The following is a 71,237-nucleotide window of genomic DNA, read 5'->3' as shown; positions in this document are numbered from 1 at the left end:
GGACTTCATAAAGGAGAATGTTAGTTTAAAATCTCAATTTCATCAGAAACGTATTTTCAGTATATTCCATTACCTGCAACAACCCCAAGAACCAAGTCTTTTCCAGTGGTTGAATGCTGACCTTTGACCCAGAGAGTTTTAAGACTATTAAACGTATAGAAATAAACAAAATTGGAGCAGCACAGGCTGGAGATAACAGGGAACCATCCTCGATATGGTGCCAGCCTGATGGAAAGAAAAAAGTCAATGTAAGGAAGAAGTCATGGTAAGGAACAGCAAAGCATTTGTGTGATCACATAGATTTTACACGCTGAAGGTCCCAGAGACGCAACACTGTATATAAAACATACAATACTAACGAGGTACATCTTTACCATTAATAGTCACAAACGATACTAAAATCCTGATTATACCATAAGAATTAAGCCATTAAGCACTTATAAAATCAAGACCAGTTCTATTGAAAAGGAGCTGTAAAGGTAGAATACATTTACAGTGATAAGCTTGGTGCCCACTCACGCCAGAAGTGAGTATTACCACCGTATTTGTTCTCTATCAACATCCAGCAATGAACTACAAACATTTAGGGCACAAATATGCTTGAAGTGTATACATTAACATAAAAACTGACACAGCCACTTCAAGTTGCATATTGAAACATGCACACTTAAGACACCAAGAAGTAACTCTTATCCTTGCTGAGAATAAGAGATGTCAGTCCAATAGAAAAGATAACAACCTAGTAAGGAGATGCTCACTTCTCCAAGGACAGAAAATAACATAGCTGGGGAAGTGGGGAGAGGGGGCAAAAAAAAGAAATAAAAAATAATAAAAAAAATCAAGAACACTATGCCTTCAATATAAAAAAAATAACAAAAAACTAGAGCAAGGAAGAAAAAATGTGTCTGGGTTCCTACATTAAATGTAAAGATGGAAGATTAATTACTGAAATGAATATATTCCGCCAAGGAGATTTTTCCTAAGGATTAAACCTGGGGCATGAGGTATGCAGGTGGGAGGAATTTCTAATAAGTGCCTCGCAGTAAAGTCTAGAGCAAATCAGTCAGGTAAGTGAGGAAAAAAAACATTACTTAAATTTAACTAAATTAATCACAGACGAAAAAGTGAATAGGCAAGCCTACCCTTACAACTCAGAGTTATTTTTCAGGTGCTGTCAATAGCTGTCACTGTTTGTGTATCTTGATTTAAGAACGATCTCCTAACAGCCGATTAGCAAAGCTCCCTTCTCTGACAGGCCTGATGAGCCTGTAAAAACAGGGACACCTCAGCAACTGACCTACATCCCCAGCACGTCCTACAATACACCCCAAAAGGATAGCAATATGCATCGTTACTGAAGCTGCACAGGCTAGGTAGAGAAGAGCAGAAGAAATCTGCTCAAAGAAGAGCCGCCAGGATTACTGCACGTTAGTGTTCATGAAAATACTATGAAAATACTGGGAATACACACACACCAAAAAAAAAAAAGGATCCCCAAGACAGAGACCACAAACGATGCAAGGCTGGTAAATGCAGCATCTGACTGTTCTTGTGATGCAAACATCAGGTTTTCATCCTTAGATGCTTCAAGTGCTTCTCCCTCAAATGTAGCTGGGGATATACCACATCATTGGGACTGCTTCTGAAGTTACAGGCGTCACTGATTATACAGCTACAGTTAAAAACTAACTGTGCGTACTGTTAGTCATCAGTAGAGCAGTTTTTGCATCACCTATTTCTTCTGTGCTGGAAAAGACAGGGAGAAACACCCTCTGCGACCATGTCTTTTAAATGCGAGTGTTAGTTTGGTTTTGCTTGGTTTATTAAGAGCTATTTTTGATGATTTTCAAACAAAATATCTTGCAGTACAAAACTGAAACAAAAAGCATGATTTTGCTGACTCAAGTTGTCAGCGTTAGTATCGGTCATACACGAACAAGTATTTCTGAACACAAAAGCTAATTTTGTGTTCCAAAGTGCAACCTTGAGATGAACTCAATGGACACCAGCGAACACCCTTCATATCACTCAGAAAAGAATGAAAGCGCAGGGAAGAAAGCAAAGCTGCTTGATAAACTTCTGCAGAAGACGAAGTCCATTAGCTAAACCTATTTGCTTTACATCACATCTAGATGAGAAAAGCACTCTCAGAAAAGCGTACTATGACATGACTCCACAAACTAATGCCAACAACAACGTGTTGATCTCACCTTGCACTGCTTTGTTTGTTTTGTTGTTGTTGTTTGTTTTTGCTGGTTGGTTTCAGGTTGGTGTGTGTGTTACTTCAGGCATCTCTAAAACTAGTTTAGTTCATTCATTGCTTATCCACGTCTTCCAAGAATCTTTGGAGAAAACAACGTTCCCTTCTTGCCAGAATTACTGACTTTTGTTTCACAGGAAAAGGAAGATGCCTGCTTTTGCAGTCTCTCCAATTCCCAATCTCTTAATTGAAGTTTACTTGCCATCCTCATGTGACAAACACAACGTAGAAATGTGAACAGGAGAGCACTGACCGACTGAGATGTTCTTGTGCATACAACTGCCAATTGCTCCAGTTCACAGGTGTCAAAAAATTATTGGCCAAGCTAAACTTTTGTCAGCTTTAAAAGTCCTGGAAGCTCTAGTGCACTTATGTGAATCCCTAGAACTCTTAAGAAAATATTTGTAATGAGGACACACGTACAACTATTTTTCAACTCAGTACAGACGGTGAGCAAATACTACAACACAACATTGCTGAAAGTTAAATACTTTTCCATAGACCTTGAATGTCATTAGCGCAAAGAATCCCTTGTTTCTTTCCACGTGCTTAGGAGAAGAAACTTCCAACTGGGAAATGTGTCCCAATTCTCCCGTTCAAAGTGGCTCAGCTGCCCGAGAGTTTCATCTTGGTTATGAGAAATGGACACACCCAAGAATTAGGACAGACAAAGCTGGTTTATCAGGTACACAAAGGTACATTTGTGTACAAGACTGCATTTCTGAAGAGACACAGCCACCTCGCTAATGGAGGCACAGTTACATTGCTAAACAGCTTGATTGCATAATGTACTCAAGAAAGTTAATCCAAATTAACTGAAGATGAACACATCGGATTACGCAAGTCATAGCACTTATATGGGGACACTTTGAATTAAAGTAAAAATCTGTCCACACAGATACAGGCTAACTATTCCACTTTAAAAAGAAAATACAAATTAGTTCCAGAGCTCTCCTACATTAATACTAGAGGAAAATTAATATCTACTCACAAGCCTTCTTCTTTGATTATTTCCAGTAGGACTGCTGGTGTTGTCTTTGACTTCCTTTTCTCATCAACTGGAAAACAGAAGAATTGAATTTTTAGATTATTCTGATTTCTGGTACTTATTTTCAATTCCTTACCCTTCCTACTCTGAACATACCCCAGAACAGCATATTTCTTCTTCCTTGTAAGGGACAGACATTCTCTGTTTCTGCAGAAATTCCTAAAAGCATATCCCTATTTTCATTGCTAGGTAAGGCTACTTGTCACTGGTACTCTTCCCCAGACTAGCAGGTTCTTTTGGGCACCAAAGTATCTACCAATTCCTAACCTTAGAGCTGTGACAGGAACCGAAGGTAGGCAAGAGACTAGGACTGGGCTGCCTATCTGCTCTCACAATCATTCCTTGCGCTCCAGAGCAGCTCTACAAGCAGAGCCATCTCTTGCAGTTAATCTGCAAATAGCTAAGCCTTAGCAAAACACTGTCTTTCCCTGTGCTGAAAGCTGTTGAAGAGCCGTACAGCACCAACTTCTCAACCACTTATTTCTGACCACCTGGCTGATGATCTCCCTCTAGTTCTTAATAACACTTTAATTGCAGTCCTAAAGTGTTTGGTGATTCTGTGACTTTTGATTAGGAGATAGAGCATTAGAACAAAGTCTATACTCTTTTTTGTAACATTTTTGTAAATTTTTGTAAAATCAGTCAGATGATTCTGCTTCAAGTTCTGTCCCTGCATTATCCCTTTAATCCATTCTCAGGAGTAATTCTGGACTAGGTTTTTGTGATACTGCCCCTGCGGTGTGAAGTGCTCTCAGCAGCCAAGCACACCACCACCACCCCACGAATATAATACTGTGTAATCTCACATCTTTCTTTTCTCAGTGTAAGACAACCATTTAGAAACCAAAGCTGGCCACAGATCACAGGGGCTTTCCAGCTAATTAAAAGGTTGCCCAATACTTTCAAAAGGGAGAATTACCTTCGGCTGGAAAAATGGTGTTAGTGATTAAAAGGTGTTGCACAAGTCAGATTCTTGGTCATGCAAGATAGGTCCCCCTGCAACCACCCTTACAAATGCCCAAAAGAAGAAAAGTGAAATGCCACAGTACAACGAAATTCGAGTTTTGACTCTTACCCTGAAGTCTAAGCCTAGCTGTGTCCAAAGGAAAAAATACCGTCATTGCCGTCACACTGCCCTGAAAAACAAAATAAACTGGCTAAATAGTGCATCAGCTGTTTATTCAGATGCCTGACAAACTCTCTCTGCTGAGAAGCAGCCCTCTGCTTCTCACCCAAAAACTTGTGTACTAAGTTTAAAAAGGGGATAAACTCCATGTGTAAGGACATTAAATTGAAGTGCTTTTTGGTCCCAGGCTTGCAAACAAGTTTTTTTCACTTGCAAATTATTAGATCAAGCTAAAACTAAAACCATTAGAAGCTTTTTGTTCAAAGAGAAAGTTTTTGAAGTCTGTGAGCAGATAAAGTGAGCATCGGAAGACAAACATCACACTTTCTCTAACTCTCATAGCCTCTGTGCTCTGTTTCTGATAAAGGGGAAAGAATGACACAAGCAATGCTGTCTTACAGTAACATTGCTTTGACTTAAGAGAAAAAATAAAACAAAACAACACTTGCTCATTAAAAAGAAAGAGACAGTATAATTATTTCAGGACCTAATCTAGCATTGTACTAAGTTTAAGTTTAGGCAGTTAAGACCCACCTACCAAGTACGTCTGCATTAATATTGCACAGCTTTTGGAAAAGATATCCAACTCTAAAAGAACCTGGCTTGGTGCAAACTTGTTAACACCCTCCAGTAATACTAAATGCATTAAGCGGCTGCTAAAGCCATGGGACTCTTTCATTAGTAGCCATACCGGATTAAATGGTGGGAAGGTCCCACTACACAGCATGTAAGAGTTCCAGCCTTCCCCTGCTCTGACCTTCATTTCCAGTACCCTGCTGCTCCAGCATAACTCGGTGCAATTTATCCTGCTTCCATCTTCTCAAAGTGAGATTCGGCCCGAATCCTGCTCTCAGGACAACTCACCACACAGCAACATAAACACGTGCTCAAATCAGAAAGCAGAAATGGGGAAGATGGGGTAGAGGCAGACAGGACAAATGGTAGGCACGAGGTATAGGCTTCTTAAAACTGACTTAAAATGTACGTGAAGCTACAGCTCAACAGAATGTCATGAGGTAACTCGGCTGATTAACAGATCGTGGCCAACAAAAGATAATTTGTACCCTCCCCCCCTCCTTTAGCTAAATTGAAGAAAATAAACTGAGAGAAGCAGAGTTATTTCCCTCCTGGGTTTGTAAACAGAGCTCAGCTGTGTGGTCCGAAGGATGCCAGAAGCATCACATGGAGGGGACAGGATCTCACGGCCAGGAGTCAGAGAAGGGCAGAAATGAGCAGGACCAGCCCTTTTCCCAGCAGCTGATCCTCTCGAGATGGGGTCAGGTACCTTACTGAATCACACCTGAGACCGACAGGGAAAGTAACTGTCATTGCTGCTTGTGGGTACGTGCAATAAAGCGTACAACCTTGGGCTGCTGAACGGGGGAGGCTTCACGTCTGCCTTCCCACCACTCTCCTGATGGTGCCGAAGCTAGGTCGGTTGCCAACTCAAGTCACATTATCACTGAATAATCTCCAGGACAGGTACAAACTGGCTGAAGCAATCCCAGCTCTTGGTAAACCGTACTTGCATCCCTGCCGCCTCCATTCCGGTGGCATAACTATTTGGGCAGCTACGCGATGATGCGGCCAAGGAAGCTAATCTGGCCAAAGAAGCACTTTCTCACCAGGCTACTTTTTCAGTCGGATCAGTTCCCTGATCAGCATCACCGCAGCACCACGCAAACAACTGGCAGTGACCAAGAGGTGGCAGTGAGTGGCCAGAACAAGCCACCTGAGGTGACTTTGCTGCCATGAAGGTCTGCCTGAGCACAGCCAAAAGTTTGCTGGTTTAAAAAAAACACAAGCAAAATGTTGTCAGCCAACACTCAGAGCTGCTTTATTACTGCCATAATACTTCTATAAAATTGCCATTCCCACAGCTTTTGAAACATGAAGGTTGCTTTACAACTACATGCAGAGACAAAGAATACTTATATAATCAAAGTCAACATGAAATCAAGCTTTTTTTTTTTTCTGCTCACAATACTAATTTGATTAGTCTCAGACTTGACTAGGTAGCCTAGCAGATATATGAACTTTCACCGAATTAGAAGAGAAACAAAAGTGATGGTGTTGTGATCTGACATGTTCTTCTGATTCATTACTTCAGCACAGCTCATAGGTTCTTTTTTTTTTAATTCTTGCATCACATCTCCATTCCACCCCTCACCAGCGTGCCTTATACTAGTTTAAGCAGAAGGTGAGACAACATCAGAACAGTTAGTTACTGTGTCAAAGATCTTGACAAAATTCACATATTAATGCAGTAAACAGAAGCCTTGAGGTGGATGAATACATCTGTATTTTAACAAAATAAAAAGCAAGGTATCCAGCATAAGATGGTTAAAAAAGAAAAAGAAAAAAGAAGCTGCCCTGATTTAGGAAAAAGGTCTTGCCCTGGAGCTCTAACACGCATGTGAATATCAGTAACAGTAGGTGGAAGCTACAAGGGAACAGAAGCCCAAGAGGTCCAAAAAGTTCCATCTTCCTTCACAGCCAAATCACTGCAGCTCAGGTATAAGCATCTCCAAATACAACAGGGAAACCTCATTAACTTACCATCATCAAGGGAGCTGAGGTACCATTTTATCCTGCTTTAAGTTTACGGCTAGGTTTATGAATTCGGCTCGTATCACAGGCTTCAGTGAGGAGCACAGCCTGATGACAGGGGTCTGTACACAAGAGTGAGATGCTAACTGCGCGGGCTAGGAAGCAATACCACCTTCTGTGCAAGCCAGCAAAAGGAGAGCACGTAGCGTTTCTGTAAGGAGCTCGTTTGAGAGTTCCCGTTCTCAAAACTGGAAGCAAAATCCCCATTACCTCAGCTGCTTGAATAAGCAGACCTAAAACACCTGCAAGAGCAGACAACAATCCCGTATTTATTTACGATAAAGACAAAACGACCTGAAGCGTCTTCTTTTGCTTTCCCCGGCAGGCCAGTTTGTGAGCAGCTTCTATTGTTCAGTCACATTTAGTGACCTTCATCCGACACAAGCGCTGCAAGCCCTCAGGACTCAGATTAGAACAAGAGCTTTTGCCCTGCGCGCTGGATCAGCAGCAACCCCGCCGACAGGCGTCCTCGCCAGCCCGGGACAACCCAAAGCTTGCTTGAAACCCATCCGTACGTCTCCTCCGAGCGCCACACAGCACAAAACGGCCGGTCTGTTGGAAGGAGGGGCTGGCGGGCAGGCGTTCGTTCACGGGCAGGGCACGGAGTCTACCAACTAAACGCTGCTCCTTCATTTACAGGCGTCAATTGCGTACTTCTCCCACCGCTGAGTGCCCCCCCACACACACACACACACCCCCAGCCCCAGCCCCACCCGCCCCCCGCTCACCACGGCCCCGGACACGGCATGGACCAGGCTCTCGTAGGAGGCGACGGAGGACATGGCCGCGGCTGCGGCGGGCTCCCGCTGCGAGGCGGCGCCGGCGGGGATCGCAGCGGTACCCACGGCCGCCCCCGGCCCCGCCATGGCGCCCGCCCCCCCCCCGCTCCCCGCCGCCGGGCAGGGCCCGTCCCTCCGGCCGTCTCCGCGCATGCGCCGCGCCTCAGCCGCCGGGCGGGAGCCGGGCGCTGAGGGGGTTTTCGGGATTTTTTTAATTATTATTATTATTTTTTTTTCTCGGTGCCTCACGGAGGCTGTCAGAAAGAGAATATACCCAGTCACCGCCCTGCTTCTCCTGCCTCCGGGTCCGCTTCTGCCGAGCCCGCCGCAGCGCTGCATTGCGTTCAGTTCACGCCCGGCTGTGGGGCCGGGGAGGGAAGGAGGAGAGTGGCGAACAGGGGCTAGACCGTGGTGGCTGGCTCCGAGCCCCCTCTTAACCTGTTATTTGGAGGAAATAAGGGCATGCCACGCTTTGTACAGCACTGTTTATGTCTCTCCCCCGTCCCTCTCCTCACACAGCCTATGCTGTTTTTTTTTTTTTTGGTGCACTTCCCCAGAGTTTCACTACCACCCAGTTGAATATGCCACTTCCTTCGAGGAAGACATTCCTTTATAAGATCGTCCATTGGTCTTTATTTATACACCATTGGTCCTTATTTATCCATCTGGGAGGAAAATGCCACCATCTTCTGGGAGGGAGGGGAGGCTACGGCAAGCAAGCTGGTCTGCTTGAGGCAAGCATCATTCTTCCAGCAGTAACCTCTCTGTGCTCAGGAGGTAGATGCTGACACCAGCAACTGAACAGGCCACGGCTGCTGATTCATTTATCAAATGTTAACAACATAGTACAATGATTTATTATTATTATTTTTTTAAATAAGACCCCTCACATATACAAAAGATTCAGACTTTAATTTAGATTTAAGTTGTACACATTTCACCAGCCATCTCCTGTCACGAAAGCACCAGGGAGTTCTACAAAAACAGGGAGCATTTATGCAGTCACTTTGCACTATAAAGGTACACATTTCTGGAATAAACTCCTCCAGTAGGACAAATTCACTTCCATGACTTCTGTTCTTTGCAATTGTGTCCCTAGCTGTGCAGAGGGAAGCTTTCAGTAAGAGGCAGCTTATACTACAGACTGAATTTCCATTAAAATGATATGGGCAAACATTTACATACTATTATTATGCTGTAGTGGGTTTACGTGGCAAGGTTTTGGTAGCAGGGGGCCATAGGGGTGGCTTCTGTGAGATGTACAAGAAAGCAATGTTGTTCTGGGAGCTTGTGGCAACTGTAGTCTGAACAGAATCCTTCACCCAAAGGGACAGGAGGTAAGGGACTTTGCCAGGACGAGCTGGAGCCAGGTCAGCTTTGGCACGTACCTTCCTGTGGGTTGTGGCGTGCTCCTGACTGGAAGCGTTTGGATCCCCTTGGAAAACCCACAGGGCATCTAGGCTGGGGGTCCTGCAGTGCTTTCATGATTGTAGGGCAAGTGGGTTGGCTGCAGTAGTGGTAGAAGGCCAGAGGGTTGTTTGCGTTCGTCAGCTGCAGCGTGGTCTGAAAGTGGCTGGGGCCAGGGCAGAAATGGATTGGAGTGCTCAGGCAAGAGGGTGATTCGCTAGGAAAATGGAAGTGCTTTCTTCTGGTGTCTAGAGAAAGGTGTCTCATGAAACTTCCAGCGCTTTGCAGAGGTGAGCTTCAACCTTACTTTATGTGTCGTGGAGTGAGGGTAGCGCTGTAGAAAAGTGATTCTGGGATCCCAAAGAGCTGAAGTAGGAGGAGAACGCAGCTTCCGCTTGAATGCAGAAACAACCGTGTTGAGCACTACAGGACAAGTCATAGGAGTGCAGTAGTGTGATACAAGCAAATGCAAATACAGGGGAGGTGAGAACATTTAAAAGGTAATGACAAAAAAAAAAAGATCAGGTGGTGGCTGGCTGATCTGTGCTATGGAGCAACAAAAAGTTTCAGGTGACTTTGGTGTGCAAATAGTTGATCACCCTGTGAATCAGGCTTAGGTAAGTTGCAGTCTTCTGGTGTGGTCCTCACAAACAGGAACTTAGTGAAGGAAGCTTTGTCTCACGGCCACCACTGGCTGGAGGATCCATTGAATGTAAATACTGAGGACTGTCCTGTAAGTCTGAGTCTTCATAACTAACCAAGTCAAGATGTTAACTTACAGTCTTGCTAATGAAGTGTTATTACTGTACCTGTCTTTGATGTACAAATATGCTTCTGAGATGTATATTCTAGATGGATGGTCTCAGACAAGCTTGAGATCTGCTTGTCAATAAATAAATGTATTTGCAGAATGTGTTGTGACTCTTTTTGTTAAGCGGGTGACAAAGTCGTGCACCTTTTCTGGTTGCACATATTTAAGTACATTTACTTACTAAAAATAAAACAGGATTTTTTTTTATATACACAAACATTTCAGTGGCTACAAGGAATGCAAGTTTCTACTCACTGTAAAAAAAAAAAAAAAATTAAACCTGGAGGATTACAGGATTAGGGGTAGCAGTTTACCTTGGAATTTCTTCCAGAAGGACAGCAATAGAAGCAGTCAGATGGTAAGTGTAATTCGTACAGAACAAAGGTATTCAGAAAGACAAGGTACTGTTTGTGAGCTGTAAAATAACAAGGAGGTGAGAAATAAACCAGTTTGTAGTAAAAGGAAATCTGTTATTAAAATCTTTAGTTTCCTAAAGCTAATGTTCATACTTTGAAGGATAGGAGTTTCTAGAAAGTCATTTGTATTTTGTAGTCACAAAGAAAAGAGTAATAGCAGAAGATTGGATCAGTCCCCTTAAAACCAGAGCGGTGTTTAAAGTAGGAAAATTACTTTTTTAAATTGGCCAAAGGAACAAGTTACTAGCAAGCTACCAGAATTGGATGTGAAAATATCAAGGTATTACATTGAGAATGAAGTGGCTGCGACTAACCGCACTGCCTCGTATTAGAGAAAACTTGTGCTGAAGGTCAGCCATTGATATCTATCAGCTGAAAAGAAAAGCACCAAGTGCCATCTGTGCTTTCTCATTTCAGGTAAAAAAAAAAAATAATAAAGCCTGTTGCTAATAGTTTATAAGGAATAATGAGCACAACTGCTCTTAAAAAAAAAATAATAAAGATTTGCTTTTTGTTGTTGTTATACCAAAATAAAAGTGCTTGAGCAAAATTAGATTTTCAAAGCCATTTTGTAATGCATGATATTTTTTCCTTTAGTCTCTTAGGTGAAAAATTCTCAGACTAGAAGAAATTAAAAATCAAAACGGAGATGAATTCTGAGCCTCTTTGGGGGGGGGGGAACAGAAGACAACAAAAATGTGCGTTGGAACAGATGCTAGGCATTTATCAAGTGCCTGGGAAAGAAAACAAACAGCAAGGCACCAAAACTTGGGTTTGATAATTTATTAGTCTATGGAAAACTAAAAGTGGCTGGGGGAATGTTTGGTCAACTAGTAAGGCTGCTGAAGTAGCATGAGAGGAGATTAATAATGGCAAATGCAAGTAATTTAAACTGAACACCATTTCAGCCTCTCTTGCTGTCCCTGGGCCTAGATGAAACATGTAGGGAAAACTCTGTGCTATCCAGAGGCTCGACCAAAATATCTTTGATTGCTTAATAGGAAAAAACGCATGCATACGTGTACTTAAGAAATAGGCTTTTAATGTGTTTATAATTGCAATACTTCCTTCTGTAATAGGCTGGTTTTCCCATGGTCTTATACTTAAACCTGATCTTGCTAAGTTCGTACGATCATTGCGCCATTTATTGAGTTCAAACTGTTCACGTTCAATCTGTAGTTGCTTTAATCCATGATGTATGGCAGTATGATCCAGTTTATCATAGGTTTTGCAACAGATTCAAAAAGTACTTTTGAAAGTAATAATTAAATTCTTCACATTTCCATTCTCTAATGAAGCATATCTCTGAGGAAAAAAAAAAGTACATTTCTGATTTTTTTTTTCTGTAAATTATTTTAGTGTTAGGAGAGTAGTAGCAAGGTAAAATTGGTTTAAGTTCAGAATTTGTCCTTTATTTGCTAAGGTAAGACAGCAGAGAGACAGTGAATTTGTCCCTCTGGAGTCATTAGCAGCATCCTCATGCCTTGTCCTGAGGTGTGGGCAGGCCAAAGAAATCTGTTAAGATTTGTCAACTTCCTAAAGATCTGCTACCTCCTTGTAAAACCACCTACAAAACTAAAATTCTCCGAATGAGAAATTGCAAAGATTTAGTTCACGTATGGAGAATGTGTTTGTAGTTGCTTCACTTGGTGCTTTCTTCTAGGCTCTCTGGTAGAAATGAGGACTTCGAGGAAAAGGAGGCCTTGGGCCTTCTGTCCTTCAGTAAGCTCCACTTGCATGTATTATGGCCCAGTTTGCAGTTTCTGAGAAGACCTAAGGCCACATCTTCATTAAGCTTTTTATAGGTGGGTTCCGGGTTTTCTTCCTTCTCTTACAGAACACTCAGATGTGTTTAGTTCAAACATTTGTAGCATTTCCACTGTTTTTCTTGGACAGCTTCACTAGCTCTGTATGTTCCAATAAATTCAGTTGATTTTTGGAATACTGAAATTGTTGGGTTACCTGCTGCTGGTCTGTTTTACATATATACAAAGCACAGATTTATGTTAAAACACGTTGCTTAGTAGCAACATTCTTCTAGACTCTTCTATGAGAAGAATCTAGAAGCTGCCCCATGTTAGGTAAGGGCCCCGCTGCTGACCAGAGCCGAGCCAATAAGGTATGTTGTTTGCACCTCTGTGAGAGCGGATTTAAGACGGGAAAAAAAACACTGCGCCACACAGCAGCTGGGAGAGTGAGAGGAGTGAGGAACAGCCTTGCAGGTGCCAAGGTCAGTGAAGAAGTAGGGGGAGAGGTGCTCCAGGTGCCGGAGCAGCAGTTCCCCTGCGGCCTGTGCAGAAGCCCCTGGTGGAGCAGGCTGTCCCCCTGCAGCCCATGGGTCCCACATGGAGCAGATCTCCACGCTGCAGCCCGTGGAGGAGCCCCCGGTGGAGCAGGTGGATGTAGCCTGGAGGAGGCTGCGGCCCATGGAGAGCCCCCGCAGGAGCAGGCCCCGGGCCGGAGCTGCAGCCCGTGGAGAGGAGCCCACGCAGGAGCAGGGGGTCGGGGGGAGCTGCCGCCCGTGGGGGACCCAGGTTGGAGCAGTTTGCTCCTGGGGGATGGACCCTGTGGTATGGAGCCGTGTGGGAGCAGTTCTTGAAGAGCTGCTGCCTGTGGGCAGCCCCAGCAGGCTCAGTTCGGGAAGGACGGCATCCCATGAGAGGGACCCCACAGCACAAGGGACTAGAGTGATCAAGAAGGAGCAGTGGAGACGAAGTGCCATAGACTGACCGCAGTTCCCATTCCCCTCTTCCCCTGCACTGCATGGGGGGAGGAGTTGGAAGAGGGCAGATGGGGGGGAAGCACCTCTCCCCCTACTTCTTCACTGAATCTAGAAGATTGAATCTAGAAGATCTTCAAGAATCTAGAAGAATGTTGCTACTAAGCAACGTGTTTTAACATAAATCTGTGCTTTGTATATATGTAAAACAGACCAGCAGCAGGTAACCCAACAATTTCAGTATTCCAAAAATCAACTGAATTTATTGGAACATACAGAGCTAGTGAAGCTGTCCAAGAAAAACAGTGGAAATGCTACAAATGTTTGAACTAAACACATCTGAGTGTTCTGTAAGAGAAGGAAGAAAACCCGGAACCCACCTATAAAAAGCTTAATGAAGATGTGGCCTTAGGTCTTCTCAGAAACTGCAAACTGGGCCATAATACATGCAAGTGGAGCTTACTGAAGGACAGAAGGCCCAAGGCCTCCTTTTCCTCGAAGTCCTCATTTCTACCAGAGAGCCTAGAAGAAAGCACCAAGTGAAGCAACTACAAACACATTCTCCATACGTGAACTAAATCTTTGCAATTTCTCATTCGGAGAATTTTAGTTTTGTAGGTGGTTTTACAAGGAGGTAGCAGATCTTTAGGAAGTTGACAAATCTTAACAGATTTCTTTGGCCTGCCCACACCTCAGGACAAGGCATGAGGATGCTGCTAATGACTCCAGAGGGACAAATTCACTGTCTCTCTGCTGTCTTACCTTAGCAAATAAAGGACAAATTCTGAACTTAAACCAATTTTACCTTGCTACTACTCTCCTAACACTAAAATAATTTACAGAAAAAAAAAATCAGAAATGTACTTTTTTTTTCCTCAGAGATATGCTTCATTAGAGAATGGAAATGTGAAGAATTTAATTATTACTTTCAAAAGTACTTTTTGAATCTGTTGCAAAACCTATGATAAACTGGATCATACTGCCATACATCATGGATTAAAGCAACTACAGATTGAACGTGAACAGTTTGAACTCAATAAATGGCGCAATGATCGTACGAACTTAGCAAGATCAGGTTTAAGTATAAGACCATGGGAAAACCAGCCTATTACAGAAGGAAGTATTGCAATTATAAACACATTAAAAGCCTATTTCTTAAGTACACGTATGCATGCGTTTTTTCCTATTAAGCAATCAAAGATATTTTGGTCGAGCCTCTGGATAGCACAGAGTTTTCCCTACATGTTTCATCTAGGCCCAGGGACAGCAAGAGAGGCTGAAATGGTGTTCAGTTTAAATTACTTGCATTTGCCATTATTAATCTCCTCTCATGCTACTTCAGCAGCCTTACTAGTTGACCAAACATTCCCCCAGCCACTTTTAGTTTTCCATAGACTAATAAATTATCAAACCCAAGTTTTGGTGCCTTGCTGTTTGTTTTCTTTCCCAGGCACTTGATAAATGCCTAGCATCTGTTCCAACGCACATTTTTGTTGTCTTCTGTTCCCCCCCCCCCAAAGAGGCTCAGAATTCATCTCCGTTTTGATTTTTAATTTCTTCTAGTCTGAGAATTTTTCACCTAAGAGACTAAAGGAAAAAATATCATGCATTACAAAATGGCTTTGAAAATCTAATTTTGCTCAAGCACTTTTATTTTGGTATAACAACAACAAAAAGCAAATCTTTATTATTTTTTTTTTAAGAGCAGTTGTGCTCATTATTCCTTATAAACTATTAGCAACAGGCTTTATTATTTTTTTTTTTTTACCTGAAATGAGAAAGCACAGATGGCACTTGGTGCTTTTCTTTTCAGCTGATAGATATCAATGGCTGACCTTCAGCACAAGTTTTCTCTAATACGAGGCAGTGCGGTTAGTCGCAGCCACTTCATTCTCAATGTAATACCTTGATATTTTCACATCCAATTCTGGTAGCTTGCTAGTAACTTGTTCCTTTGGCCAATTTAAAAAAGTAATTTTCCTACTTTAAACACCGCTCTGGTTTTAAGGGGACTGATCCAATCTTCTGCTATTACTCTTTTCTTTGTGACTACAAAATACAAATGACTTTCTAGAAACTCCTATCCTTCAAAGTATGAACATTAGCTTTAGGAAACTAAAGATTTTAATAACAGATTTCCTTTTACTACAAACTGGTTTATTTCTCACCTCCTTGTTATTTTACAGCTCACAAACAGTACCTTGTCTTTCTGAATACCTTTGTTCTGTACGAATTACACTTACCATCTGACTGCTTCTATTGCTGTCCTTCTGGAAGAAATTCCAAGGTAAACTGCTACCCCTAATCCTGTAATCCTCCAGGTTTAATTTTTTTTTTTTTTTTACAGTGAGTAGAAACTTGCATTCCTTGTAGCCACTGAAATGTTTGTGTATATAAAAAAAAATCCTGTTTTATTTTTAGTAAGTAAATGTACTTAAATATGTGCAACCAGAAAAGGTGCACGACTTTGTCACCCGCTTAACAAAAAGAGTCACAACACATTCTGCAAATACATTTATTTATTGACAAGCAGATCTCAAGCTTGTCTGAGACCATCCATCTAGAATATACATCTCAGAAGCATATTTGTACATCAAAGACAGGTACAGTAATAACACTTCATTAGCAAGACTGTAAGTTAACATCTTGACTTGGTTAGTTATGAAGACTCAGACTTACAGGACAGTCCTCAGTATTTACATTCAATGGATCCTCCAGCCAGTGGTGGCCGTGAGACAAAGCTTCCTTCACTAAGTTCCTGTTTGTGAGGACCACACCAGAAGACTGCAACTTACCTAAGCCTGATTCACAGGGTGATCAACTATTTGCACACCAAAGTCACCTGAAACTTTTTGTTGCTCCATAGCACAGATCAGCCAGCCACCACCTGATCTTTTTTTTTTTTTGTCATTACCTTTTAAATGTTCTCACCTCCCCTGTATTTGCATTTGCTTGTATCACACTACTGCACTCCTATGACTTGTCCTGTAGTGCTCAACACGGTTGTTTCTGCATTCAAGCGGAAGCTGCGTTCTCCTTCTACTTCAGCTCTTTGGGATCCCAGAATCACTTTTCTACAGCGCTACCCTCACTCCACGACACATAAAGTAAGGTTGAAGCTCACCTCTGCAAAGCGCTGGAAGTTTCATGAGACACCTTTCTCTAGACACCAGAAGAAAGCACTTCCATTTTCCTAGCGAATCACCCTCTTGCCTGAGCACTCCAATCCATTTCTGCCCTGGCCCCAGCCACTTTCAGACCACGCTGCAGCTGACGAACGCAAACAACCCTCTGGCCTTCTACCACTACTGCAGCCAACCCACTTGCCCTACAATCATGAAAGCACTGCAGGACCCCCAGCCTAGATGCCCTGTGGGTTTTCCAAGGGGATCCAAACGCTTCCAGTCAGGAGCACGCCACAACCCACAGGAAGGTACGTGCCAAAGCTGACCTGGCTCCAGCTCGTCCTGGCAAAGTCCCTTACCTCCTGTCCCTTTGGGTGAAGGATTCTGTTCAGACTGCAATTGCTACAAGCTCCCAGAACAACATTGCTTGCTTGTACATCTCACAGAAGGACATACGCATGAGTTTGGCTTGCACAGGCTTTATGCAGAGGCCCGGAATATAACAAGAAAACATGGTGTTAAAAGACAGCTTTTTTGGAACTACAACTTGTTTCAAATGGCCAGCAGATATATCTGTTTCTACCACATGGTTTTACCTTTACATGGCTTTTTAATAGTCATTTACTGACCCATTCTGCCTCTGGCCTATCGTTGCTCCGCCCAGTCTTGCCCACCTTTGAGACAATCTGGCTCCTGCCCATCTGATAGAAGGAAAAAGAAGTCACTTTGGCAAGCGCCTTTTATTCACAGTCCAACAGTGAAGTGAGAGCATTTTTCCAAAAAATTCCGGCAAATTATAAGACAGGCACTAAGCCTTGCATTCTCCACATTACTACAAAATAGCACTTACTTAAGTAGTACAATTAAAAAGCAGCATCTGTCCCGACATTTCCTGTTTTCCCTTGGAGCAGGGCTTGAAACAGAGAGAGACAAGTTGCTCAAACACACACACTATGCAACAGGGCTCTGACCCTTTACTGCAGATGTGTAACCACATTCTCTGGCAGACCAGGTCATCTAACCTGTGGCACTTGAGAACCCAAACAGCGCAGCACATGGCTTGCTTCCAATGACAAAAACGCATGCCTGAACATGAGTCGGCACCTCAGACACCAGGCTGTGCTGGCTGAACCGTTCACTCTTGCAGCTCAACTGTTTTCAGAGTCAAGTCATGAGCTAAGCTGATTACTGCCACTGTATTTACAAGCCCAATCCCTACCCCGTGCTGCAATGGAAGCAATTAACCTGAAGGAGCTGCCCTTAAGTCCTGGAGCAAGCACCGAACACAACAGTTACACAACAGTCATTCAGCTACTCGTATCCCAAAATAGGAGCTATTATTTTTGCTCTTCTCCGGTGCAGTTAACTTTCTACACTCATACTTCTGTTCAAACCAGTTTAGCTGCTTAGACGTTAATTGAGCAACTTGGGGAACTGAAGTAAGTCCAAAGATCTCTCCAGTTAGCTTACCAGATAGCATTAAAAGCAAAACTAAACAAAACCCACACATGAGAAGTCATGGGACGTGCATTCCCAGAGACACAAGAATTCAGCTAGCTTGCTAAAGCTAACACTAAGAAATAAGGAGAACATTTTGCTAGAGTCGGTCAGCTCTGAATAAGGATAACTGATGTGTAAGCAAGCAGGCAGGACACAGAACAATTTCTACTAGCTGGGGTAGCTTCCAACTTTTGACTAGTCATTGGTAGACAGACACAAGCAGCTAAGAGGGAGTAAGAGGAAACTGTTGGGAATGAACCTTTAAGACTAATTCATGCACAGCACATATGCACCAGCCAGAATGAACCAGAAGCTGGGTTTCAGCCTATACTGAGGGGTGACCTACTTCAGGTGTCTCCCCTTGGGAAGAGAAGATCAGAATATGACCAACAGCCAGGCACAAAGTAACACTCAATCATAGCTTGAGTTCACTTGCTCATGAAGACAAGCCTTTAAGCACTTAGTTCTGATTTAAATCACAAGTTATATATACAGTTTAATTGAAGCATTCCCACATTTAACTTCAGCAAAATAAGTTCATCAGAAAGTTACACAAACCCAAAAAGCTTTATTTTTCAAAACCATACTTTATTTTTGAAGGCTACTAGAAGTATTCAGAACTATATTTCTTAAGCAAAAAGATTCACATTTCATTCTGCAGGGTCGTTAGTATGAGAAAAAGCATTTGGGGGTTTATTTTTTGCAATTGTTTTTGAGTTCCTACACCAATCCACATTTGAGTTAGAAGTGGTAACAACAGTTATGGCTTTAGATACAGAATTACAAAAGATAACACATGAAGGTTGCAACTCAAGTCGGGAACAGACAATTATGATCATTTTTACACAGAAAGGTAACACTTTAGCTAAGACAGAGGCAACAACGGTCTTTATGGTAGACAAATCCACTGAACATCAGCAGCACAGAAACTGCTTCAAGGATACCCATGCTGTTAATTCACAAGTGTTAGAAGAACATTCTGTCTGCTTCAATTACCTCACCTTTTCCTCTGTATTCAAAGCCTCAGAAACACAGAAGTACGAGACCACAACAGTCCCCCCCCCCCTTTTTTTTTTTTAAAAGAAAGGGATACAACAAAAGATGGAAGACTACAGTATGTGGTGGAGGAAGAGTCATCATCTCTAAACAGACAGCAGGACTTTGGCCAATAAATTTTATCTGTAAGCGTGTAAGGACTCAAACTGATTCAGAACCCAGAGCTGCAATTTTGTTGGGCATTCTCCCCATCACTGATTTTTAACTCTGTGTTTACTTGTTCTGGATGGCTTGCATTCAGTGAGACAGAGGTAGTGATGGGAACAAGATTCCTTCCCTTAAGTTTCCAAATAAATGAAACCTGGTAAGCATGCCCCAAGGAAGGGCAAGTGCAACCAGAGAGGACCTGCCAACTGGGAAAGGACAAGAGCACGAGTACAGACATTAAGCTGCTCTCCCATACCCAGGACTGATTAAAAAAGAGTTACATGAAGGTGCTGGACAAGAATTGAGCAAGTAACAAAACCTCCGTGACCTCCACAATACGTACTTCATGCCAGGTTGTGCAAAGGATAGGACAGAACCTTTGCTGCACAGTTGTGGTGATCAAAATATGACATTATTTGCAGTACTGCCAGAAGTTCCAGTGTGTAACTAGCTAGCATGATTACACTGATAATTTTAATAGTTATATAGAGTCAGTCACTCATTTAAAAAAAATAAAGACATGTATTTTCAGACAATTCCTTTATCCAGTTAATTCTTCAGACTTGTCCCACCTTTGCTACTTGTGACTAGGCCAACATTTCTGTCCTAACTGGATTAAGACAGACTTCATCTATTAAACTTCCTTCCTTTTGGTTCACTGAGGAAAAATATCTAAAACAAACAAACAAAAAAACCCACCACCACCACCACCCCAAAAAAGAGAGGTTTTTATTTTATGCTCCTGGAATACTACGATTTCTCACAGGAGCGTTCATTCAAAGCAAACTGTCTTTAATACTTACAATAAAAGGTTGCAACTCTTGGACAAGGTGGCATGGTTGAAACTAGGTCACCTGAATATAATTTGAGTGCTATAAACCAATCAGTGAATAAAGTCAACACTTGGGGCTAGAGAGCAGTTCTCCTTAAAACACCCCATTTTTCTTCTTGAGAAGATCAGAGGTACAATGGTTTGTTTTATTGCAACACTGGTTAGCCAAATCAATCCTTCCCATCCAGATATGATTTTTATGAACCAGGGATTTTATGGTTTACTGCCAAATTTGGCAGACAATTTACTGATGAGATTCATGACCTTGGGATTGTTCTGGTACTTGGACATATTTGCTGGATTCTGGGCAACATCTTGGAATGCAACCATAACTTCTGGATCCTGCAGAACAACAACAACAAAGCAAAAAATTAGGGCATTTAAACAAGAAGTCTACAAAAATTAGTGGTTCTGTAGTTCCAACGCACTTGTCTTGCTTTGCTTTTAACATGGCAAGTCTAAACTAGAGTTAATAAAGGTCTCTAAAGAAAACTCAAGGAAGCAGTGTATGCTGGTAATGCTGTATCAGTAAACAGCAGAGCCATTACTGGATCTGTTACAGTGAAAGTATGATGTGTGAGAAAAGGGATGAGAGGGTTTTTTTTGCTCAGAACAGAAGCTATCAAACGTAGCCATGACTATTATTTCTGTTCAAGTATCTTCAAATGCATCTTGAAGGAGGAAGCAGGAGCTCTATGTGTATCAAGCATGGCAGTATAACTATCTCCCCATGCAATAGCTGTTACTCATCCCTTTCACCCCTTTTCCTTCTAGCAGCAGAAACTTTAACCTGCTGGACTGTGAGCAGATGATGTGACAATATTTGGCTTTTTAAAATGCATCCGATTCTCAGACAGTCATTCTCCACCTCCTCTGGGAAGTCACAACTGGAAGAAAATCTTCTGTCTCTCATCACACTGCTGTGTTGCACTTAATAAACACATTCACATATATATTAAAGAAGTTTGGTGTTCTTTTGACCAGTGTCATCTTCCCCACCTAGTATGAGAAGCGCTAATACTTTTTTTCTGTATTTCTAGTACACCTTTAGCCTCTATTGAATTAGAATTGTTTTTGCTCATTTCACATGAGCATGTTCTGAACAACGTCCTTTAATAAATCCACACAGGCTGATTTTACATCTCAGCCCGGGAAAACATTTCCATGATAGCAACTTCTGCATGAAAGACTCAATTTCAAGTTTTCTTTAGTCCAGCAAAAATACAAGCAGCTTATTATGTCCAGTATAAAACTGTAATTTCATCTGTTGTTCTTTCTTGCACATTTAAGTAGTTTCACTGAAGGACACAACCTTCCCTATACTTCTATTCCATTGCTATCACAAAATTATTACTTGGAAACCATCAAAAACCAACTGGTGTCCACAGAGCTGTCTGCTACAATAACACCACCATATATCTGTTGTAGCATCAGACACAGACTAAAGCCGCTTAACAAGTCTGATCCAAGAGTTGCATTTAGTAGGTGTGTACTCCAATGAAATCACCCACATGGTACAGTCATGTTTTTATACATGTTGGGAACTGAAAGAGTCAAGACTTATCTTTTGTGAGAAGGAATTACAACTGTGTTATCTCCCCTTTGAAAAGGGATCTGCAAAGTCTATGAAAACTAGGATGGTGAAGTTCAGAAAACGGGCACTGGATGTATTTCCTCCACTTTACAGGATTCCTATGAAAACAGATGACTTTCACAAACCCAAGCTTCCCAAATTTCTGAATTCAAAATAGGCTAGAAGACTATAAAGACCATGCTATATTGTTAAATCTCTGTTACCACCTGTATATGAATAAACAGTAACTTATGTAAATATATCCATAAGCAGCCATAACTAATTCTTTGGTTGCTCCTACAGAAGGTAAGCTCAGTTTGAGAGCATAACCACTTAACTTGGGCATACTTCAATGTAAGCTCAAGGTGAGCAGTCTCAAAGATGAGGAGATAATAGTCACTAACTCCAAAGAGATCGGGAAGGTCTTTAACCTCAATACTACAGTTTCAGCAGTAACTCACCATGAAAAGCCTCTACACATGGTCAGCTAAAATAACACCTTAAGATTAATGATGGGACAGACTTGGGTGAATCTGTATCTTTTTTTTTTTTTTTTCAAAAACCTCATAAACAACCTCAGTAACAGCTGTCAGCTACCATCATCCTTAAACACAATCCATAGTTGCACTGAGCAGAAGCAAGTCAAGCAGTAAAAACTACCGGCTTTTAAGACTCTATCCTGCACTGCTGATACAGGGAGGCTAAGAATGTAGTCAGACACTTCAGGAAAAGAAGGCAGTGCAGACACATAGGTCAAGTGTTAAATAAATCACAGCTAGATTTAAAGTTTGTACAAAAGTCGATGAGACACTCAAGGCTTAGCTAACAGGTTCTGCAGAAAACACTGTCAACACATGTTCTTACAACAGAGTAGTACAGCATTTCAGGGTATACATAATCGGCACGCAACAGAGCCTTTTTAAAGGCATGTGGCAAGCACTTAATGTTTAATTGCACTTCAAAGCTGTTTTCAGCAACTCCAATTTCAAAGGCCTGTACTACAGCATAAATGAGCCAGGTAATGAATGCAACTGCATTTTTCTGTTTGTTTGTTTTTTTGTTTTGGATGGTTTGGATCCAAGACAACATTGCTGCCAAAGCAGCTCAGGTAAAAGGCGCATTTCCAAACACCAGCAACCACTAAACTAGGGTAACCCATAAACTTTTGCATAGAAAGTGATGCCTTTTTAATGATTTCAGGGCATACCAAATAACAGTCCCTCGTGATGCTTTTATTAAATGGCTATCATAGCTGCTCAATGACCTGAGAACATCACGTAACTCTAGTTTAACCAGAGCAATCCAGAAAAACATAGCAACTGGCTTTTATATGGGACCACATTAGCATGCAAATACAACTACACAGCTCACTTTTTGCCTAGCCAACCTAATGTTGTCAGATACGTTCTATTTAATCTGCTGGAATATTTTTCTTGTGTAAAACTAGTCATGACACTGAGCAATTAAATAATTGAGCTACTAATCAAGCCCACTGGGGAAGTAGGCTTTCTGAGCACGAATTCAGAAAGTGCCGGATGTAGAACTATTCTGATACTATTTTGCCTCTGGCAAAAAACACTTAGGCAATTCTCCTCTCAACATTACTGCAATATATTGCATTGCAACAATATTAACAGTAATTTGTCATTTGTGCATAATTATCTCACCATAACGCGTACGCATTGAAAAAAGAGCGAGTGAAGTATACTGTGTAGAGAAATAACCCTTCAAGAGACTCAAAAAAGATAAACTCCTCACAGCATATAGTTTTGTCTATTGTATGCAAGTACAGGGTGGAGGAAGGAGGGGGACACAACATGACACCTTTAATTAAGTTCCTGTCAATCTGAAAAATAGCTAACAGATTCCAGACAGTCTGGTGCCACACATGCACAGAAAGAAAATTTCACAACACAAATAAGCAAGCACCCCCCACCGCTCTCCAGAAGGTCACATCTTCCCTCAGCTCACAGGAGCTGCTCCTCCCTCATTCAGAGCATTTAGCTTTGATTTTAATCAAATACTCACCTGCATGGCCGCCAGGACTTCTGGATCACTGAGAATCTCATTGAGACCTGGCATACCTGCCATTCCTGGCATACCTCCAGGCATAGCCCCAGGAAATCCACCTGCAAACCCAAGACACAAGAATGCATGAAGAAAAACATTTAATTCAGCTATACAGGAGCTCACTGACAGAGACCGAAACGTACTTGTTTCGCCACACCTCCAACACCATGTCTTCCACAAAGCTACAGCTGCTCCACTGAATGCAAAGCAGAGGCATCGGTTTTCTGTCTGTGAGGACCTGCATCTTATTTCATATGTATTTTTAACCCAATGAAATAGGAGGCTTGTAATTAGCATGAGGGCCTAGCACCTTGTACACAAATGCAGTGATTTTCTAATTAACTTAAATCAGGTACATCTCAAGCCTAAGAAACTGATTTTTGAGTGCCTGGTGTGAACAACTCAGGACTTACTACTACTGATTTGCTTTTGCCCTAGGCTCATTCCAAGTTCAGCTGGAACTTTAGGTTTGGGGGTGAGGTGGGGTGGGGAATCCCTGAAACAGATACAGTCTCTATTTGTTTCCTCTAACAAGCTGATATGGCTGGAGCATGCACTCAGCCCACCTCAACTACAACTCAATCTTCAACTGTTTCTCCCCAACTTGTTAAACTCAAAAATAATATGGAAAGGCTGACCTTCATGGAACTATTGCTTCTCCCCAACTTATTACACTCAAAAATAACACAGAAAGGCTAATCCTCGTGGAACTGTTCAAAAACTGCACTGCCTCCTTTGAGAAATTATTCTCTTCAACAATAGCTTCCAAGTATCACAGTTTTCCCTAACACTCAACCAATTTTCAGCTTTAAAACTATTGTTCTTAAGCAAGACAGCTCCAAGCCACACTGAGTAATTTATAAAACATTTTATATTACTTTTTCAGCACATATTAAGCAAACATTGCATGTTTGTTTTCTCAGACCTAAATCCTTTCACTCTGTTAATCAATACTGACTTGTCTTCCCTGTACTTGCTACCCAGCAACAATCTTATTTGAGAGAAAGAATCCGATCCTCTTCCCGCTACTGCTCCAACAGTTATTTGTAGACAAGTTTTAAACTTCTTAAGAACATATTTCTCTCTCTCAGTCTTGCGAAGAAATACTATGAACTGTGGTTGTAATACTGCGTATGGAAAAAAAAACAGTCACTTCTATCTCAAGTAAGAAGTAAATAGTGCTTAAAAATACACACCTGGGAAGCCACCTGGGAAACCGCCAAATTGAGCTCCTCCTGCCTGTCGTCTTGCTTCTTCCTCCTATAAAAGCAAGCACATCATTCCACACAAAGCAATGGAACTGCAGCCTGTGTTCTACTGCTCAACTGGTTCCAGGAAGAAAAATAGCTGAGACTGTTTCATGGGAGCAGGCTACGGCAATAAGCAAATGTGGTTTTGTACATAGTGCAGTACTTCAGACAAGAAATAGTGGTCTACACTTACTTTAGTACGTTTCTTTGGATAAGTTATGCAGAGTGTGTTTTTACTAAGCATGAACTGCATGATCAGTTTTAGCCTATTAAACTTTAGAAAACACTCCCACCCCTAACACATGCTGTAAAGCTGAAAAAAAACCCCAACAAGTCAACTGTGTCAGGAAGTGAAGAAGAAAAGCAAAGGATTAGTCTGAAATTAAAACCTCCTACTTTGGGAGACGTGGAGACGTAAGTATTAAGAGAAAACTATTCTGGTATGATCAAACTGTAACTGAAGACTTGAAATTACTGGGTTACTAGAGATACCAGGACCTGTCTTTGACATAAGCAACAGATGCAGTACAAGGCCTTAATCTCCAGAATTCATTATTGGTCAAGTAACACAGAAAAAATATCCCTAAAATTTAAGATTTAAAATAATTTTCCTGTGCAATCAATTTTAAACAAAATAACTACGTCACTCTCCACATTATTAATATAAGCCTAAATAATCACCCTTTGTGCTCTCTCATGCTCCTCTCGTGCCTTCTTCACTCTTTCCATTCTTTCCTTGATTTCTTTTTCTTCACGCTTCCGTTCATATTTTCGGCGATGTTCTGCAATTTTCTGAGCCTGTTACAATACAATACCAACATTTCAGGTACGTTCTAGTACACCACGCAACGTATTACAATATAAAATACACTCAAGTATAACCAACTTTTTTTTTTTAAACAGTTCTTAAAAATAAGATTTGAGTTCACATCCTAAAAGCCCCTTTGTTTCAGGGAGCATATGCCATTACCTCTCTACCACAATCGGTTATTGACATATACTAGGCCCTTGCTGGATTCAGCAGACCCATGCACTCTAGTCTAGTACCTTCTTCCTGTAGAGCTCCAGGACTTCCACCATAGTTAGAACAAACACACTGTTCCACATTCCTTCCTGCTTTTATGCTGAAATATCAATTTCTCCAGTGCTAACACCAAAGAATTGCCCACGGAGAAAGGAATTTTCCCTGATACAATAACAGGAAGTGTAACTCCCCCTGCACAGACACACTTGTTAGACAGTGCTTTTGCTGTTCCAGATGCCTTGGCAGCATACACAACTGGACTCAAGCAGACCAAAGAAAACCTGAACCAAAGCAAGAGATGGCAGATGGGGAGCAAGTTAGCTTCCCATCTTCTCAAAGGTATCAAACTCTACAGCCCTCATGGAGGGGGCTAGTTAACAATGAACTCCCTAAGGCTCCTTGATCAAGGATCATCTTAGTAATAGAACACTAACTGCAGCATTATTTTCCTGAAGCCAGAACATAGCCTTATATAACACTGCAAAAAAAAAAGTTTGTAATTTTACAAATTGCAGAGCTTTAATACCATACATGACAAGTACCCTGTAACATTCCCATAAATAAAATATAAATATTAAATTGAGGTCCAGGAATAGAAATACTATTACAAATTACAGCTGCAAGCCTCTCTTACACATGGATACTCTTCTGTTCTGCAGCTTCAGCTTCCTTCATAGCATATTTACCTGCTGTGACATGGGGTCCTCCATGGGCCGTAAGGGGACAACCTGCTTCACCATGGTCCTCTCCATGGGCTGCATGGAAATCTCTCCTCCAGCAGCTGGAGCACCTCCTCCCCTCCTTCTTCACCATCCACAGGGTTGTTTCTCTCACCTTCCTCCCTCCTCACTCCTCTCACAAGCTGCTGCACTGCACTTTTTTTTTTTTTAAAACCCTTTCTTAAATTTGCCATCACAGAAGTGCAACAGGCTCGGCTTTGGCCAGCAGCAGGTCTGTTTTGGAGCTGGCTAGAACTGCCTCTGCCCATCACAGGAGCAGCTCCTGGTCTCTTCCCACCGAGGCCACCCCTACAGCCCCTCAGCCCCACCCTCCTGCAAACGTTGCCACGTAAACCCAAGAGAATGCAGTAGTTGCGATACGTAATCCGTGAATGACTTTAAGGGACTATATAAGACATGAAAAAGACAGCCTACTATCAAGTCTTGCATGTGTTACACATAAGTTCTTCATCAGAACAACGCTGCGGTCAACCACCTGAGAAAAGCTGAAAACCAGTCTTACAGAGATTATGCTGCCCTCACGAGGTGGACTAGTGAAAGTAACACAGCCAAGAATACTTTGTAAACCATGATTAGGATGAAGCTATGATCAGTTTGAAACATTTTGGGGGAAAAAAAATACAGAACAGCAAGAGAACACTGTGATAACAAAATGTTTTTAGCCTAGATTCTAAAATGCCTGGCTAACTTCAACTATTTCAGATTTTTCAATTAAGAAGGAACATATTGTTTCGTAGTTCAGTTATATGCCCAGTCCCAGAGACCTAATTTGCAAACAGAGCCATAAACAGCTGTGATTAAAGACACAGAAGCATTTATAAACTCAGTTTGAAGTGTCAGATGAATGCTGATGCTGACACGTGGACGTTCCTACAGCACAATGAATATCACAAGAATTTGAAAGACAAGAACACCACTAAAACAAATAGAGGAGGGACCTCCATTATCCTTTCCCACTTACTCTTGGTTGCACCTCCTTCAGCATGGCGCTAGCATCTTCATCGTAATCCAGTTTACAGGCTAATGCAAGATCATGAGCAGCCTCCTCCCAGTGACCCAGAAGTCTGGAATTCAGAAAAAAGCAAACTGAACTCTAGGTATTGCTCAGGGTATTTACAACCACGTGTCATTCAGTATTTTTTCTGCAGCTATGGAGACTTATACAAGTTTCAAGTCAATAACCACAGTGTTTTCTGTAACGTGCGATCTACGATGCTATAGAGAATACTTGCTTGCTTATTCCATACCTTTATAATAATAATTGTTGCATTAGGTAAAAATCAAGAAGAAAAACTACATCAGCTACTGTCATTCTTTGCTACAAACAAGAATTGCCTATCAGGGAGAAGACATCCTGTATATAAACATGCGAAGCACACTAATAAACGTTCTGCATCACTAGGCAAATGCTTAACGTGAACTATGAGGTCAGTGTTCTGTACAATTCTACCCCACTGCTAAATCAAACTTACGTGCACCTGGTTTACTCAGCACTTACACATCCCAGATAACTGCCCGCACCAGGTCTTAATTGAAGAGGTCATAAAAGCTACTGTGCAGCACTACTTCTTTACTCATTTAGACAAACTTGTGATGATCAAAGGTTTAAGTGAATGATAAGGGGTCAAAGCATTTCAGCTGACTGACAGGGGCATTAATCCAAACTATGCTCCCACCTTCTCATTCTTAGGCTTCATGCCATTTATTAAAATTGTAGACGTTATTTAATAAACACTGTTCAGAATAATTCATTTATTAATTAGGAGTTCTATTAATTTTACTCCTTCCACTTTTATACAGAGTGAAGGAAGCATCCCATTATTTTTTGGCTGACGTATTTTCATTTCAGAAATAATTTTAACTACAGTTAGGGGGAAATCTCGCTGACCTAATAATGCCATTTAAATAATTACACTGTTCGCTTAATATCACTCTTCATTTCAACAATTGGTTCCTTTAATAACCAGACCGTTTAATTTACTACGTAAAGGAGCTCTAGGATCCTATGGAATAAAGGCAGCGGAGAAATATTTAGAATTATAGGTTAGTAAATAATAACTGAGCCAAGTAAAACATAGAAGAGCCCCCCCAAAATAAAACCTACTCTCCTAGAGCTCACAATATTTAGCAAATGATTAAAAAATGCTTTACAGAATGACAGTAAGTCATTAGAAGATGGCTTATCAAGGAGAGGAATAAAAAAATAAGTGTAGAAGGATTATTCTTAAGTCACCATCAATAAATCACCATCATCCTTTCTTCTTCTAATCCATATACTTAGCATAACGGTTTCTTGGCTCAATACTACTGCTCTCCCATACAAGACAGACAGTTCACAGAAAAACAGAGAAAAGAAAAGCATAAACAAAGTTGTTCCCTCCCAAGTAAGTAAAGAGAGCATCAAGAACATTTGCAGTTCGCTACCTATGCGCTTTCCCCCTCCATTTGTAGGTCTGTGCCGAGTCAGGATTAATCTTGATGGCTCTGTCACAATCTCTAATGGCAGCATTTGGCTTCTGTAGTTTCACAAAAACACTGCAGGAACAAGAACATTTATTGTACATATTAAAATGCCAAGTTACTAACTTAAGCTGGAAATAATTTTTGATGACTAACAGGCAAGCTAATGAGATACATTTGAAAAGCTGAATTCAAAAAGATTTTGTAGTGATAACAGTGTCAGTGAAATTTAGTTTCCCCCCCGATGCTATGTGAATCATTAGCAAAAAGTGCAAGCATTCAACATTCAGACTCGAGCCTTGCTTATAAGAACAACTTTAATGCAGAAGGAAAGGATAAATGCAAAAAGCAGTTTGATTTCATGCCATTTGCAGTCTATAGCCAATAGCAACTACGAAGTTAAACAAAACAAAGCTAGTATTACATGTTCCAGGTTACATCGTCTTTAAAGAAGTAAGAAAAATAAAGCACTAATTATCACACTGAGGTTCTACCATTTTCATGCCCTTCCAGCCCCTGTGACAGGGGGGACCTTGAACTTACAGCACCACATTTCAGCTGATCCCACAGCCTGCTCCTCAAGCCCCTCCATACGGAGAAGTCAACAAGCACAAAATCAAAGACAGCAACCAAGAAAGTAATCAAAACGTAACATCATCACACTGATGTCTAAATCCAGACTGGACCTCAGCTTGAATACTTTGTTAAATTTTGGTTCTGCTCCTCCATCTCAAAGACGGGTAGTAAAACTGAGAAAGGTCCCAAGAAATGCAACAACATCTTAAGAACAGAGTTGCTCTCTCCTGTACAGGGAAACAGATTAGGGTCCTATAGCCTGGTACAGAAAACATATCCAGAAACAAACCAAGAAACCACCAGAACTTGAGTCTATAAAAATCACAAGTAATAGGGAGAACAAGAACAAGGAATCTTTAGCACCTGACAGTTCTTTTTTACATACATGAACCATCAGGCAAAGGAAACAACGGTAGCAGATTCCAGGCAAGAGAACGGATCATATTCTTCATTTAGTTAAGCTTTCAAAACCCTTGCTGCAGAGCACTGCAAATGCTCATTTGTATTTGTTCTGTGGGAGATTCGATAAAATTATATCGAGACAAAAAAAAAAAGCGCTAAACATCAAGAGCTATTAAGTATAAAAGCATAGTTTTAAATAAGTAAGCCTACGAGCTGTGAAGTGAAGGCTGAAAAAACATGACAGTTGACTATCACCTCAGTTCCCTTTTTCATATACTACTGGTTCATAGACACCAGGGATTGTCAACTACCAACAGACACAGAACACTGGATGATGCGGGCTGTTTAAGCTCATCTGATACAACTGCTCCCAGTGCTAAGACTTGGGCTATCCTTCAGAAGATTACTCATTATCAGACATGGCCATGTCTTAACAACTTGTGTTCTGGAAAAGTAGTAAAAAACAAAACGCAGAACACGCAGCACATGGAGAGCTGCTGGCTTTGGATTCTGAAGTAATTCAATCACTGGATTGCTATATTTGCTACAACACTTCAATGACACATGAGCATACACTGTATTGATAGTTTCAGGGGACACTACTGAAGAGCAAGCTCACTTCAAACGGATACAAAAGGCAAGTAAGATACATTAATCAAACAAAGGCTTGATTCCAGTTTGGGACTGCAAATTGTGAAACTGTCTTTACCAGCAGTGCTAGCCAAGAGAAGCCTATCCTAATTTTAAGGGTCTGGCTGTGAATGAAAGATTAGCTGGGATGTTCAGTTTCTATGTAAAGGAAGGTTTTCCATTATTAATTGCTATCAAGAACTTTTTGCTTTTGAAAATAGCAGAGGCAAAAAAAAAAACACACAATAAAAACCACACAAATCCAAAAAGTTAGCCTGATCTCCTCTCAGTTAAGGCTAATAACTGCAAGTTTTACAATACACAAGCATATCAGATTAATTATTAGAGTAGTATGTTTAAGAGGTTCAGGTATTTCATACTTCATCTCTGTATGAAACACTCCTGAATTGACAAAGTAATCAATAGTCAAGATACTCCAGGTCAGAACATCTGCCCTTTTACATTTACTCAGAGGAGACAAAAAAAAAAAAGGTGCCAGCAATTACAGACTGCCTGTAACTTCATCATTAAAGCTTGTTATAAAACAAGCACAAATTCACACATTATCTCCTAGAAACAAACACACGGACATCTCAAGGAACTACCCCAAACCTATACCTCACCAGTGAGAGACGCTCCAATGCTGCTGGCGGTCTTAGAATATTAATAAACACAAAACAAAAACAAAGAAACAAACCCTTAAGCAACAAAAACCAAAACCTGAGTCCACCAGTGACAGGTGGATTACTCACAGCACTTCATTACTCACAGCTGTTACACTGTAAGTTTTACAATAACCTAGTATACAGTTTACTCATGTCTGTAATAGAGGAAATTGAGGTCAATTCTAAACTTCTTCTGATGCTTACACTTCTCATTGCTAAAAAATCCCAGCCCTGAGATGATACAGCACTATAAGAGGTTTTCAAAATGTCAACTATGATCGCAACAGCAAAAACAAGAGTACTGAGGTACACAGAGTACGCACAAAAACTTGGATATAGAACGTACAAAAGAAGCAGGCATCTACCAGTGAGGTGTAGTAGAACAAAAGAGCTAGAAAACACTGAGCAATCACGTGAAAGTCATCAAAAATTGAACGGATTGAATTTTATCTTACTATAAAGATGATCTACTGAACTATCAACTCATCCATGCTCAGGTTTTTTTTTTTTTTTCAAAAAGTAAAGGAAAAAAAAAAGATCCATGGGAACTTGTGCTTCTCTAACACAAACCTGCCTGACCTTCCACAAGATTTAGGAAGATAAATGTTTGCGCATCATAAACAAGGGCTACCACAAATCAAATCTGACGTTATGCCCGTAACTCATTATCTGCAGTCTGGTCAATGTCATTGGAAATAAGGCTGATGTTGAGAAATAGATACGTTCTGCTCAAACACAGGACCACTGAACAGAAAGAAATCTGCTTCTTTCTGTCAAGAAATGTAGTTAGCAGGCCCAACAGGGAGAGAATTTACCTAATCCATTTAACTTTGTAACTAGACAGGACACAGTCCTAGGAGAAACTTCAAATGTTTCAGGCATTTGTGACCCAGCACTACTCTAATTCAACACACCGAAAGGCATATATTACCACAATGTATTTTAGTACGTAATTTTGTTATTTAATCTACTACCAAGGCCCTTTAGATGGCTGCTTCCGCAAATCCCATTAATCACACACAGGTGAAAACGCACAAAGCGTACTTTTCTTTCTCTTCTCTCATCTTAAATTTACACAGATCTTGCCAGTGTAATTTAAGCTCTTTAAGGGAATAACAGGCAAAAACGTAAATCACTAGTTTATGATGACTCACCTTGCCCTCTTGGCATACAAGATGGCCAAACAAGGATTCAGCTTGATAGCATCTGTGAACAGGTCGACAGCCTTTTGAAGTTCACCTGAAAACGAGTACCAGTAAAGTTTCCATCATTAGGAAATGATTTCATCCAAGTTGCCAAACCTGCCTTATCTTAAATGGAAGATTATCAACAAAAGAAAATCCAATTTTCATTCTTGCAACGTTATTGACGTACAAACTCCAAAATGCATGCTGGAGGGTTGAGGAGGGGATCTTTTCCAAGTTAAATTTGTACAGTTGACTTCATATGCGATCACGTAGGAAGTACACAGCTTTTTCACTGCATTAAGACAAACCACTAGAGACACTAATCATAGTACATAGGGAACTACTGTAACAGTCAGTTTATAATTAAGATGCTGCAGTACTTCCCCCAGCGATAGCCACATGGGGAAGACATTACTTTAAAAAGCCTTCATGTCCTAGCTAGTTTTGGATATCCAAGAAGGTCCAATATACTTACTTCAGGTTTGTTTCTTTTTCTGTTTTGTTTTTAAAGTAGCACCAAACATTATGTCCTTCAATATATACTAGAAAACAACTAAAATATATTACCTTCACTTAGAGCATTGATAGCTTCCATCTTCTTCTCATTAGCTTGATCCATCATCTCTTCTGTTACCTAAGAAAATAAGCAAACGAAATGACACACAGACAGACAAAACCCAAAAGCTATAGAGACCAGGCCAGAAGGACCATGCTGAGACAGCACCAAAGGTGGCAGCTGCAGTTTTCTGACTCTGGAATCCTTTGTTTAATTTAGGTTTAAATCACAGTACTAAAACCATGATCTTTTTTGCTTTCATTTTGGAGATACTAGTCACCATTATTTTAGCTGGAAAACACTCACCTGAGTGTTCAACTCAGCCGAAGAGCACTCAGGAGAGTGTTCAACTACCTTGTAGTAGTTGAATCATGCCAGATTTCTACAGATCTGGTTTGTGTGTGTGTTTTAATATTTTTGCTGTTGTTGTTTTTGTTTTCTGACCTTATTTTTCCTCACTGAACTTTTTGATGAACTACCCTTGACAAAGAAAAGATTGTTGTTTTAAACCAGCAAGTTTTCTATTCATGGCCAAGAGATTCAGAACTGCAGCTGGGTACCTAGCTAGCGTAGTCCAAATTTCCCCCTCAGCTGCTATTGTCGACTAAACTCAAAACCTCTCTCCTTCTTTCCTACTGCCACAGCCATTGAAGGTATGGTGCTTACCTCCACGTTTTCATCTCCCATTTCTTGAGGGGGATCATTATCTGGTTCAATCACTCCCTCATTGTCAATTTCTGGGGGAAAAACAAAAAGCAACTTTAGACTCCAGCTACAGAGAGAGGATTTCTAGAATCACGTTTTAACTGTGATACGCCATCTATTTTCCACACCTATATCACTCTCTTCGCTTTCTGGCTCAGGAGATTTAACTGGCTCCTCTGGCTGTTCCTCTGCTTTGCCCTGAAAGAGAAATGTATTTGTAAGCACACATTATTTCTGACTGATATTCTACTCCCAATCTAATAAATAGCAATGCATCAGAAAATACAAAATGCATCTGCAAAGCATATGACTGCTCTGCAGCTGAACAGTTATTTTTAAGACAGAAATCTCCTTTCCTTTTTTCCTCCTCTGAGATTAAGTCTGTCACACACACACACACACAAATAATTCAGAGCCCTAATCTTTACTCATGAACTTATACTATTGGTAAAGCCTGTCCTTCAAACTGTATAATTCAGTAACTAAACACAATGACCCAGATAATACATACTTTAGAACCAGTGTTGCAATGAGTACTAGCTAGCCACTGCAATCTTCCTGCCCTCCCTGATGCATTCTCTGGATGAAAAATTCTCTCAATCTAGTACTATTAAGCTAAGGTCCTTCACAAGGAACAATAAGATAGCATCAACGATTAAAATATTTCTTAATCTGTCAAGGTCAGAGACCTTTGCTACTTATACACACTTAGAATAATTTTCCATGTTTTCTTATCAACTGTTAATTACTTCACTACTTTCCTCTGAATCCCATCACTTAGCACACCCTCCTTTATCACAGACATAAGCTGTTTGCCTTCACATTCGGTGTCACAGACTATACTCACTACTCACACAATTGCCCCAGAGTTCTAGTCAGCCAGTAATGCAAGCAACCACTGTCTTGTTAAACACAAAATAAGATCTCCTGCTTTTTCCAAGAATAATTTCAAGCTTGGAAAAATCCCGCTATAAACATCTATAAGCCTGATTTATTATCTCCCTTAAAACAATAAGAAACAAACAACCCACACCCATGTCTTCCACAATGCTGTCATAAAAAAATTGACAGTTTAACTGCTCACTTCATTACCTATTGTGCTTCCAGTACTTCTTGTCATGCAAAGATTACAATTTGAGCCACTAATGACAGCAGAAATGGTCTATAAACAGACCACGAGAACATTAAAAAAATAAAAATTCGAGTGTTTGCCATTTGCATTGCTGAGAACATCAGGCATTCAGGATTAAGGAAATGGAGCATGGTAACAATTGAAACAAACTAGAGCCATCTGTAACAAATCACTGTCTGTGACACCCAACGGGCAGGCTTCAGACTGACTGTCAAAATTATCCACCCCAGTGTACTCATCCACACTATTTAGGTGAAGTTTGACGGCAATTTTTGTTTCTCCCTTCCTACCCAATAACTTCTGCAGCGTCCAAATGTTATCTCGCAGTTACAAAATTCTTTACACCTCACCTTACTTGTCTCGTCTGTGGAGGTGCTGGCTGGAGCAGGTGGTATTGTGCCTCCCATGCTTTTCAACAAAACAGAGAAGAGAAAAAAGAAAACAGTAAGATTATCAAAATAGCGGCCCGCATTTTATTGATTCAAATCCTGCTGATAGTCTCAGCTTTCTGTTGTGACAGAAAACATGATGATCCAATTCCCTGTAAAAGCAATAAAAAGCAGCACACAGCCTCCACGATTTCACAATGTAACATAACGTACATTGGGTCTCATGGCTCTTTCACCTAAAACTCCACTGTAACTTGTACTCAAGCACATGACACATCACCCATCCATCCTTTTTCACAAGGAAAAGTTGCCTTTTTGGCAGAAACAGATTTTTTCCTTAAAATGTAAGTTTTGTTTCAAGTCTGAACTAGGTATTATTATAGCTACTATAAAACTAGAAATTGTTTTCGAAGCAGGGTTCAAACAATCTAAGAGAACCCTAATGGCCTAAAAAATGTCTGTTATCCTGATTTTTTGGGGGGTCTAAAACGCTTATATAATTAACAGAAATGAAGCTGTTTTCTATGCAGCATTTTTTTTCTGCATTGCAATATTCACGCCTTTCTACTGCAAGCTGAAGAGCACTTGTACTTTCACTACAAGTTGAAGAGCATTCTCTGTATAGCCAGCATTCTCTCAATATAGAATAAACTTCTATATTATATCAACTTCGGGTAGCAGCCAGGAAGAAGTACAGGCTGAATTCTCCAGCTGTTTCATGTAACATCTAATCATATCTAATGGCAGGTTGCCACAAGGACTACCATTCCCATCCATTCTCTGCCCCACTTTCTCATCTACAGATAGATTTCAGTTGCTCTGCCCCTACACACTCCAAAAGGAGGTAAAGAAAAAACAAAAACCAGAAAACAACCCAACGACACTTGAGTCCATCAACTCAACAGGCTCAGCCAAGTCACTGACCACACAACTGGTTCGACGTGATGCAGGGGAGAGGGGAAGGAAGCGGGCAAACAGGCAGGAGAAACTGGAAGGGCACAGAAGTGTTTGCTTTCAGGAATGAGTGCAACCCAAAACCACACGATGTGGGGAGAGAAGGTGGAAGAGGGAAGGGGAGGTGGCAGGATTCACAGGTCCTGGCACAAGGACCTGCAGCAAAGGGCAGGTCAAACAGCACTACACTACTTCTAGTCTACGTCAGGAGAGATGTCAAGAAAAAAAATATCACAAGTTTCAAAGAAAGGCATCTTCTGAAGCTACTACAAAAATTTACACATGTCCCTGGTATGCTGACATTGCTTTATCTATGTTATACTCCAAGGACTGAACAACTCCAGGCTGATAAATCATTAGAGAGCTAGGCAAAAAATACTGCATGCCTAGTAACTGCTTCTCCTAATTTTTACCCTTGCAGGCTGATGGTCAGGTATACAATTCTCTACCCTTCTGTAAAAATCAAAGAATTTTCATCCTAACTTCCTGAACAAGCAGTTCAAGAAAAGTTGGCCGTAACTACAAAAAGAAAAAGAAATTGGGGCTGTCTAAGGGAGCCTTGGAACTTCTGCTGCGCATCCAAAAAGCCTGCAGGACTCAAGTTTCAGAGCAATTCCAAATTATTGGTCTCACGGTCAGCTCGTTTTTAAGTCTGACACTTGTTCAAGGCTGAAATCACCTGGTCAGTCTTCTCATCCCAAAAGGCACCCTTTCCAAACTTAGAACAGTCGAGATATGTTGATGTATGTTAAACTTATACATATATATATATATACATGCATGTTTTTTTTACATGCATATATATTTATGCTATTTCATGAACAACTGAGGCTAAACAGTTTTCTTCCTAGTCCTTGAAAATGCCAAAGCAAGTTCCTCTAAAATCATTTCTTAAAACAGTAGTTGGTTACAATGGTTAAATGCATGGTAAGGATATGCAAAGCTTGCATATTTTATTTAACTTCGATGCTACACGGACACACAGGATACTCTTATAGAAAAATACAGGTTTTTCAGGAGGAAAAGCTCAGGAAAAACTGAGTTGCAGCTCTGGAGAAACCGAGCTGTACAAATTGTGCTCAAAAAGATTTGGAATCGAGTCTTTTGCTGAACGAGTTGTGCAATCCTGGTGACAACTCCTGGGAAGCCGTCAGGACTCCATTGCAACAGGGACTCCAGACTTCTGCTGATCGCGGTGATGAGAAGCGCTGCTGTTATGACTTGTTGAGAGAACTGCAGCTGTCACTTCTGCATCCACTTTTGGCACTCGCAGCAAAGTTGTCTTTACAGACTAACAAGATTTCAAAAGCGTCAAAATCTACCTGAACTAAACAATAAGAACAACAACAACAAAAAAGGCAAAAAGCCTGGTACGTGAACGATGGGTTCTGTGCTTTACTTTTAACTAATACTATTGTTTCTTTTTTTTTTTTTAAGCACATTCCCCTTAACGACTCCTTTTGTAAAAATCCATATCAAAATATTTATATTTGTATGCAATTACAAAAAAAGTGACTTGAATAAAAGGGATGCCAAAATCCCTTGCAAACATTATCATGCAGCAGCACACGCTTTCCATACAGCTAGACAAAATAAAGGCTAGAAGATAAGTGCGTGAAAACAGCACAGATGATCTAAGGTTTCTGATGCAACAGCTAGCCAGAAATGAAATTGACTTAATTGAAATTAGCTCTGACTCTGCTAGCGGTTAGCATCGTTTTGAAACGTTGAATAATTTTCGTTGGAAACGTTAGCTTTGAAATAAAACTCAGCTCAGAGTTTTTGTTGCAGAAACGTAAGAATGGGTTTCAGTACCCTTTAGTCACTGCTCTGAAATCATTTGCAACCCTACCTTGGTGATTACACCTATGTGTTTCAGGCTCAGGTAAGCCTGATGGATATGATAAAACACTTATGTACTGCAGATTCAGGTACACCTGACGGATATGATGAAACCCACCAAGTTTCCCCCCACCTGCAGCCAGGCTGGGATAAGCTTCAAGCAGCTTCCCAAGAAGGAGCAGCCCTTATGGCTGCACGTCCCTGTCCTGCTGCAAACAGCCCTGCTAGAGGAGGGTGGGAGCCCCCCCCCCCCAACTTCCACAGCTCGACGTGAAAAATCATTTCCCGCTCCAAGTACGTAACTCACCCAAATACTCAAACACCTGAGGAAAAGCACCCAGATACCTGAGGGAAAGCAGGAACTTTGGGGGGCTGGAGGAGGCTCCCCTTCCATTAACCCTTCAGTTAACGGCTTATAAACCCTGAAAACGACCACCCTCCCCTCCCCTCCCCTTCCCTTCCCTTCTCTTCCCTTCCCCTCCCCTCCCTTCTCCTCCCTTCCCTTCCCCCTCACCCTTCCCCTCCCCTCCCCGCGAGCCCGGGGCCCTCCCGCCGCCCCCCTCCCGCTCCCTCCCCGCACCTCTCGAGCCACTCGCGGAGGAAGGCGAGCTCCTCGGTGTGCAGCAGGGCCGGGTTCTGCTTGCAGAGCCTGACGAAGGCCCGCAGCTCGCCCAGCTTGCGCGCGTCCATGGCGGAGCTCGGAGGGGAGGGCAGGGGGGAGGGGGGAGGAGGCCGCGGGATGGCGGCCGCGAGCGCGCGCCCACTTCCCCGCCCGGCCGCCGCGCGGCGCCGTGGAAGCTTCCAGCCCGCCGCGAGGCCGCGCCCACCCCGGAGGCCGCGCCCCCTCCGCAAACTAAGCCCCGCCCCTCGGCTAAGCGAAGCCCCGCCCCCCGCGCCGCGCGGCGGCCCGAACGTTCTAGAAGCGGGGTGGCCGTTAAACGGCCGGCGGCCGCCGCGCTGCGCCTCAGGGTAGCCGCGCGCTTGTCCCCACCGTTTCCCCCCCCCCCCCCCCCCCCCCCCCCCCCTCACAGCGCCGCTCGCCGGGTGCCCCCTGCGGGCAGCTCGGGCGGGCCCCTCAGGCGGTGCCGGGCCGCCTCTTTGCGGTGTCACGGCGCGGCGACGCGGCGGGGAAGGCCCCGCGGTGGGCGGGCAGGGGGCGGGCGGGTGGCGGAGCCCTGCGCTGGCGCCGGTCCTCGGCCATGCGGAGGCTCCTGGCGGCGGCGAGGGGCTGGCGCGGCTCCCCAGGTCAGAGGGTCCTTCTCGCCGCGGAGCCCTAGCCCCAGCCCCTGCCGCCGGCCCCGGGCGCTGAGGGGGGTGGGGAAGGGGTAGGGGGGAGGCTGGCTCCGACCCCGGGTCGTGGCCAAGAGCACGCCGGAGCCCGCCGGGGGAACGGGTTGTTGTGTGGAAAATAAAGCACCACGTTGGAAAGCTTCCCCAAGTGTTCGGAATGTCGCTTTATTGAGTGCTTGTTGTGGTCCCTCAGCTCGCTGCCTGCTTGGGGGGGTAGAGCCTCTGAAAACCTCGTTTTCTGTAATTAAAACTGTAATTAGCCCTCCCTGCCTGCATCCCCAGACTGTTACTCCCGTCAGTCATCACGCAGTGAATGCTTTATGCTGTGCCTATCGCTTGTCCCACGTAAGTAATCCCCAATTAGTGGCTGAACACAGCAGCTCACACAGCAACTCCCAAGGCATACAGTTATGCCACAGACTCAAGTCTCATCTCCCTGAAAGGCAGGCAGCTGCTCGGCTCGTGTCCATGCAACGTAGCTTTATACTTGCCTCTGCTACTGAAAAGTTGATTATCATTTGTTCTGAGAATCCAGGACTGTCTATGCCATGGCAGCATAAATTCATTTTGTAGTAGGCACGTGGCAAGTGACATGAAAGGCAGCGTCTGGAGCATCAGCTGTTAAATGTTAGGAAACCCACTATCATCTCCCTGCATGTGTTAGATAATTTGTAGCTAGGCGTCAGCAATTCTTCAGCTGTGAAAGGCTGTGACTGAGAAATCCAAAGTCGGTAAAGTTTGTGACACCAGTATATAATTCCAGCTTTTGTCTTGCTGTGCGCTCCTCCAGCTCCCAAACGCACACTTGTAACTCTCTTTAAAAATTGCCTGCTTTGGCTGTATGAGCAGTTAGTGGATGTGGAAATGTGATACACAGCGATACTGCTGAGGAACCGTTTTCAACTTGGCCGCTGCTCCTGGCAGGTTAAATACATAAACAAGGAACCTCAAGCATCTTTCATACAGGAAAAAAAATATCTGCAACTTGATGACGTCTTAGTCGCGTTATTACTAACAAAAGCACTGTAGAGGCCTTGAAAATTCCTCAGTTGTTCCATATTCATGGAACACATTCATGTTCAGAGTGGTTTTTGAAGGTGTAGTCTAGAAATAGCGATATGCAGGCGGAAAGTATCGCTTCAGGCCCTCTGCTGCTTGAGGGAAGCAAGAGATGGGGACGGTGCTGAGTGCATCTTGCGCACAAATAGCAGGCATGTGCAAAGTAACACAGCTTTCTGTTTTCTTGCTGGACTGTCAGGTTTAATTGTTATTACGCTAATTTCTTTCAATCTGTTTTACAAATATTTGGTCATTAGTTGAGTTGTGTGCATGTTGTTTTGTAAGCTATCAAGGTACGCGACAAGTTCAAAAGTTGAGGGATATTTTGTGATATGAGGCGAATGAATGCTACAAAGACTAAGATGACTGGAGTATAATTCTGCAGTTTGCTAGCTGCAAAGATCTTTTACCTTGACACGGTGCGTTTCTTTTCCTCTAGTTTGCAAGTCATGTGCGCTCCGAAGATTTTCCATCCAGCCTGCCCAGCAGAAGAAGATTCCAAACCGGTATTTGGGCCAGCCCAGCCCCTTCACACACCCACACCTTCTCAAACCAGGTTAGGTTCATGCGCAGTATGAGCCAATCGCTGACATTTTTTCTTTTCTCTGCTTTTCTGGGATGTCTAGGACAGAGTATTGATCTGTTGCATCATACAGGCGTCCGTGATTTCAGCTGCTCATGATTAGCTTCAGTAGGCAGTAATTATATCTAGTATTTAACTTCCTTGTGTGAGGTGATGCTGATTCCAAAAACAGGCTTTGCATGTTAGCTTTCTACCTTCTCATCAGAAGGCTTGTCTTCACTGACTTAAGTGCTGTAGATCTTTCATGGCAGCAGCAACTTGTGAGCTCATTGTCCTGCAAATACAGGTTTTTTTAATATGAAAAAGGGAGAATTCTTCGTGTAAGCTGAAATACCAGAATAATTCATATCCCATGTCTTGTGAGTCCCAAAATAAAGGCCCTGATTCATGAAGGGAGACTGGAGAGAGACTTACTGAAAGATGGTCACTGCTTGTCTAAAGAACGTCCTCTTCGGAAGAGTATTCAAACTGTGAGGAAGAGAAGAAAAAGAGACAAGTCTCTATAAAGTTAGAAGGTAGCGATAAAAGAGATGGTGAAGTTGTACACATTTATTATTCACATTTAGTGAAAATGAGTTTGTAGATATGAGGTGACATTAATAACATCTTTAACATTTTTTTTTAATTGAAAATAAAAAAGATATATTCTTGAATATGTCCAGGAAACTATTCTGAGTTTGTGTTCTTTTTTCGTAGGTATGTATACAGAGAGAACAGATGAATATATAACCGTATACTTAGATGTTTAATTGTAGGATAATTCAGGTCAGAAGGGCCCTCAGGACATCACCAGGTCCACTCTCTGCTCAAAGCAGAGCTAACTGCAATATTAGATCAGGTGGCTCAAGGCACTGATGAACAGTTCACAGTAAATGAGGCACTTTAAAAGTACGCAGAACTGAAATACCAGAGAAGAACTCCAGCTGTTCGTAGTAATTTTCCTTTTAACAAAGGAGTGTTGTTTTCCTTAAAATAATATGGCATTGATTTATTATAATTATTGTTTTTAAAAGAAAATGTCTTTAAGGCAAAGAGAATTCCACGCCTCGCAATTGGAAGGAAACCTACTGCGGCTTCTAAACTTGACAGGACTGTTTGCAGTAGTTAGCTGGCTGGCATGTAGTGGAGGCTAGGAAATTTGTAGCGTAATATTGCAGAAAAGTGGGATCAGATTCCACTAAAACAGTTTCTGTGTTCTATGTCTTTTGTAGATCTACAGATTACAAAAAAAAAACAGATTACTTTTACACCAAATACCAAGGCGTAAAGTTTAATGCAAACGAAATGTGTTTTCTTTAAACTCTTCTGTCAGAGAAAGACATTTTGGATAAAACTTTCTTTCCCACCCCACTTCTGCAAGAATCCATTTACAAGTAATTTTTTTTTCTAGAATTGTCAATACGTTAAATAATATGAAACTAGAATTTAACAATATGAAAATTCAATCCATGTTAAAATAAGGTATTAGCCAAAGCACTGATTAAGGCTCACAAATTAATTTATAGCACAGTTAAGGAGTCTCACATTTAAAAAAATACATACTTAGTCCGTTGTTCGTTGTTCTTTTTGACTTCAGTCTTGTTTTGGTGAGTCTTTCGATCGCTTACTTCATGCTTTTTGAAACTGGAGCAATATGAAACGTACCTTCATCTAAAATATGATTTATTTAGTTAGAGTCATTGGAAATATAGTACTTAGCTTTGAAAAAATCCAAATTGTTAATTATCGAGAGCAGCTACATCCTCCCCGGAGAAGATTCCTTCTTTTAATCAGAGGTTCTGATGCCAGCCTGCAGGTCGTGGTTTCTTTCTGCTTGGAATCCTGTGACTGGCTGTACTCTGCAGGGACAGCCTCTGTGTTTCTGATTCAGCTCCCTGTAACAGTCTGCCCTTTAGAGCTTAGAACTAGGTACTTTATGAGTTGACTTAGCGTGTATTTGAATAGACATTTTAGCTTTATCTGAGGAGATCAGTGCTCAAGCTGAGGAGGTAATCTTCTGTTCAATGTCCAGATGCCATAAAAAAACCCATCAGTTTTCAGCAGCCAAAGTTCTGTTTGCCTTGTCCCTTCCCCATTTTTCTTTATCTATCTGAAATTTGTTCCTTCTGAAGTTTTATTCACTGAATGCTTTGGATTGTCTAGATCTACCAGGTTCTGTGATTTCTGCCTTTGCACAGAAATATATAACAGAAAATCTGGGTTTTGTTTAAAACAAATTTCTCCCTTTGCATGATGGAGGAGCAGAATGAGCGAGGATGTGCTGTAGGGGTGGGAGCTGAAGTGGTGTAGGAGACAGCAATGGAAAGACTAATTGTGGAGGGACCACAATGAAGCCATGAGTATGAAAGGCATCAGGGAGGAGTCAGGAATCAGTCATTGTGATTAGTAAAATATCATGAGTGCCTTGAATTTCTTGGTCTGATTTGGCTTTTGTTCACAGGGGAGGTAACCCCAGGATTGTCACAGGTGGAATATGCTCTTCGCCGACACAAACTGATGGCGTTGATCCAGAAGGAAGCCCAGGACTGTGAAGGAGTGGACCACACAGTGATTCTGTTATCGAATCCCACCTACTACATGAGTAATGACATCCCCTACGTTTTCCACCAGGACACTAACTTCCTGTACCTCTGCGGGTTCCAGGAGCCTGACAGCATCCTGGTGCTGCAGAGCCTTCCCGACAAAGCGCTGCCCTCCCACAAGGCCATCCTTTTTGTGCCCCGGAGAGATCCGAGACGAGAGCTGTGGGACGGGCCCAGGTCAGGCACAGATGGGGCTGTTGCTCTCACAGGAGTAGATGAAGCTTACACTATAGAGGAGTTCAGGCACTTGGTGGCCAAGCTGAAAGGTAACAGAAAATGGAGGGGGGGTTGTAGAACAACCCAAGACATGGGTTGTAGGGTCTGAGTGAGACATCGTAACAGTTCTGGGAAGTAGCTGGGTAGTAATTAGGTGAAGCCGTCTCCCTTGAATACCTAATTAGGGAGCCTGTATTGGTGCTAGTGTCTGTGGAAACGAGCAGGGTGTCCTGTAGGTGCTTTACGATACTCTCTCCTTGTTGACTGACTGCAGAAAAGATGCAGGATCTTAAGTTAGACATTTAACTTAGACATCTATAGCTTGCCAGTGTGAATTTCCCACCTTTTGTCCCACATAATCTCAATAAGAATAATTGTTAATGGAGAGGTGGTCTGTGCAAGTAGGAGGCTTGTTCTGCTGTTCCTGCCTATTCTGTATTTGATCTGTTCATAGAAAATTTTAGTTAGGCTGGCATCTTTCATGTACATTACATTTACTTTGTAATCCCAGTGAGGTGATACAAAACTGCTTCTCTGACCGGTTCTGTCTGTCCTATGTGAGCGGTTGTCTAGTTGCTGCGTATCAGATTCTTCTATGAAAGATCAAGTATTAAGCCATCTCATTTTCTCAAAGCATTCTTGTATACACTGAGCACAGCTGTGCCCCATCTTTATTAGAGAACCAAATATTCTTGGTAGCTTCTTGAGAGTTAATAATGGAAACATACTTTTGAAAACAATAGTTTTTCCTCCACTCTAAACTTCTTGTGTACCCATGTGGATGCTGGGGAGCACGTTTGTGAAAAGTAAGAAACATAATAAACAAGACAGCCTGGCAGACCATGTTACTGTTTTAGGTGTGTCTTTTTGCTGACAGAGCCAGAACCAGATGAAGCACGGGAAACTTGGAGGAATTTTATTCATAATAGGCTCTGAAAAATGATCCATCAAGGGATCTTGTTAGTCCCCTCACCTTTGTTAGCTAGCTGTTGACGTATTCTTGAAACACAAACATTACTGTCCTTTAGATTGTTCTTGTGCATCCTACATCACCATGTAGCCCCAATACTTACAGCCCAGGGTGAATTTGTATGTATTGTGAAATGAAGCTGGAAGCTTATGACAATATAAAAAGAGCAAGAGTTTGGGGGATTACACAGATATAGTGAATGCTGGAGTCTTAAATACTGTCTCTGATTCTAGTTATTTTGTTTCAAAGAAAGATATATTGAAAATAAAGGCACAGAAAGGGCAACAAGAATGATCAGAAATAGGGATTCTCCATGAGATACATGCTAGACAAACTTGCTCTTCTTGAAACAGAAAACAGCGTGTAAGGTATGAGAGGTGTGTGGTTATAGAAAGTGCCGAGAGGATGAATAGGAATGATTAGTCACTATTTTTTCATTAGCTACAATCAAAAGGGAACACTGAATGAAATGGTCAGGTGGCAGGTTTTCACACTTCTTTAAGTTTTCAACTGTAGATCATTCGTGGTAGCTTTGGAACATCAAAAGTATAAATGGATTCAAAAGATTTTAGTCCCATGAAAAGCAGTTAATCAGTTATGAAGATGGAGCCTTGAAATGAAGAAACCAAAAGCGAGGAGGATGTGCTGGGAGAAATAATTTTTCACTAATACTCTGTTTCTAAGAGACTTTTTGTAAGCACCTGCTAATGGTTACTGTCACCAAAGATAGAGGGCCTAGGTGGGCCTCAGCTGTGACTCTACGTGGCTTTTCTGCTCATTCCCTCTTAAAATGCTCCTGTGGGGGAATGTGGGTGTGAGCTCCGATGTTCTAAATAAATTTTCACATAGGTAAATACGCTTGTCGTCAGTAAGTTCGTCTGCTCTCAACGGCTGAAATAAGCAGTTGTTCCCCAAAGATATTTTGAAGCATGGTTGATAATGACCGTGATTCCATGCAGTGGGTAACATGCCTTGCAGCATCAGAGGGGACAGGCTAAATGAGAGAATGATTCAGAACATGCGCCACTGCAATGCGGTGGCTCGCTTACCTATACAAGTGCGGCTTTGATACACAAATTCTAAATTAATCCGTACAAGATCAGTGCTGATCACAAAACCCAGTATTTGCATACAAGTGGGGATTTGTCAAATCTTACATGTTATGCATTGCTAATTTTCCAGATTTTGAAGAGAGCTCTATTATTCTGTGGAAGTATATATATGGCCTGTAAATGCAGATTCAAAGGAAATTATCTTCTCAAATGTAGCAACAGGTCTAGTTTAGGAGGAGTGATTTTGTTCAGTATAGGGAGGAAATTTCTAAATTTATCTTCTTCTGCGTCAGCTTTTGTTTTGTATTCCAGGTGAGTCAAGCATGGTGTGGTACGACTTGACTAAACCAGTGCATAAAGAGCTGCACTCTGACTATATGCAGCCCCTGGCTGAGATAAAAGCTCGCAGCAAAAATCATATCCAGGGCATCCGACGTCTAGTGCAAAACCTTCGGCTGATCAAATCTCCCGCAGAGATTGAAAGGATGAAGATAGCTGGACGGGTGACAGCAGAGGTATGCAGTTGTGCTCAAAATGAACTGCTCTCAAAACGAACCAATGCATTCCTTTAAATAAGAAAGGGGAGAGGGGTGTTGGTAAGGTGAGGTAGGTTGGAAGGATAAGGTCTAATCTTAGTTACTGAACTGCTGTCTCTCGGCTATTGTCGGAGCTCAGCTCCCTCCACATGACAAAGAGAAACAGGAAGACTGTTTGGACCACTAGCTTCTCTCAATTAATGGAACTTCAGCCAAGATGAGCCAGCAGCTGTTAGACTGTTTTAAAGTACTATCTATTCAGGAATAGGGGTTGCCCTATACTCTCTCCCGTACTTCCACTCTCCTTTCTCATGAGATTTTCTTCCCCATTTATCCCATTGTTTTCAAGAAATCAGCTCGTTTTAGGCATTCCCCAGAAGACAGCGGATAATAAAAAAGAATTTCTCTCAAGTTCAGGCTCCTTTACTAACTGAAAGGCCGTGCTTTTTTTGTAGGCTTTCATAGAGACAATGTTTGCCAGCAAATCTCTAGTGGACGAAGCCTTTCTGTATGCAAAGGTGAGTATCTCATTGTTGGGTATGAGATAGAAGGGCTGGATGTTTTTTATTCTTCCAGGAAACTAGGAATGTCAGATCTCCCTATGATGTGCCTCCCACTGTAGCATATCCCTCTTTCACCCAACTCTCACATCTCCTTAGACATGCCCCCGGACTCTCCTGGAACTGCAGTCTTGTTCGGGCAACTCCTTTGACCTAAGTCAGTGTTGCAGCAGATTGTTTTCGAGTGTGCTTGGAGATGTCAACAGATCTGCATTTGGGACCTATAACAATAAAAACGTGCTTCCACCCCTATGGATATCTATCTTGTACCACGTAGCCATACTAGATTCTTACTCTCACGCATGTACTGGTCCCAGTGTTCAGTGTGCCAACACTGAGGATAAAATATTCTTCCTGGAGGTCTTTTTTGTTTGTTGTCTTTATTTCCAAGGAGCAGTGAAGTTGAAGCCAAAGCTCCAGAAAGGGTTAATGTGCCTTTAAAGGCATAAAAAAGAAGAGTGTTTGTTTGTTTGTTTGTATTTAAAGTAACTGGAAAGTAAGGCTGTTCTCTAGCTCCTTTGAATATGCTGGCCTAATTCTTCAGAGCACCTTGAGTGTTGCAGCAAAACACAAAGTAATCCTACCAGTGATGGTGGGAAGCTACTGCGTGAAGATTTGGTTAAAGAAGTACACAGTTGGTGTGGGGGAAGTTGCAACGTGGGAGAAAAAGCAAAGAAAAAACATGGGAGAGAAGAGTGAGGAGGACTGAAGAGTTAAAGGGAGACAAAATGTAACAACTAATTCCAGAAAAGTTGTAAAAGAGAAAGAAGTTGGCTGCATCTGTGTTTGGGTGAGCTGTGAGCGTGCCTCATGGACAAGAGTTCAAAGTGTGCCTTATCTAAGCAGACTGATTGCTCTAGAGAAATACTAGCCTAATAAATGGAAAATCCTGAGTTTGAACGTAGGATTTCGGTAGAGTTTTTGTTTGTTTGTTTATTTTTACCATTTCTACCTACCCTGAGTGAGAATCCATGGCCATTTGGATCTTCCTCTCCTTGCTGAACATACGAAGAGATTATGCATATATCTGCAGCAAAAATAACTTACTGTAGATGACAATTCATACAACAGATAATAATTGGGAAAAGTAGTAAGATACTTTTATGTTGCAATTATCTGCTATTTGCTTAATACAGTGTTGTGAGATTCAAGAAGTTACTTCTTTTAAGGTGTGTGATATTGTTAACTGTGTAAGTCAAATGCAGCCTGTTTTCTGCTATCCATTTTATAGACTGTCACCAAGGCAATGGTGATAAAAAAGCTGGAGCTGTATGGAAGAACTGAGAAAAAGCGGATTTTCAATTACCGAAGGAGTTCTTCCTAGCTGGGTGGTTGTTTGTCTCAGTGACTGTGTATTACCATTTTAGTGAATGTTCTTACTTTTGTGCACATTCTCACCTTCCACATCTGGAGAGGGGCATATCTGATTAACGTATACCTTGTCAGCAGCCGTGGTGTCTGCTTTTGTGGCAGCTTGCACAGTAAGGTCAGCGTGGGGAATTCTTTAGCAGTACTCCCCCCACCCTTATTGAAAGAATATATCAGTTGTCAAAGTTTATCTGCTATTGATATATATTTCTAATGTATTTAACTACAAAACCTTCTAAACAGAGACAGTTATCATCTTACTCTATAAAGCAATTGTATTGTACAAAATATAAGTAGGTATAACAACTATTTGTAAAGCCTCCGTCTCTTGACTGTAGCATCTCACTGCATTGGATTACCACAACGGTCTTGAAGCAATGTAGACACCTCTCAGTTACAAAATAAAGACTAATTTGCTTGCACGTTTGCTAAGGAATTACATAAGGAATTGCAGTGAGATGCGTGTTTGAGGAACATCAGCAGGATTTGACCCTCAGTTCTGACATAGATGGGCCTGTGCTGACATGGCAATGAGCAGTATGTCTAACTTGTAAAGAAAATTATTTTAATTTAAATGGATTTTACAGCTCAGTTTTTCACTCTTCTTCAGGATTGTAAAATCTACCTTACTACATATAGGAATCCTGAAGTGCTCTGTCCCATGTGTTTTTGCTAATTATAGAAAAGACATATTAGTAATATATTGAGGATATAGAGGGGCTTAATAGACATAAGTTTATTCATTTCCATGCTTTCGTCTGCTTTATCACTGAAGGAAGGTAAAGATCTTGAACTTTTTGGGAAAAAAAATAAATTATTTATTTATTGCTCAGAGATGCAGCTAGCACATACTTCCTTAACCTTCTTATTGGACAGGGTTATAAAAGTACATAGTGCTGTAAATATTCTGGTAGTCTGTAATTTTAAAAGACAACAGCAAAACACACCTGTTGGCTTGCTGGCATTTAGGATCTTAGAAAATTCGCAAAGCTGTATGGCAACTAAGAACATTATTTTATAGAAGAGCAAATCTTCACCTGGATTTATGGCAACGTCATGAATGTTTGATACTGTATCGAACAACTTGCACCACTGAGAGCTTCCATGAGATTGGATGCAGGTGTAAAACCCTCTCAAGAAAAGTGGATAGCTCTGTTATTTCCTCCAGAGTTCTGGAAAAACTTCTAGGCTGTTTTCATGTAATAAATTCACTTTGCAATGTCACTTTGTGTCATACAAAGTAAGAAAAGACTTACAGGACATGAATTATAATAACCTCAGGGCAGCTAATCACCAGCACTAACTGTTTTCTCCTCTCTGAATCTGTTTTCCAGTTTGAATTTGAGTGCCGGGCTCGTGGTGCTGATATCTTGGCCTACCCCCCTGTTGTAGCTGGTGGCAATAGATCAAACACTTTGCACTATGTGAAGAACAATCAGCTCATCAAGGTAAACCATACGCTGTCCAGTTACTTAAAATGCGTTTCTGGGACACACTGTCCCCATATGCATCCCCAAGCTTATCTCCATTTTGGCTGAGCAGATCAAAACACTTAAATGTTTTCAAGTTAGCAGGGGAAAGGAATTCTCCCTGGTAAGCTTTACTGTCAGTGACAGATTAACTTTATTCCTTCTAGTCTCTTTCTCTCTTTGCACTTGCTGCTGTATTTTCTGCAGAGTGCAAGGACTTGAAAACAAGCTTCCAAATACTTCATTTAGCAAGCATGCCTGCTCCTGCACGACGTTTCTGTCCTGTAGTGTGCAGCGCTGGGTGAGTTGGCAGCCTCACAGAAGAGAGGGACCGCTGCAGCAGACAGAGTAAAGGCACTCCGGGGGCCTTCTGCTGTCACTTGCTTTGCTGGGCCTTGCTTTGCAACCTAAGGTGCAAAAATGCATTCCTTCTCTGGCTAAGCTGAAATGCATTTCAGACTCCATGTAGGCCAACAAAGCAAGGAAGAGGAGCAAGGAAGGAAAGGACTAGCATTAAATGTTGAGAGAGGTGAATTAAATAGTTGTAGGTAAATTAATGTATCTGCCTTATTTTGAAGATTCATACTATTGAATTGAACCCTTTCCAGCTCTCCTGATAAAACACCTCTAGATTCAGAGAAGTGTTCTGAGAAGCAGTGTAACCCCACTGCTGTATTCACAATTCACGTCTCAGTGGAGCATATTTTCCCTCCATGTTAATACAGGAGGAAACTTTTCCTGCTACCATTGTCTTGTCTTGAAGCTGGCATGTAAGCAGACCTTGAAATGATCTGCAGAGACACACGTACAAAAGATATGACAGGCTGTTTGGGGCAGAAAGAAGCTTTGTTGTACTGTCATCCAAGGTCAGGCATGCACATGTAACTCCAGCTGCTTCTGTTAAAGTTGTTCTGTTAAATACTGTCACTTGCTCTTTCTAAGTAGGAGGTTGAACACACAAACTTGACTCTTCCTTTGTGAGCTGCCTCTTACAGATCTCGTTGCCAAACAGGCTGACAAGGTACCTAATTTAGAAGGAATCTAAAGGTTTCATGTGGCCAGGTGTGTACTTCAGTTCACTACTTACTAGATTCCTCTTTAAAAAAAAGAGGAAAAGATGTGTAACATAAGAAGGCACTCACCGAACAATGAAACCACAGGCTGGATTCCTTTAGCCAGTAAATTGTTACTCAGCTTGTTTAATTGCTTGGACAAGGACAGGTGCTACAATTTCATATTTTACTTAAATAATTGAACCGACTATTTCGAAAAAGTTGAAAATAGAGTTTAAATGGATAGCTAATGGCTTATATGTGTGATAGTGAGACAATCTCACTGCTAGTTTATCTCCATTGTGGGTGTGTGTGGCACTTATCCGTACATAATGGTAGTAGCACTGGAAGCAATTCAAGCCATCCGCTTCTTATTTTCCCTTAATGCGCTAGAATTATTTTTTGTCATGCCACATTGTGGCTGCTGGCACAGTCTTGTCTGTGGAATGAATCTCTAGAAAAGGTCTTGAATTACATGCAGTGTAAATCCGTAGAGAATTTAATCCAAAGTTTTTACAGTTCTGGTTGCTCCATTTGTTGCTAGCCCCTTCAAGGGGGGAAAGCAAGGCAGTGGTTTTGTTCTTGGCACTTTCTCTTTTTTTGCATTGCTTTCTAGAAAATGGGCAGTCAGTGATTTGATTGACATGGAACAGTTTTACTGAAATGAATTGGAGATTCACATCTCCAAAGTCCATTTTCATCACCAGGTAGATTCAGAAGTATATTTTAGAGCAGTCAGAAAGGTCCCAGAAGAGAAGGAAGATGGTGCAAACTATTCAGTAGTGCTTTTACAGCAGGCATACGCTGCCAGAGAAGTTATTTGCTGAGTCTTGTGACAAGGCTAATTTTTTTTACTTGTTAGTAATCATGGTGGTAACTCAAAAAAACTTTTTTTTTATTGCAAAACACTTCTGTCTCAGTCACTGAGACAGTTCACTAGTGGAAGGAGTCACTGGCACAATTTACTGGAGGAGAAACAGTCCAACTGGAGTAGTCTGTTTATAAACAGTAGCACCTGGGGTGTTGTTCTGCAAAAGGGATTCACATCTCTGCAGCTGCTTTGCAAGAATAACCGTATAATCTCCTTTCTTGCTCTCAGACAGAGAAATCGATTCAGTTAATAGCGACTGATCCACAGAGCATTTTTTCCTGTTGTTCTCCAGGATGGTGAACTGGTCCTGCTAGACGGTGGATGTGAGTCTTCCTGCTACGTAAGTGACATCACACGAACCTGGCCCGTCAATGGAAGGTATTGGTGTTTTGTCTGTTTTGAAGGAATATGGGAAGCTCTTAAATAAGTTACAGTTTGAATGTGTGTGTGTGTGATCTGTTTCTGAATAGTTTGACCATGTTCCATTCTGTGGTTCTTCAGAGTAATCAAATTGTGTAAATGAATCTGTCGGTATGAGAAGTTACATTCCTCGATGCGTCATTAATTACTGCATGAATATTTGTGATCACTGCTATTTTCACTATTACGTATGTCTTAAGTGCAGAGGGGTCTCTTGTGCATTCGGCTGCTTCTAACTCTGGTTGTGTGTAAGGGAACAGGAGTTTAGTTTACTAGTGCATGACTGTGTCAGTTGTGAATTTGCTGGTGTGGTGTTGCTCACCACACCATGTGGTTGCGTGTTTGATTCCTGCGTGTTTTGGCTCAAGTGTGTTCTTTTTCCAGCAGTAGCATTGTCTTGCTTTGCTTTGGGGTTAGGAAGTTAACCAGAAACCCTGCCTCTACCCAGTGTGATGAAGGGCATGTTTCAGTGATGCCTTGTCTGGCATTTCAAATAAGGAGCCAGTTACTTTCCTTTCTGACTTTCCTTGTTCCATCACTGAACTGAATCTGGCCCTAAAGCAGCTTCTGGGTAGAGGGCTTAATTGTGAGAAATGCCCTTTGGTCCTTTTCTCAATGTTTTGCAGGTTCACCAAACCTCAAGCAGAACTATACCAGGCTGTCCTGGACATCCAGAAGTCCTGTCTGAGCCTCTGCTCCCCAGGTGTGAGTCTGGAAAATATCTACAGCCTCATGCTGAGCCTTATTGGACAGAAGCTGAAAGATCTGGGGATCCTAAAGAGCAGTGTCACTGAGAGCCAATTCTTCAAGGTACTTGCAGGATTTTTAATCCAGCTTCTCCCCACTAGGCCTGACTATTGCATCCGTAGGCTATATTACTGGCTTTAGTTTGGATCAGGAGTGTGCTTTTGAAGTGAATCTTTTCATTGTCCCTACTTAATATGCTTTAATTAATGTCATGGGCTGGTCTCAGCACAGAACTGGGTTTTTCTCAGATGAGGCTAAACTCGAAGTTGCGTTTCAACCCCTAATGGGCATTCAGCCCACAATTTGATCTGAAGTAACATCTCAGTCTTACATGTGCATAGTGTGGATGTTATCCCCTTGGCACTTGCTCTTTCACTCTGCAGATCCGTTCCATTGGCCTGCACTACGTATTAATGTAGATATACCTTGGAATACAGACAGTCTGAAGGGACCTGTAGAAACGTTGGCACTAATGCAGAAGTCCGTGTCAAGGGCTGACTGCAGGCAATTAGTCATAGTTTCGTGCTCTGTTTAAAATAGCATAAATTTGCAGTTCCACCAAAAGGTGCAGCCCATTTTCCCAGTCTTTCCACCTGCTGCCTCTTCTGCACCTCTCTGTGTCACTGCTGGGATTCACAGAACTACCTGCTGAACAGACTGGGGAACTGCTCTGCCACAGAGCCGAACATGCGGCCAAAACAGGATTGTTTTGCAGTTGGAAAAGTTTACCTGGTCCCATTCACTGCAAACCTGCATGATTGCTGATGCCGGTACAAGAAGGCTGGCAGGAACCGGGTGGCAGAACTATCCCTTTGGCAGCGGTACAGATTTCTGCCAGAGTTAATTGTCCTGCAGTGTCAGTGCAACAACAGCACATGTTCTCGCCCCTGCACGGAGGCTATCATGCCGCTTTCTCTCGGCAGGCGGCAGCACAGCCAGATGAGCTCAGCGTCTGCAGCTCAGTCCCCAGTGAACGTGAGGAGCGTGGGGCAGAGGAGGAATTAGCTCTTTGATTCCCCCTGACACAGAGCTCCTCTCTGGAGGGAGGGGATTGGGATGATGCAAGGGGAGGCAGTAGCAGTGCCCGGTAGAGGTGGGTTAAAATCCTGCTGTAGCTGCTGAGTGAAATTGGCACAGCACCCTCTCTGTCATGCAGAGGAGACCGCTGCATCACATCCCATAGCAGCTGGTACAGCTGCTGCCAGTTGTCAGGGTCAAATGACAGGAGCAACACAGGGCTTGGATGTGTAAGGGATGGAAAGGGTTGGGGCAGCAAAGTTCATCGAGACGAAAACTGAGGTCTTGCCTGTCCTGCTGAGGTGGTGATGTGCTCGGGCTGTTCTTGCCGGGGAGGAGGAAAGGCAGTTTGCAACACGCTCAGAACAGGCAGCTGGTACTGATAGGTTTTGAGGGCCTCCAGTTCTGATAACTGGAAGACCCAGTGACCTAGTCATTGCAGTAAGACTGCTTGCTAAGCACAACTGCTCTCTTTCTTCTCTCCAGTCTTTTGCATTGGAACAACGGGTTGGTCTGTGCTTAACTACCTCCTTAACGCTTGTTTTGTCTTCTGCTAGGCTGTTCGAAAGTACTGCCCACATCATGTAGGCCATTACCTGGGCATGGATGTTCATGATACCCCAGATATATCCCGATCGCTCCCGCTCCAGCCAGGCATGGTGATAACCATTGAACCAGGTAAAAAGATGTACAGTCAGTGGTGGACTTTTGTCCAGGTAACACTGAGGATAACAGTATTGCATTGAGTATTTAGTTGGTCCCTCAGACCAAAGCATTCAGATCCTTTCTTGCTGAAATTAGAAGTGATTACAGGGTTAGAAAACCTTAACTTAATCCCTTCCCAAAGTTGTTACAGTATTAGAAAACCATATTTCCCTCCCAAACATAGCCAAGGTAACAAGTTGTGGTGGTTAACTCTCAGAAAGTGTCTGTGCAGCATAAGGCAGAGCAGTATAGACCTCAGACTGCTAGCATTTGACCCTCAGCAGCACAGGTGAATTGCAGGGCAGAGAAGCAGAGTAAACTCACTTGTGTTGTGGTCTGTGTTACTGTGACTAAACTACTACCAGTCATTGGTGCGTAAGTCTCTTGAACCTTGCAGCCTGCAATTACAGGCATTCACAACTTATCTTTGCAAACTAGGCATTTCACGATGAATATTTCTTCTTGTCACTGGATTTGGGACTGTCAGCTGAAAACTGATATTTAATGCTCGGCTCTTCTCTCTTTCTATTCAGAACACTGTTAAAATCATCATTGTGAGCACAGCATTGAGAGCAAGAAATGCAGAAGGACCAGCTGTAATTGTGGAAGTTTTAATCGACATGTTAGCATCTGTAGGCACTGAGAGAGACTTTCCTTTCTTTGTCTACCAGCTGCTGTGGTTGAAGGAAAGAGAGCAGCTTTCCTTATTAAACTTCTTCAGGGTCAAACTTCTGTTATATTGCTGAAAGTCTGACCGTGTTCTCATGGTGGTGCGGTGAGGGAAAGATGTTGTTCTGGAGAGCGTGGCATGTTTTAATTCCCTCCTTTCTTTCAGGCCTTTATATCCCTGAAGATGACATGAATGCCCCGGAGAGGTTTCGTGGCATTGGTGTGCGCATTGAGGATGATGTTGTGATAGCAGAAGATTCGCCTCTCGTCTTGTCTGCTGACTGTCCCAAGGAGATCTACGACATCGAGCAGATCTGTGGCCGCAGCTCATGATGACCCTCCTCTGCCTCTTGCATCCTTCTTGGGAGGTGCACACCTCCAGGGATGCGGATCTCTGTGGCTGGCTGTACTTGTCGAGTGATGGAAGGTGTGGACTGTTGACGGCTATTTCCAAACCTGTGGCTGGGAAGCAGAATGCAAAAGACTTAGGCACCGAGGGCTGAAAAGCAAAACAATCTTTTCTGTGTGCATTTTCCTTCTGATTTCCTTTTAGCTGTTGTAGAACATGGGGGTGAATTCATCCCTCCGATATGCGGATCCATCGGTTCTGGTGCCCTTGGATGGGTTTCGTGAGTGACACCACCAGGCTTCTGCCTGGTCCCTCTACATATGCATAGGTGCAACTGCTGAGCGCCCTTTAGCAGTAGTTCCACAACAGTCAGTTTTTAAAACTTTGAAAAATGCTGTTTTGGGGGAATAAGGTTGTGTCAGACACCTTTGACTTTACAGAGCCCTGGAAGAAGAGAGTTTGGTAGTCAGGAAAATGGGTTTGGTTGGGAGGTAGCTTTACCTGAAGCCTTTGCAGAATGCTTTAAGTGTTCTAAGGGTAAGGACGTGCTTAGACCTTGTTCAAGATGCAAAATGGGCCAACAGCAGGGAAAAACATCTCATCTGGTCCTTCAGCTGTTTGAAGTGTTTGGTAATTTTAGAGAGTTCTAATAGGGCTCAGGAGGTTGTACACACCCATTCTTGCTGTCTTCCACATTCTCTTCTTTTTATCCCAAGTCTCCATTCCAGGCTCCTGTTCTGAGCCCACCACTACCCTGTGAAGCTAGGGCCATGTTGGCTATGCTGGGTTCCACTGGGAAGCTGCTGGTTGTCGCCCAAATGCGAGATGTTCAGTTCTGGGACAGTCATGGCACCTTTCTGGTTTATGCTGTAAGTGCCAGCAACTTCAGTGGTGCATTTTTCAAGAGACTGCAGTATGGCAAGTCACAAGTCTTTTTACAGCTTTTGTGAAATAATTCTCCTTTTCAGAACACCGAGGGCATAATCACTGCTGCCTTTTGGGTTTTGCCAAGTGTCAGTAGGTAATGCTATGTGATTATATTTTTGAGGCAGCTGCAAATGTGATTTGTGGCCAGGATGGATGAGGAGTAAAGAGACTTGCCTTTTGTCAGCATCAATCTACAACTCAAGCCATTGTATGCCATAGTAAATATACCTACTTGAGGCAAACATGGTGTCTGTGTATTTCCTGAAGATATTTTGACAATCAATTTTTTAACATGTCTGAAAAATGCCTCTAATCAATGTATCTCCTGTTATTTATGCTTAATTCTGCTTCACATCATCTTTTTTTCTTTTCTGATTGTAGTTTTCAGTATTTTTCCTCTCAGTTTTTTATTTTCTTCTCTTTCAATATTGACACATTTTGACACACCATATCACTGCTTCCTAATGCCTGCTTTCCTTTCTAATCAATGGCATTGCCTCTTCCCTTTTTTGCCCTAATTCCCCACAGTAGATGTAGGGGATGGTAGTCAGGGTTCTCAAGTTTGACTTCTGGCTCTGCTGCTGTGTAACATCTAGCAAAATCTGTTTTGTTTTTGTTTCCTTCCCTTTTTTTCTGCTTCATTTCACTCAGTGAAGGCCAGACAGACAGTGTCACGCATCTCCCATTGCTTTTAATGGAAAATGGGTGTGTCCACCAGCATGTGAATTTGGCACTTGAAAGGTGGCCAAGACACGCTGTAATTTTGTTTTTTAAACACGATGAAAAGTGAATGTTTTTAGAGTTTCATGTATCAAGTTTCACCTAGTGAAGACAATCTGCTGGTCTCAGATGGACATTTTTTTTAGATGCTCATGCGTTATAGTGAGAAGTACGGTGTAAATTGTTAGATGGAAGGCTTGTCAGGTATGGACACAGAACTGACTATTACTGTGAATGTTCTTTGGATCTGTGACACATTTGTTGTTCCAATTACACATGTTAGAACCATATCAACTAGGAGAAATCTTGGATTTTTGAACTTTGTAAGCAGCTTAAAATAGCATTAACCTGGGAGCTACATGTGTCTGCTGATCAGAACATCTGCCCATGTACTTAACTGCAGAGTTAATGGTTATACTTACTGTAAATAAGCCTTTGGAATACATATAAAAAGTTATTTTTAAAATAAAACATTTTCTAGAAAGCCATTTATTGGGCCATCAAGTTGCATGGCTGTTGAACTGATATAAGCACTTCCCGGAAGAGCATTATTTTTCAGGGAGATTTATAAATTACCTGTACTTGCAATACCATTGTCAAATACAAGCACACACTACTTCCTGTCTTTCAGGAAAATCCTGCAGCTTGCAAACACCAATAGATTTTAAGAATGTCGAGGATGAATGTTTTTGTCAGTAAAGAAGTGTTTGTGACTCTGCTGGAGGAGTACTGGGTCTGTTAGGACTGCTGTGCCCTGACATGCAAAGTGTATCTGATTTAGGCTGTGAATTGCTGGAGCAATCTAATTTTCTCTATTTTTTTTTCAGAGTGTTTAGCCATTTCTTCAGCATAAACTGCTGCAAACGTTTTGAATCTGTTGCTCCGTGAGAGTCCATTTTGCGGAATGTATTAAATTTGAGTTTTACCAACCTAAATTTTTGAAGGCTTTTTCTCAGTTGTTGTGGAAGTGGATGGTCAGAGTATCGTATCTGGTACCTACGAGCATGATACAGCATCCCTTGAATACAACCAAATCCATGAATGTTTTACACGTCCTTCACCAAGAAACTAGTCTAAAGAATCCCTCCTCTGACTGCATGTAACAATGACGTACCTTCCTGATCTCCATTCCTACACTGCCAGATTTACAGCCTGTCCGCCACTGAAGAGATTCCTCACTCCCACCACTTGGGTGCAGGAGCAGCTCTCAGTGGCAGCTCGAGTTGTCGGCTGCTCGATGAGGGTGAATCCATTTCCTAACCCTTGCTGCCGAATCCTCTTCGCTGGCTCGTAGGAGCTCGAGTACGTGTACCTTACGGCATCTTTTCTTGGGCTTCTTGAGCCAGTGGAAGCTGAGGTATATGCAAGTGCATTTGGGGAGAGATTTTATGGAACTACGGCACGGGTCTTAAGGGAATCAGAGAATGAGATAAAATTTTCAAATCAGAGCCAGCCATCCCCGTGGAGAAGCTGCTTGGCTTTCAGAGGAAGCCCAGGAGGCTTTTCTTGGCCTTCCCTTTTCATATTTTACCAGAGGCCTGCTCTGCTTTGCAGGTAACTAGTTGGTAGTAGTCCTGTTAAAGCGCAGTTTGAGCAGAGATGTTAATTTGCAGATAGGCTTCTGTCATCAAAGTGGAAAGAAATTTGGCATTTAACACAGTTTGGCATTCAATCGCTGTTATCTGTGAAAAATACAATATGTCTTTTCTAAAATTGCATTTGATATTTTGCAAAGCAACCTGATGGTCTGGGAAGGAGGAGCAAACCGAGGGGGCACGTAAAAGGGAAAGGAGATGGAGGCTTCTGGGAATGTACGGTGCAAGAGAGAAGATTCAGGAGGAGGGTGTAATTTGGAGCCAGGGGGATGTGTGCAGGTGGATAAAACAGCAAGGAGACAATGTCCAGGTGTAAAAAGGATAATCACTACCTTGCCAGAGCAGCACCACAGCTGTGAAACTGGTTATGCTAGCCAGGAGACCCTGATTGATTTGTCCTACTCGAGGGGGGAGGAAAGGAGTCAGATTGTATTGATGAACTTGGTCTTAACAGCTAGTTTAATTATTCCTTTTAAAAATCAATAGAATTATTGTATAAGAAAGTTTTCTGCAGTTTCATGTTATTGATCATGTGTCATATTTTAAGTAATGTGAAGGGGAAAAAGTACGTTTCTAGGCAAAATCTTCATTATGATGGAGGGAGCAAGGCTGAGGTTACATACTCTTATGCTACCCAAATTGCTACTATGGAAATTTAGTAATTACTCCCAGGAGAATTTCTATAAAGCAAAAAGAGTTACGGTTAAACTTAGAAAAAATCCATACGAGATAAATGACCAAAATACTTTAATTATGATGAGATGCTTAGTACTTCATGTAATTGGATAATGACACTCTGCACTGCAATAAATTGATGGTTTTGGATTTCTTTTGAAGTGAGTTGTCTAGAAACATATATGGGCATCTTTCATCAGTACGCAGACCTAAACTGTGTTGCAGTTTCTAATGTTTCTGAGATCACTGCAGCATCTCTGGTACGTGTGCTCCCTACACACATGCTCAGCCTCTACTTTTTTAAAAATCACGGTTTGGGACAAGACTGTCTCTAGGAGTGGGTCTTATAAAATTCATCCTATTTCAGAGGTGTAACAATAAATTATATTTTAAAGCAGAAATTGTAACAGAAAGGGATAGTGAGGCTCAGTTTCTCCCTTCAGTTCCTTTTGCCTTCTCAGTTTCTCTTGCTGTCTGTCTAAACTGTCTGCCAGTTCTGAGCCTTCCTCGCTAGCAGCACATGGAGCAACGAACACCCGTCTTCCAGGGACAAGCCATGCCTCAGCCCACCTGCTTGTTTCTCCAAAGCACCACCAAAATTGGGCTACCCAAAACCAAACTCTTCAGAAGACAGGCAGAAAGGAACAAGGAAAAATTACCAGGTCTTCCATGTGTGTCACCTTCTCTTGCTGACTCATACCACATAGGCCTTCTTAACTACCACAAGTGAGTTATCCATTAACGGTGGCAAAGAAAAAGTAATTCCTGTCTGGGTAGGCCTGATGACCAGAGCTGTGAGTGAAGAAAAAGTAAAACAAAAGTTGGTTGTAGATCCAGGAATGAGAATGGTTAGGGTTTAAAATGTTCCCTTTTTTTCGGTTGTTGAGGAAACAAGTAGCACTACAGGGTTGAGTGCAGTCTTGGTTTGGGAGCTCCTTGGTCTCAGACGTGCACTGTTGGGCCAGAACAGACAGTGTCTGAAGCTCTGTGTTGGTTTTCTCCTCTGGAGACCAAAAAGAATCTGTGTTGTTGATTTTTAAGGAACTTTAGTTTTCATGGTCCAAGGAGGAATTTCATGGCAGCAGAACCTGGAAACACTCAGCCTGTAGTTTATCAATCAGCTACTGAGAGAAGTTGGGTGTCCAGCAAAAACTGGCTGAAATGCAATTTTTTCCAGGGAAAAAGGTTCACTGTCTTTGGCTGTTTGTCTTTATCAGTAAATTTGGCCAATATGAACAATATCATGTGAGGGAGAGAGAGTCTCAGCTTTTTATTCCTCGGCAGAACAAAGCTTCCGCCTCTTACGTGCGCTTCTGAGAGATTAATGTGAAATGGGATGGGCCGCTGATCCAAGTTAAAATTAGGCGGCCTGACTCTTCTACCAGGAAATACTTAGCAGATGTCAGGTAATTTCTTACCGTGTGAATCCTTCACGTGATAGAGGTAGTGCTTTTAGTTTGGGGAAAGTGTACTCTGTTTTTTCCAGTCTAAAATGCACATAGAGGGCAACACATAACGTTGGGTTTGCCTATGAGAGCCACAGCCAATACTTCTGCAATTACCAGTGTTACATCTCGGTTGTGGCCATGGAGGGGACACCGTAAGTCATTCAGAGAAAGTAAGGCTGTAATTAGCATAGGAGGGGGTGGGTTTTTAAGCTTTGTCAGTGCAGATCTCATTTCAGGCTACAAAAACTGGTGTTTCTGATACTGCCTGTGAACACCCTTTCTTACCATCTCTTCACAGACTGATCACTTCTATACAGTGGCCCAGGTGAGGTTCATCATTTGTGCTGGTATGCCCATGCTGTTGTCCCAGTGTGTCATCAGGATCCAATTTTGATCTAATAACTGCTTAACATTTGTAACGTTGCCTCCTAGAAGTTTGATGTGGCATCCGGGATTAGGACAGTTCCCATCGTGGGCCCGAAGCTGCCGTGGAGCTGGGTCTGGCTGACTCCTCACGCACCGTGCACGTTCCCTCAGCACAGCCGCGCATGCCTTCTTGATCTCGGAGAGGCAGAGAGAGACTCGGCCCTACAGACAGCCCTGGAATCTCCACTCCTCTCATCCCCAGGCAGCTGCCCCTGTCACGGAGGCCTTACATTTCCTTCTGTCCTTCTAGCTGCCCCTCTGGACTCACGGAGACCCATCTGCAGCCAAACGAGCCATAGCCTCCAGCTCATTGCGCTGAACGATTTGCCTGTTGCCAGATTCCATGAGGTACCGCCGAGGTCCCTCTGATGCACTGCAGATATATCTGGTACGTATATCGCTTCCTAATTTATGCTTTACCCTGCTCTTTTTTTCCAGGAGATGAGCTTTTTAGCAGCTACATGGGTGTTACTGTGGTGACTGTAACCAGGCAAAAACATACAGTTCGCGTTGAGATGGTTCTACATTTGTGGACTTGGATACGATTAAGAGATTTTTAAAGGCATGCAGTATTTTTTTGCCCTTCCCTGCAGAACAGAGAGAGGTTTCTACTGAATTTTCAGTTATAAAGTGGAAATGTATGATTCATCTTCAAAAGTATGTGTGTATTAGTTTATATATAAACACACAGATATTATGAACACAAATGTTGTGCCTTTTAGCTACTTAAAGATTTTGAAGAGCTTTTCACCAAGCATAATTAAGATTGTTTAGATGTTTTGACTCTGCGTTTCTTTACGCTTTATGTGGATTTCTCGTAAAATTTAATTTTAACTTAGAACGTCCAAGGTTTATAATTCTTGGTTTTGAATAATTACATTATCTGTAATATATTTTACTGTAAATCACCGCCACGTAGCCTTTACATTGCCTCCATCTTCATTTTTTTTTCCTATTGTATAATGTAATTTCCCTGGTGTATGAGGCTTCTGAGGAGACAGCACTCTGTGATTCTCACCTGGTGAGTGCCTTTCCAAAAAAATGTGAGAGTGTTGTCTGAAAGAAGTGATTATTACTCTTGAAACCCAGAACTATGTGAGTTTTGAACCCAATTAACTTAGTTATTTAGAGAAATGAAATAGAACAAATGGAGCAATTAATGAAAAAGAGGATTTTAGTGCAAACCTAAATTCTTAATATACTGATAACTGCATATTAATCTCAGCAATTAGATATGAGCTGCTATTTTCCTCCAGTGTGCAACTCTCTCTCTGAAACTGTAGTGAATGTTAATAATATCCTATAAAACTGATAATCTGTTTCTCTAAGATCTTTTAAGAAAAAAAAAAGAAAAAGGACCAAATGCTGCATTTCTTAAGGAATCCATTTTTAGTGTCTTATAAGCTAACAGGACTGGCATGAATATCCTCTATAATACAGCCCATTTTCAGTCAACAGAGTCACAGAATGAAAGGGTAGGAGGCATGCTTTGATCGGGTAGTTTGAGTGCCTTCCTATTACAACCATTGCATTTTACCTGTTTAATTTAGTGCCCAACCTGGTAGCTCATGTGTAACCGCAGCAGATCCCCCTGTAAGGCATCAAGCCTTGATCTGGACACTGAGGAAGGGAGAGGGTTGGGATGGAAAATTGTTTTGTTCAGTCTTTTGTTCCAGCTGTGAACCACCCTTATCATTAAAAATCTATGCAACTTTTTTGGGGCTCCACAACCGGCATTATAGGGAGGATAAGCAGCAATTCGATTAGTTTAATGAAGAGCTTAGATACCTGCTCTGGGTTCACTGTAGGCTTGACAGGGGAACTGTGACTGTACTTTCAAAACAATGTCTGCAACTCTGAACTTTGCCTCTTCCTTTTTTATTCTTTTTCCCTAGTACTTATTATAATCTTTGTGTGTTTAAAAATTAAATGTAAAGCTGCAAAAGAGGCTGCACGGTGGCTCCTCTGGGTCTGGATCCATACTGCATTGGGGCTTGCCCTTCTTTTTGCCATCCTATGTTTATTCCAGTAAAATAAGCGACTGGGGAGGACATGAGCACGGTCCAGAGCTTATTCAGGTCTGCTATTTGTTTCCTGAATGACCTGTCTGTATAGATCTCAGACTGCTCATGCCAACACAAAGTAAAGGGAAAGCCCCAGTCCTGAAGTGTAAGTGTGAGGGAGAGAGCTGACTACGCCGTGAGTCGACCTTGCCTTTTCAGTTGCATTCTGAACTTGGGATTTGATGTTTCAGGAAAGACTTGACGTTGTCTGTGTTCTCTTACATTTGATCACTCTAACTTCCCCAACAGCAAAGGTTGCTCTTTGAAACCCTCAATATCCATTTGTTGTTCTTGCTTCACATTTGAAATCAAGCAGGAACAATATAAATTTCATGTACCTCCAACTTTTTTCGTTCCACTTGGTAAACTTGTATTGATCCAGCTAAAACATTTAATAGGTACCAAGCACACTGTGCTAGGAGATGTTTTCACATTTCCCATTACGTGATATTTTTCAACACAGTACATCCATTTGCATTGGAAAACTCGCTTTGTATTGCATGCTGGAAGGTATGAATGCCACTGAGTGTAGTAAAAGGAGGGGTGACCTCTTACAGGGTCCATAAGCTGGATTTGCTCCGGAAAAAGTTTGGAGAGGGCTTGGATAAGACTGACCCAGGCAGCCACTCCCAGCCCTGAGCACTGTCCAGGAGGATGCCCCTCCGTGAGAGCTTTATTCCTTGCCTGGAGAAGAAGGGTGAGAGCCCATGAGCACCCAGCTGTGCACAGCACCGCGAGCTTTACACACTTCCCCTTCAGTTCAAATAGGGTGACGTGGAAACATACCTATCTTCCTCTTTTCTGTCATTAATCCAAGAGAAGTGACCATATGGTTCAGCAGTTGCAAACTGAACACGCAGTGGTGGTAAGTCTCTATTGCTTATTTCAAATCCATTATTTCCTCTCTCTTTTCAAGTCAGCCGTATCGTTATTTTGCTCTTGGTGAGCCTTGCTCCATTTTGATTTTTACTCTGTTCAGGCTTTTCCATACAGTCTCTCATAACCTGCTTGTGCAACAAAGTATTAGTTCATTTTATCTGGAGGCAGCTGAACTGATGATAAACATAAACTGTTTCAGAAAGTTTTTAGAGGACAGCAGTGTCAAGAAATAACAATTTGCATTTTCTCCTTTATTATGTTTATTGCTTCTTCTAAATAATATTACTTAGCTGACAAATAGTAAATAGAAGCATTCTTGAAATTGATGCTTGATGCAGGTGTTAAATCCTCTACCCCCAACTTCTAAATTGTTACATAAATTAAAAGATTAAATACATTTTTGGAATATAAAGATCTGGGCAAGATTGAAGATGATTCCTATTTCTAGCTTTTTTATTCAAAGAACATATTTTTTTTAAAAAAAGAAAAGAGTAAATTGTTAAATAGGAAATGGACTGATTTAGAAATGTTATAAATATGAATTGTAATTAATTTTGTAACTGTTTAATATACAAAAAGCTTTAAAGTACCCTTTTCAGTGCTCCCAGGTGTAAGTACTCCTGAGTACATAATTGAGATTAGACAGGTCTCGAAGTAAACTGGCATGTTCCAGTCTCTGACTTGAAGCATGATTCCTGTATTGTATGCTCTTGCATATCATACCCTCAGCTGGTCTTCATAAAACGGCCAGCTGAAGTATTGCTGAGCCTATGGAAACAGGAGCAAGTGTTTCCAGAGCTATCCCAGCAATGTTTTGGTTGTTAGGATAGGACTTCTGCTTCTGTGAATTCCAGGCTTGATGGAAGTGACTGATGTTCTCTGTCATACTCTAATGAGTATTTAAAACATTAAGTATTAATGATGTGTTCAGATTATGGAAAAAATTCCTCCCAGCTGATCTGGCTGCTCCTTTACTCTAAGGACTGTTCCCTGCGTGGCTGCTGCTCTATTAATTGGATGTGGCAAGACTACCAGCTCTATGAGCTTGTGCATGGAGCCAGCAAGAAACTTCCTGCCTGTGAAAGTAGGGTTTGTTATGGAAATCTGTATGAATGTGCTAGCACTAATGGCAGAACCACAATTCCCTTTTTAATTAAAATACTCAGTGTTACAATAAAAAGATGATTACTTCACTTATTCTGAAATTTTAGAGTAAAAATAAACTAGCGCAATGCTTTTATCCCGATGTACGCATTGTCTGGGGAGAAACACTTCATCGGCTCCTTGTGTTGGGAGTTTGTATCTTATTGGAAAAAAAGGACTTGAAAGATTTGACCCTTGACTGCTTTCCAGCAGTTTTCTGTGCATTGTAACAGCTAAATCAAAAACTGTTGCTCTTTTTCACACTATTCCACTGACAGTTTGGATCATGAAATGTCCCTACTCTAGAGTCAACCACAACATGCACATACACACGCTGCCTTGTGCACCTTGTCTCTTCTATGTAATCTGAATGAAGTGTGGATTTTCAAAACTTGTATCTGTACAAAAACAAAGATAAAAAACTTATTCTCAGTCTAAATGAGTTAGTCAAGGGCAGGATGGGGGGCTATCACGTGCAGAACGTTGCATGACCATAACATCTGGAGAATGGAAATGCAATTGTACTGCTCGTGCTCTGGCTGCATGGCTTAAACCACGTAGCGGTTTATACCAGGTAGGACAGAGGACTTACCTTCGTCCCAGAGATGAACATCCTTGAACATGTGTATGTATAGTTTGGCAACATAAGCCTGTGAAGTAGGAACATAGAACAAATTTCAACCTTGCAAATTTGTATACATCTCTGTCATGAAACCAGGACAATCTCTTATTCCTGGAAATAGATTGTTTTATTTTTTTTTGGTTTGGATTTGCAGGGGGATGGTCTCTACAAGATTCCCTGATGATGGTTACATTAGTATTTTATACGCTGCTCATGTAAACTCTTGAGCTTTCATGGCTCTCAGTATTAGCTTTTTAATATGCTACACTTCATATTGGCTTTTAGTGCTGCTTTATTTATTTATCTATTTACTTATGTGGCTTCTCAGCTGTTAGGAATGCGGTCTACACTTGTTTGAGGCTCTTCCTGTCTGTGCACAAAACCTGCTATTGATGTCTTTTTTTTTTTTTCTTGCATATTTTAACACTCTGAGAGCTAACCTTGCCTGTATTTGTCATGCAGATCAATTATTCTACACAGCAAACCCAGAATCTCATATTACAGATGGAAACCAAGAACCCTTCTTAGACAGTAACTGGAATTCTCTTCTACCTCTGTACCATATTTCAGTTGTACCACAGATACAGAAATTCATAGCTGAATTGTCTAAATAAATCATTCTTAGCAAATAATGCCTCTTATTCAAAGGACACATGCAAACAATTCCCAGCCAAATGTTGCTTATTGGCTTCTAAGTTCATGTGCTTTTTGAAGTGATCCCAATATCACTCTTCTCTTTTGGGCATCTGAACTTGTTTAAAGCAACATGTGGTTTCTCACCCTTCTATAAGAAAAGGCAATTTCCAAATAGGGTGAAAAAAATGTCATTTAAAGAAAAGCGTGTTTTATTTTAAATAGTATATTCGTGTTTGTGATGGCAGCTTTACTCAACAGAGAGAATTTTCTATATAAAAAGGTCTTTCTTAGCAGTTATTCTAGATAAATTGGTACGGACAGTTCAGACAGTTTTAATAACTCTGTATAAGATACTGAGAGGAGCAAAGCTTACATTTTCACAAGTCTTGTGAAGAAAGGATGTGCTTTCTCGTGCATTAATATATTTCATCAGAATTCCTGGGAAGCCGTCCAGCTATACATAGTAAATATTTCACATACCAATAAAGTGATTCCTCAGCAATTCAACCTCTCAGCACAAATGAGATTTAATTTATGATGAATATCTGCACCTGTTAAACAGTGAAATAGGCTTCTGACATAAGTGATACTTTTGTACTGCTATTTATCTAAATTTTAAAAAGCTCCTCTCTTCTCAGACTGTAATCTTTTAAATATTATAATTTGAAAAACATTCACAGGCTTGAATTTTGAACTTTCACGTTGAAGAGGGAAGGCTTGTGATTTTTGAGCCAAAATGTGTATATATATACGCAAGACTAAGATGAGCACCATCAAGGGATGCCATAAAATGTGCCTATTACTAAATTAGGTATTTGTTTTGTATATCTAATGATAAAATCAATGCACAGCTCCATCAGAGGAGAGGTCCATCAACCTCTGTCTTTCTAGTATTCAATCAAGAGATTGAATTTGCAAGCTTTGAGGGAGAGAAATGTTTTTCCATCTTTTGGCAATCCATACTATACTAATTCAAACAGCTTTTTACACAGGGTTGCACCAGTTTACTCAAGCACTGCTTTCAATATCTTTTCATTAAATCGATGCAAAAGGTTGTGTTGACCTTTTAAATATATATTTAAATCTGATCAGTGGAGCTTAAATCAATTAGGAACTGATTTTAAGCAAACTCTTAAGGCAAATAAGTGTGTCCACACAGGTTCCTCAGCTGTTCAACGAATTGAAGTGAAATCCAATTTAAATTAAGCTGCTGCAAACAAACCACTGTTGTGTTGTGTGTGAGTCCAAATGTGCCCTCAAAGTTGTTTGAGAACTTTCTCTTTAACTTGAAAGAGAACCCGAGGGAGACGTAGTTAGCTGAGTGCAATCCGCACAGCCTGGGCAGGAATGAAGGGGTGACAAAACACGGCTGTAAAGAGCTTCCAAGCAAACATCCAGTGTTGAGCTGAAAGTTGCATGTCAACCTTTTCCTTACTGTCAAACGGCCATCTGTTTTTTACTCCTCTCTTGGCAGCTCTAACTGCAGTGAACAAGTCTGGTGGCATCAGGACACCACCGCTCACCAGACTCCAGCAGGAGGAGGCTGCCTCCATCCCACAACTAAAAAGATCTGAAGAGAGTTTAAAGGAAATCCTCCCCCAGTACAATCAGCTCATGCTTGCTGGGAACTGGGACACGTGGGATACCCAGCCTTTAGCTTGCCTTCACAGCAGCCCTGGTGTTTTCACAGAGTAGATTATTCCTCTCTCCTAAAACATTGCCAAAGACTTTTGCAGGGCTGCAGAGAAGCCCCCGGATCTTCACACCCCATGTCTACAGGGGAATTGCAGACATTTTGGTCTCGCAGCATGGAAAGGGGAGATGCAAAATGAACTGCACTCTATAATGATTCTTAATGCAGATAAGATGGAATGAAATGTGATTGTGGAAGGGAAAGATTACCTGATAATTTCTGTACACCAATAAACCGCAACCTGTGTTTTGACGATTAAATTTAAAGGTACAGTAAAATACACATGTGCAATAAAAGAGACAGCAAGGGTGAAAGGAGTAAATAGAAAGAAATAGTAAGGCAAACTGAGGGAAAGCTAGTTCAGCATAAGCAACTACCTTAATTATTAATCAGCTAGTGTAAGAATGAGTTTCACTCATGAGCTTCTGGGGGCTATTGGTCCCTCAACCTCCCCCACACAGATAAATTGTCACCTGCTCAATTTTCCCCTGTCCTAAAACTGGACAAGAAGGAGAAACAGTTTTCCTTCCACTCTCCATAATGTTTTAATTATTTGACAGTTTTGCTGCATGAAAGATGAGTTAGAAGAAATATTCCTCAGATTCAGGCTCCTTTCTAACCAAAGGCTGCTATTTGATGGGGTTTTGAAGAATCTTTCTTTGCTAGTCCAACCCCCAGCATGAGAAATGTATGTAAATGTAGGTACTTTGTCCCACTTCATGTGACCGAAGGGGGGTAAGAGAACAGAGCATTGGTTTTATGGCTCCAGGAGTCTGGCACGTGATGGTTTGTATGCACGTGGTGTTGTCAGCCCTCTGGCCTCTTCTTTTCCCAGCTTCCCTGATTCCTCAGAATTACTTACCAGATTCCCATTCAGACCTGTGCAAGCAGTTATCTTGAATAATCACAGATACACAAAAAGAGGGTTATGAGACGTGAGTGAACTTGAATATAAGGATCTTCCATGATAAACTAATGCGTATTTCGATACAATGAGGTAAAGGAGTCATCTCCTTGATAGCTGTAGTAAACTCTCAGCCGATACAGAACTTCCTGTGTGTCTCGTTAAAACCTCCTTGAGGCTCTTGCATCATGTCCTGTCCTTCTTTTTCTTAACTCATATTGAAACAGCAGATAGGTGGGAAAGTATTCCTTGGGCCCAATATGGCTTTTTCCCCTTTCTTTGCAGTAATTGGGGGATACTCTATTATTTTTATTTTTTGAAAAAGGACAAAGAATTAATGGGTGAAGGCAAATGCAAAGCTGTGGCTTGAAGCTTCTCACCTCCACACTGACCCTGTGGAGGTAGCTCCCAGACCACCCTTGCTGATAATATTTTTCTCTGATTTTAGTGCTTATTCCCTTTCTGTGGCTGTGCCATATTCAAGACTGTCGGGAGTAGTTGTAGATAAGAATATCTGTAAACAGTGTTTCAGTGTCTCCCACACACCAGTCTGGAACTGCCTCTCCTCATGTTACTGAGTGTTCATGGATTTCCCAAATCAGTAGGAGTTCATTGATTTATATGTAGGCAAGCTTGTGTTACTACTTTGGCTGCTCCTGTGGTTTTTCCTGGCTACTATTAATTAGTGTGCTAGATTTTACATTGTTGCTTACTTGCAGTAGTAGATGCACATAACTACTTGAATTGAGCTATCAAAACATTCTCTCTCTCTCTTCTCCTTTTTTTTTTTTTCTTTAATCCTCACTAAATGGATAAAAGGTGCTTTGAAAACTTTTCCTCAGCAACAAGGGACATCCAGACTGTGACCCGGTGCTCAAATCATCAAATCATCTAGATTGGAAAAGACCCATAAGATCACCAAAACCAACCATCACCCAACACGACCAAGTCTACCACTAAAACACGTCCCTAGGTGCCACATCCATGTGTCTCCTTAATTCCTCCACGGATGGTGACTCCACCACTTCCCTGGGCAGCCCATTCCAGTGCTTAACCACCCCTTCCTGAAAATTCTTCCCAACACCTAATCTAAACCTTTCCTGAGGATGGAGAGCATCAAGGGGTGGGAGGAATGGGTCCAAAACCTTTCTTTGGAATCTGCTCAACATCCTCACTGTCATGCACTGGGACCCTTCTGTCCAGGTGATGTTTCTCTGCAGCGGTTGATGGTCAGGCATGGGGTGGGGCTGAGAAGCCCACCATATGGGGACAGTGTTATTTGCTGAGCCTAGAATCATGCTCCCTGCTGCTCTTTTTCATGTGTGGGGAAAGGCTGTTTGCAGTAAATTGGGCACAGTCATTAAGTACTATGGCTTTTGCAAGCATCTGGTAGCCTGCAGGCTGGTTTTGAGTCATGACGGTTGGATGTTATTTTATCTGCAAGTTTTCAAGCAGCTTGAGGTGAAACACCATGAGAAAGGAAGAGCAGCAATTAGTCACCATCCCATGAAAGGCTGCAACCTGCTCCTTTCTCTAAATCTCATCTGTTCTTCTTAGCTGGATTACTGGGGGTAGGAGGCTCCATTTCTCTCCTGAGGTTTTAGTAATGGATTGCAAAGCCAGTGGTACTACATGGGGGTATAACATGACCATCACCTGGAAAACATGCGCAGAGGCAGGGGGTTTGGGTTTATGCAGAAACCAACCATAGTCTGGTCCAAAAATCTATCGGATATATTGCTTAATCTACCCCCTGTCTCTGTTCTTTGAATTCAGCTTTATTATACCAGGCACTCTGGATTAGCTGGTGATGCTACAGAGCCTTGGTGGGAGGTTGTTTGCTTACCTCATGAACTTCGAGAAGTTTTGAGGCAACACGGAAAGACTGTAGATTCAGTTTTGTCCCAACCATCATTTGTGAATGCTGTCTGTATGGGCCTCCGCAGAAGCAAATGGTGCTAGAAATCCCAATTTAGTCAAATCAAATGTTTTTAGTGGCA

At 41.8% G+C, this 71,237-nt stretch overlaps 3 protein-coding genes across 6 annotated transcripts in view; 1 reads left to right on the top strand and 2 right to left on the bottom strand.

The window, feature by feature from the left end:
- Nucleotides 1-7,945, bottom strand: part of SLC25A17 (solute carrier family 25 member 17) — a 19,103-nt gene extending 11,158 nt beyond the window's left edge. Inside the window, exons 1-4 of one of the 4 annotated variants that reach the window (XM_040558633.1) lie at nt 7,773-7,945; nt 4,384-4,444; nt 3,252-3,318; nt 74-225 (exon numbers count right to left, since the gene is read on the bottom strand). In XM_040558633.1, coding sequence (XP_040414567.1) covers nt 74-225; nt 3,252-3,318; nt 4,384-4,444; nt 7,773-7,910 — 418 coding nt within the window. In that variant the 5' untranslated portion in view covers nt 7,911-7,945. Of the gene's footprint in view, nt 1-73; nt 226-3,251; nt 3,319-4,383; nt 4,445-5,125; nt 5,409-6,993; nt 7,684-7,772 lie in introns of those variants that run through there. The other 3 variants (XM_040558653.1, XM_040558642.1, XM_040558661.1) reach the window with 3 other exon arrangements.
- A 10,423-nt stretch (nt 7,946-18,368) lies between these two features.
- On the bottom strand, nt 18,369-38,827 carry ST13 (ST13 Hsp70 interacting protein). Its single transcript, XM_040558621.1, has 12 exons — nt 38,572-38,827; nt 35,157-35,214; nt 33,803-33,872; nt 33,636-33,706; nt 32,981-33,047; nt 32,381-32,465; nt 28,918-29,028; nt 27,455-27,557; nt 25,411-25,527; nt 24,676-24,739; nt 23,438-23,538; nt 18,369-20,178 (listed from the first exon to the last, which is right to left on the bottom strand). Exons 1-12 carry the CDS (start codon nt 38,679-38,681, stop codon nt 20,050-20,052), a joined length of 1,086 nt encoding a protein of 361 aa, XP_040414555.1. The 5' UTR covers nt 38,682-38,827; the 3' UTR covers nt 18,369-20,049.
- Nucleotides 38,828-39,107: 280 nt separating this feature from the next.
- Nucleotides 39,108-56,675, top strand: XPNPEP3 (X-prolyl aminopeptidase 3). The gene is made up of 10 exons (XM_040558609.1): nt 39,108-39,236; nt 40,780-40,896; nt 43,364-43,771; nt 46,056-46,258; nt 46,735-46,797; nt 49,542-49,655; nt 51,892-51,977; nt 52,646-52,829; nt 54,341-54,461; nt 55,324-56,675. Exons 1-10 carry the CDS (start codon nt 39,191-39,193, stop codon nt 55,488-55,490), a joined length of 1,509 nt encoding a protein of 502 aa, XP_040414543.1. The 5' UTR covers nt 39,108-39,190; the 3' UTR covers nt 55,491-56,675.
- The last annotated feature ends 14,562 nt before the right edge of the window (nt 56,676-71,237 follow it).

Source organism: Cygnus olor, chromosome 1 (genome assembly GCF_009769625.2).
Source record: "Cygnus olor isolate bCygOlo1 chromosome 1, bCygOlo1.pri.v2, whole genome shotgun sequence".
Lineage (NCBI taxonomy): Eukaryota > Metazoa > Chordata > Aves > Anseriformes > Anatidae > Cygnus > Cygnus olor.
The sequence above is the reverse complement of the archived record's forward strand: the minus strand, read 5'-3'. Positions and strand labels throughout refer to the sequence as shown.

What these genes read in the sequence shown, in the direction of transcription:
- ST13 (XM_040558621.1), bottom strand. Translation starts at nt 38,681, where the DNA reads ATGGACGCGCGCAAGCTGGGCGAGCTGCGGGCCTTCGTCAGGCTCTGC. An exon ending in TTTCCCAGGTGGCTTCCCAG is followed by an intron (nt 23,539 to 24,675) that starts GTGTGTATTTTT and finishes TTGGGTTTGCAG; the next exon opens with GTGGATTTCCTGGGGCTATG. An exon ending in AAGTCCTGGCGGCCATGCAG is followed by an intron (nt 20,179 to 23,437) that starts GTGAGTATTTGA and finishes GTTGTTCTGCAG; the next exon opens with GATCCAGAAGTTATGGTTGC.
- XPNPEP3 (XM_040558609.1), top strand. Translation starts at nt 39,191, where the DNA reads ATGCGGAGGCTCCTGGCGGCGGCGAGGGGCTGGCGCGGCTCCCCAG. An exon ending in AGAACAATCAGCTCATCAAG is followed by an intron (nt 49,656 to 51,891) that starts GTAAACCATACG and finishes GTTGTTCTCCAG; the next exon opens with GATGGTGAACTGGTCCTGCT. An exon ending in GGTGATAACCATTGAACCAG is followed by an intron (nt 54,462 to 55,323) that starts GTAAAAAGATGT and finishes CCTTTCTTTCAG; the next exon opens with GCCTTTATATCCCTGAAGAT.